Source organism: Megalobrama amblycephala, linkage group LG15 (assembly GCF_018812025.1).
Source record: "Megalobrama amblycephala isolate DHTTF-2021 linkage group LG15, ASM1881202v1, whole genome shotgun sequence".
Taxonomy (NCBI): Eukaryota; Metazoa; Chordata; class Actinopteri; order Cypriniformes; family Xenocyprididae; genus Megalobrama; species Megalobrama amblycephala.
The window spans coordinates 30668360-30740448 of record NC_063058.1 but is presented as its reverse complement, the minus strand read 5'-3'; the positions used below and the strand labels follow the sequence as shown (position 1 = coordinate 30740448).

General features: G+C 35.8%; 3 protein-coding genes and 1 long non-coding RNA gene across 10 annotated transcripts; 1 reads left to right on the top strand and 3 right to left on the bottom strand.

Moving 5' to 3' along the window:
• Window positions 1-14167: 14167 nt before the first annotated feature.
• Window positions 14168-31385, top strand: drd4a (dopamine receptor D4a). 2 transcript variants are annotated; one of them, XM_048159322.1, is made up of 4 exons: window positions 14168-15223; window positions 17523-17635; window positions 22841-23442; window positions 30051-31385. In XM_048159322.1, the coding sequence occupies exons 1-4, from the start codon at window positions 14996-14998 to the stop codon at window positions 30260-30262; spliced, it is 1155 nt and encodes a 384-aa protein (XP_048015279.1). In that variant the 5' UTR covers window positions 14168-14995; the 3' UTR covers window positions 30263-31385. The 2 variants fall into 2 exon arrangements, with proteins under 2 accessions (XP_048015279.1, XP_048015280.1); XM_048159323.1 differs by lacking the exon at window positions 14168-15223 and adding an exon at window positions 16490-17439.
• Window positions 26625-30143, bottom strand: LOC125247825. 2 transcript variants are annotated; one of them, XR_007180186.1, is made up of 3 exons: window positions 30030-30143; window positions 27502-27735; window positions 26625-26714 (listed from the first exon to the last, which is right to left on the bottom strand). It is a non-coding gene; the product is annotated as an uncharacterized LOC125247825 (long non-coding RNA). The 2 variants fall into 2 exon arrangements; XR_007180187.1 differs by lacking the exon at window positions 30030-30143 and having other exon boundaries at window positions 27502-28329.
• A 7008-nt stretch (window positions 31386-38393) lies between the features above and the next one.
• On the bottom strand, window positions 38394-58151 carry deaf1 (DEAF1 transcription factor). 4 transcript variants are annotated; one of them, XM_048159020.1, is made up of 13 exons: window positions 57708-58151; window positions 56577-56704; window positions 54543-54672; window positions 54307-54453; window positions 53592-53731; window positions 53257-53334; window positions 52173-52214; window positions 51971-52094; window positions 49307-49435; window positions 44591-44823; window positions 42988-43053; window positions 39238-39327; window positions 38394-39161 (listed from the first exon to the last, which is right to left on the bottom strand). In XM_048159020.1, exons 1-13 carry the CDS (start codon window positions 57901-57903, stop codon window positions 39057-39059), a joined length of 1608 nt encoding a protein of 535 aa, XP_048014977.1. In that variant the 5' UTR covers window positions 57904-58151; the 3' UTR covers window positions 38394-39056. The 4 variants fall into 4 exon arrangements, with proteins under 4 accessions (XP_048014977.1, XP_048014978.1, XP_048014979.1 ...); XM_048159021.1 differs by having other exon boundaries at window positions 53269-53334; XM_048159022.1 differs by having other exon boundaries at window positions 56607-56704.
• Window positions 58152-59662: 1511 nt separating this feature from the next.
• Window positions 59663-68675, bottom strand: pgghg (protein-glucosylgalactosylhydroxylysine glucosidase). 2 transcript variants are annotated; one of them, XM_048157918.1, is made up of 14 exons: window positions 68568-68675; window positions 66950-67209; window positions 66661-66871; window positions 65881-66313; window positions 64247-64366; window positions 64032-64163; window positions 63845-63956; window positions 61611-61683; window positions 61305-61441; window positions 60900-61033; window positions 60689-60784; window positions 60393-60490; window positions 60085-60305; window positions 59663-59980 (listed from the first exon to the last, which is right to left on the bottom strand). In XM_048157918.1, exons 2-14 carry the CDS (start codon window positions 67188-67190, stop codon window positions 59904-59906), a joined length of 2085 nt encoding a protein of 694 aa, XP_048013875.1. In that variant the 5' UTR covers window positions 67191-67209; window positions 68568-68675; the 3' UTR covers window positions 59663-59903. The 2 variants fall into 2 exon arrangements, with proteins under 2 accessions (XP_048013875.1, XP_048013876.1); XM_048157919.1 differs by having other exon boundaries at window positions 65881-65989.
• Window positions 68676-72089: the final 3414 nt, after the last annotated feature.

Here is a 72089-nt window from a genome sequence, read left to right as displayed (position 1 = left end):
TTTTATTCCTTGGTAAACTACCAATTTATATTCCTGAATGGAAAAAAGTGCCATAAATTTAGAAGTAATGGGAAACGTTGTCAACAGAGGGATGTTGATCAATCCACACTATAGAAAAAATTACGCATAAGTTTGAGTGAAATAGCTAACAGCATCAAAGAAGCAAGAGTGAATTCATAAAAAATGCTATCCCTATCCTTACACCTAATCCTGCATAACTTCTCCCTAAAATCTAAGGGAAATGGTAGGCGAATAACATGGTTCTTAGCCTAAACTTGACAAACTGTCCATCAAATTTGGTTGGTTGATTGGAATGTAGTATCATGCAGTACCAATGCATGCTATATCATCAGTGGGCGTTGGCAGGTTTTACTTACGGTAACGGTAATCTTCAAGCAAATGATTCAAGTAATCTTATCTCGCTCTCATTTACTGTAATACGTAAGTATCTTGTTATTTTATTGTGCATGACTTATGAAAGACACGATAAGGAAGAGAAATGATTTGCTAGACATACCTGCTATATTTATATTTCTTCCTTCAAAAACAGATGCTCACGTACCGCACATTAGCATGGGAACGTTATGATCGTAGCAAACAACGTATAAACAATAAGAAAAGTTTGAGGATATTAAACCCAATCTTTAGATATGTTGTTTTTCCTCACAATTTGCTTGCAATAAATGAAGCGTGATGGTGATGATCGATGGTAATACCATGATAATATCCAGTATCATGACGCACATAAGTAGGTTATGTACCTCACTTTGACTAGCCATACTGTATTTATGTAGGCTACCATTAAAATCTTATTTTATATATATATATATATATATATATATATATATAATCTTGCTTTGCAATCATTGTTGCTTTGCCTACTCTTATAAAGGAAGTTGTTGTCTAGTGTTAAATTCATTAACCAACATATGCCTCTGAAGAGCTAAAAAGGTGTGGTTTAATAAACAAGACATGAAGCAGATCTCAAATCCAGAGTTTAATTTGCATCTGAGAAAAGTCATTTAGTTATGACTACATTTCAATCTGTACTTTTTGTGACACGTTTGGAGGGGGAAAATGTCATTATTTATTCAAATATATACAAACAGTTTGTCTCAAACATGTTAAAACTGATTCAGACATTGTGAAGTTGGTTTCTTTGGACATAAAGCCACAGTCTTCACTGGTACATGTTTGGACATGAATATTGTCTCAAAAGGAAAATCAATCTTTCTGAATCTCCACCGACGCCACTGCAAAGACAGAGAACATGCAACATGAACTATACATGTAAGAATGAAATGCTAGAATATTTCATTTGAGAGCATTCATAGCTTAAAGTTCAGAGAAAATATACGTTATGCATTGAAACATATTGCTAAGTATCATTATGTATAACAATAACTGGGTTAGCTTACTGCTAAGAGAAAATCTATGCACTTTATGCATCAACAGACTATAAAAGAAACTTGGTTGGTTGCAAAACTGGGTTTGTTAAATGTTAAGAGAAAATTGTGCTTGATTTACCTTTTCTTGCTGCTCTGCATGCGTTTCAGGAAGGCGCAGATGGATGTGATTTTAGCTTTAGATTTCAGGAGTTCAGCATATCTATTTGTGAACTCAATGTCGCCCAACTGCCTCGTCTGAAGCCCAGATCTCCTGGAGATACAGGCCAGATTCAATGTCAAAGTGACAAGTACATCAGTTTCAACCATGTTTATCAATTTATTCTCCATTTCAAAAGTAGATATTACAAGAACCTGCCTGAGAAGAACTTTTGTTCTCCACTAGGAGGCGGCCTGCACTTAAACTACACATGACAAGACCACAAAAGTGACTTATTAACAATCAAAGTTTACGACACCCACCCGCCTTGGTCTGCAACAAACGTATCTGCATCATCCCTGGGAAACAACACATTTCTGGCAGAAAAGATGTCTGTTCTTGGGATGCTGTCCTCTTCTCCGAGATACCTGCGATGATAAAAGCCAAAACAAAAATGAGTCGATACATCAACTGTGAAGTTTTATCAACGCACAAACTGTGTTTTTCAGAAAAAAACATAAGGTCAGAAAATTGAGTATCTTATCATCTCCAGACGGAAGTGAAGATAGTGGGATGAAGAAGTGAGAAGGAAATCAAACAAGGACAAAGAGATAAAGATCTAACAAGATTTAACGGGTCTAAAAATACATGACTAGCCAAAGTTATGAACTTGGCTTTCATTTTTATTTTACAAACAAAAGACCAGTTGAATATTAAGCAAGTTTTTGAAGTTGAACATGACCTGACCTGCCCAGAACCGGAAGGCTGGTTGCGCACTGGATGAGAAGAATCGCAAGGATGGACACCTGCGTCAGACTTGTGAGAACAGACATTTCCACACCTTAAAAAGACAAAATGAGGATTTTTAGGCTGAAAGACAAACCAGTTTTCATTGCAATCAAATGTGTGACAGAAGAACCTCATTTGGAAATGCCACTCACCCTCGGTTTGAAGCTCTGGCGGCGGTCTTGCAGTTCTCCAACGGTTCTTGTCTGGTTTTTTTATTCCCATCCTTTTTGTACCCAAAAATCATTGATTGTGAAACGTCACCAAGATATCATAAAGTCCTATTCCAAGTGAGTTTTATTGGCCTCACTATTTGCTTTTTCATTAGCTATTTGCCAACAGTTTTCCTACACTTAATGTGATGCACTCATGCTAATAAAGATAAATATGATTAACAGTGTTGACTTCCTTAATTGGTGGAGAACCGGTTGAGGGGGCAAAGGAATTGGTTGATATTGTTGAGATTGCAAATAAATCAATGAGGAAGGAAAAGCCGTGTTGAAGAGAAAGGAGATTATGGGTTACAAGTGAATGACAGTAGTAAATATCATGATTATGGTTCAGTGAACTGCTCAGTAACTAAGAATCAGCCAGTATTTCTCACACACACATGACAACATCGCTATTGCTCATACTTATTAAGGATTTAAACAAACCCCTTTAAATATTAAACACTGGCACAAAACCAGTCCAGCACTATTTGTGCTACAATTATACCTAAAATCAAGGTCTGCTATTACACTATGCAAGTATATTTCACCTGGCGGATGTTAAAACTGGACCTATAGCAACAGTATCGCAACCACCCACACACTAGCATTGTAGCAGTAAACAAACACTCACATTTTTTTAAAAATACACAAGTGAGTGTATAACTAGGTAAAGTTCACCTAAAAATAAAGTTCTGGCATCATCTACTCAACCTTATTTTGTTCAAAACATGTGATGTTATTTTGTCTGTGGAAAACAAAAGGATAAGGGTGGTTAGCAGAGTTAGCTTAGCAAGCTGATGGTTTCCATGCTGCAATGAAAGTGACACAGTCATGTGGTATTTTGTTTTAAGTATCATAAAAAGTGATATATAACTCTTGCACTATATTCAAAGTCTTTTTATAGCATTTTGTGAGAAACCGACTAAATCATTTCCCACAGTAGCTAAATCTTGTTTTCTTTCTTAGCAGTGTTCATGCATTTATCATGTTCACAATACACACAAAATATTAGCAAAGGTGAGTAGATTTTTTTTGTAAAATAAACCCAATTTTTTTCACATGCAGTATCTTATGTCCACCAGTAGCTGGCGCTGTGACGTCATATATTGAGTCAATTGAAGAAGTGCAGCGCTTTTAATTAATAAAGAATGAAGCACTTTGAAAACCCAGTCAGGGGTTTTCAATCTTTTAGATGCCATGGACCCCTTATGATCATCCTGGTGCAAGGGCCCCCATCCTAAAATTTAAAGGCAGCTATATTTTCATGTAAAAAATGATTATCTTTATGTTATAATATTTTATTTATTTAGCCTACTGTTAAAAGTATACATGCGAAAAATAGTAGGCTATTTGGAAAATATTTAGTTTATTATTAGCTATAATTTCTCAATACAGTCCCTAATGCCAAAGTTTATGCCTAATGACATGTGTATGTTTAAAAAAAAGTGTATTTTTAATTGTCCTTCAGTAGTTTAGCGTGAATATGAGGACATTTTACAAAATTCAAATGAAGCTCTCGCTCCTCTTTTACAGACCCGACTCTTAACCAACTGCTGTGAATCACAGTCGCTTTTAAAACCATCATCATTGACTCTAATCGGGTTTATAAGTTTAGTCTGTTTTTTTTTTTTATGATAACGAGTGCTAAAGCTTTCTCAGGGGTTATTGAACACATTTGTTTCTGTTAAGAATGAGATGGTGAACTGCGGAGACAGCTGGTACGACCTCTTTTTATAGCTCTTTAGATTTATCTTATAATAATACAGAATAAGGGGGAGATAAAATGCGGTTAGTGAACCGGGGAAGACTGCGGGAATTACAACACTGGCATGATTTACCATATCCGAGAGGGTTCAAATGACATGCGAGTTGATGATGTTGTGAACGGCGCGAGAGATGGAAATGAGGGAACTAGAGCCTGTGATAGATATTCAGAATGATTGTTGAGTTTAATTTTGGGCTGGTGTCTTTTTGAAATATTCACTTGACATTTCCTACCAGCTGAGCTCAGTTCATTTAGATTAAATGAAGACTTTGCTGAAGTTATATAACAAACAAGGTGCGGCCACTACAGACAAGTGGTACCCAGCACCATCTTTGAATTTTAACGGTAAATGAAAGTGAGGCTGTGAGGAGTTAATAGTGGGTTGTATACTGTTAATTAGTGTGTTTTTGGATTGTTCTATTGAAGAAACACTGCAAAAATCTTTCCAAGAATTTTCAGTAGACAAAAAACTTTAGACAACATGAGCTGTGTAAAATTATAAGTGATATAGGAGCTTTATACAGCGAATGCCATTGAAAACATGTTAAAGTTTGCCTCGTCTGTAGGCAAAATATTCATCCAAACATAGACCTCTATATGTATATACACTGGATTAGTAATAAATTATAAATGCGTTCAGCATTCTGCAACAAATATTTTTCGGATTTTCTATAATATTTTAAGTCGTAAAGTAAGCAGCCCAGATAGCACACGCACGTCATGCAGACATCTGTGCGACGTCGTCATTTTCGAAGAAGTATATTTTAGGGTGTTTGCTCATCTGCAATACATCGCCGAGATGTCCCTGCCAGCTGTTAGAAGTATACATCTTATGACGTAAATAATTTAGAACGTTGGCAATCCACTCTTTTAAAGATATTTATCAGATGTTTATACGTCTGCAAGACATCTGATTTATGTAGCCCAGACATCGTTTAAAGATATTAAAATGAAGCGCATCGGCAGGCATGTATGATAAGCAGGGCAGGGTTGCCAGGTTTTCTCATCGCTTCATAAAGGCCAGAACACACCAAGCCGACGCCGACGTACTAGTGGCGACGAAAGCAGACTGCGGGGTTGGCTCACGTCGGCAGCGTCTGTGTCCAAAGTTGCCCTGACACACCAAACCAAGGGTGTGTCTCAATCAGTTCCCTAGCTCCCGAGCTCGTGAATCAGTATATCGTGTACACGAATTCGGGCACTGATAAGGACAGTAAAAGATGCTGGTTCACTACACATTGGGACACTTATGACTCTATTTCCGGTGACGTGACAAGGTCCTCATTGTACAACATCACTACTGGTATTTATGAACAACAACAGAGCTGATATTTTCTGGCATTACTTGTAATGTTATTTAAAGTACATTATGATTAATTATGTGCTTGTTACATATACGTGCAACATTTCAGCCGTGAATAAATTATAAATGTTAACTAGATTATGTTCATTACCTGTCTAGCGATGTATGTTTATGCTGAAATATAATAAAATAACGGTTTGTATTTTTAAAAACATCTATCGCGTATGGTTATGTGTAGTGAGTTGGCTCACGTGATTCAAGTTTCGCGCTTCAGAACTTCCGTTAAGGGAGCATAGTGAGCATCGATGCTCCCTGGTTTTCACGGTGCATTGTGGGACTTTTCAGGGAGCGAACGTTTCAGTGCCCTGGAAGGATTCTGCGATTGAGACAGCCCTTAAAATGGCCGACTCCCTGGTCAGTGCCCTGACTACTGAACTAGGGAGCTGATTGAGACACAGGGCAATGCTCGACAGCCGACGGCCAAGTAGCACATCCGTTCTGCGCCTGCGTGAGATGAAATGCCTTTCCGTACAGCAGGTGGCAGTAGCTGAACAGCCAATCAGAATGATCAGATGGCCCATCGGACCGACAAGCTCTGACGGCGATTCAACATTTCGAATCGGCCGAAAAAAAGCCGACGAGGACCAACTTCAGCCAACGGAGAGGAACACACTGAGAAAACTTAGTCGGCCGACCGTCGGCTTGGTGTGTTCCTGCCTGAGGTTGAACCACTGTAGTCACATTGACTATTTTAAAGGTGCCCTCGAATGAAAAATTGAATTTATCTTGGCATAGTTGAATAGCAAGAGTTCAGTACATGGAAAAGACATACATTGAGTTTCAAACCCCATTGCTTCCTCTTTCTTATGTAAATCTCATTTGTTTAAAAGACTTCCGGAAAACACGCGGATCTCAACATAACACCGACTGTTACGTAACAGTCGGGGTGTACGCCCCCAATATTTGCATATATGCCAGCCCATGTTCAAGCATTAGACAAGGAAAGGCAGTATTAACGTCTGGATCTGTGCACAGACAAGGTAAGCAAGCAAGAACAACAGCAAAAAATGGCAGATGGAGCAATAATAACTGACATGATCCATGATAGCATGATATTTTTTGTGATATTTGTGAATTGTCTTTCTAAATGTTTCGTTAGCATGTTGCTAATGTACTGTTAAATGTGGTTAAAGTTACCATCGTTTCTTACTGTATTCACGGAGACAAGAGAGCCGTCGCTATTTTCATTTTTAAACACTTGCAGACTGTATAATTCATAAACACAACTTCATTCTTTATAAATCTCTCCAACAGTGTGTAATGTTAGCTTTAGCCACAGAGCATAGCCTCAAACTCATAGAGAATCAAATGTGAACATCAAAATAAATACTTTACTCACATGATTCGATGTATGCACACAGCATGCATGACGAACATCTTGTAAAGATCCATTTGAGGGTTATATTAGCTGTGTGAACTTTGTAAATGCGCTGTAATATAGAGCTCGTGAGGCAGGGGGCACGCGATTTAAAGGGGCGGCGACTGAAAAATAGTTAATGATGCCCCAAAATAGGCAGTTCAAAAAATTTATTTAAAAAAATCTATGGGGTATTTTGAGCTGAAACTTCACAGACACATTCAGGAGACACCTTAGACTTATATTACATCTTGTGAAAAAGCATTCTTGGGCACCTTTAATGATGTCTTTCTGGGGCTTGAAATTGGTTATGACGTTGCCATCTATAGAGATCTTAATTTGTGTTCCAAAGATGAATGAAGGTCTTACAGGTTTGGAATGACATGAGGGTGAGTAATTAATGACAGAATTTTCATTTTTGGGTGAACTACAGACAAAGGAGACATACAAAATGTGCAGTGTTGGTGGGCCTCCAGGAATGTGGTTGAGAACCACTGCTTTAAGGCACAGTCACGTAAGTGATATTTCCGCTAAATTTTGTCTGCAAAAAAGGTCCATGTAAGCACTACTCCCAGAAGTCACTTTCAAAGCAACGTTCGCCAGCGCAGCAAATTCACGTGTAAAAAAAAAATCGCACTCAAGCGAAACTCCCGCTCGCACATTCCTATTGGAATGACTGGATTTCGCAGAGCAACGGTAATATTATTCAGAGCAGTGCCATGACAGGTTTGAAAGCAAGGCTGTGAGGGACAGAATTGACCGAATAGCAGTTAGCCAAGGAGATTAGTCTTACTTTTCGGATTCAAATTGGACCAGTCTATGTTTTTAATATGGATGAGTTAAAAGTTATGATCAGTCTTAAAGAAGAAAAAAAATAGATGGCTAACTTGCATAAACTACTAACACTATTCTTACAACCGGCCTGAGAAAAATACCCCAGTTATCTCACACGTGTCTCCTCTCCTGAGATCTCAACAATGTCTCAAACTGTGCTCATATTTGCCAAGATATTGAGTAAAACTTTACATTTTCAGATAACATTTTTGTGTTCAAATCAAAGAATCCCAAAATAATTTTCTTGATCCTACTGCTAATGCTGCCTATAAATCTAGGAGGCAACCAACAGAGGGAGTCAAGTGCCTTTGAAACAATTACCAGGGAAGTATGAAAGTAGCCAAACTTTCCTTTTATAATAAATAGCCTATAAAAATAGTCAAAAATCAGGAATATTCAATTTTGCACTTTCTCCTTACAAACCTAACTTTATGTGTAAAATTTGTAAAATGAAAAGTACAAATTTTGTGATTGTGGAAATGAGAAATGACAGGGGAGCACATCTCTGCTAGATCAGTGACAGTTTTCATTGAGTTTTTTCCAGTTGTTTGTAGATGACTTCAGAACTTTAAAAAAATATATATATATGTAAGTTTTAAAAAAGGACTGTTTAAAGACATCAACAACTTGAACTGACACTGCTAAACATAGGCAAAGATTTATGTCACACTTTTAAAACATGATTAAAAACGTAGTTTTTTGTCTTAAATGTGGTAGACATGGCAAAAGACAATATGAGTTGCCTACAACTCGATTTCATGAGAAAATATAACCATTTTGGTTGTTAGATCGTACAAAAACTAACAAATGGGATCGTAAGAATTCATACCAATTCTACAAAATGTTAAATAGTTATGAATTGCAGTGAAATTGTGTTGTGTAAAATTAACATCAACAGACTGTGACTGAATATTTTTAAAAGGTCAGCCACTTCTCCCTTTATTTATGATGTAAATAAATAACCCTGTTTGAATTCACTGAAGTTGAAAATCAATATTATTATGAATCATTTCCATGTGGGTAGATGAGTAAGCTGCTGTTTGTGTGTGTGTGTGTGTGTGTGTGTGTGTGTGTGTGTGTGTGAACCTGTAATCAAAATCTACACCATGACACAGAGGTAAACAAACACCCTCACTGTGAAAGATGTTCATGTAACAGATCACACCACATGACCATTTACCCATAATGCCCTCCTGCTGTCGTATAACTGCCCCGGCTGAGCCAAAACCAATCTCAGTAAGAGTATGGCAGGCGCGCGCAACAGCTGCACCGCTTCCGTCAGCCATCTGTGATCAAACACACTCAAAAACACGTATTGGTTAGTTACAGCTGGAGGGTTTTATGTCATTTTTAGAGTGTTTTCATACATGGCATAAAACTAACCTCAACAATATGCTAAATTGTCAGATATATCACAAATGTTATTGTGATCATTTTTTAAATGCAGAAGTTAACAAATGCAGCAAAAATATGCCTTTGAAATTGCAATAAAATTATATGGGAAAATTGTTTGCTTTGATGATATGGTTAGTTGTATTTTATTATTAGCATTTAGCATTGTTTTTACCCTGCTTTTTTCCACCCACCGCTGATTTAGGTAACCGTGTGTTGCTTTGCATGTTGATAAAACTTTCTTTTATATTCAGTTTTCCTTCCTAGATTTAATGTTACTGTCCCTTCACTTTAACCAAAGCTTACACATTAGAGTAAATTACTGTCTAACACTTCAATACATATAAGATTTAATAACGTCTAATGGTGACAGTAAGTGTTTTATTAGAATACTATTTAAGGTTTAATCTGACATTAATGAGTTGGGAATAGGATTGCGTAGATGAGACATGCACAAGTGATGAAAATGGTTTTATATGTGACTTAATAACAACACAGCAATTTATGCTGCAGTTTCTTAAACTAAATGCACAAATCAAAATGAAAATGTCAAATTTGGGGTGTTTACTTTTACTCTTCAGTCTAGAGCTAAAGAAAGATAACTGAAAATATCAAAGGATTTATGTGTAACAGCAATTGAACTTTCTCAGATAAGGATACTTCCCTTTTTCCTCAAAAACTGACCAGATCGATACTTTAATCAGGACACAAACACACAGAACTGTTTTACTTCCATAAACTGCAAATTATTGATCTCAACTGGAGCTTAAATGTGTGCAATGTGTGCAAAATTATTTTCACTTGAGAAAAACGCAAACTTTGTACTGCACTTATAATGGTAGTCTGTAATTGTGTCCCAAATGATGCACTATACACTGGCTGCATCCAAAATCACATACTCTCTCAAGTAGGAACTTATTTTGAATAATTAATTAAATCACAAAGCTAAAAAAAAAGTGTAATCCAGACATACTACATTTGTCATAATGTCATTATCATGTACCAGTGTCAGTTGCATCACTTCACTGCCATTCACAAAACCTCTCCCATGGAGTAGGAGGTCTCTGCAGAATAAAAGTGGGCGTTTCTGTATTTGTGGGTATTTTCAAACTGGTGGGTGTTTATATATCATGCAATGAAAATGATCCCCTTCACTCGTCCCCACCCCTAAACCCTACCCACACTCTGATGTGGACAAATCAGGTAATGCTCTCAAAAACACCCCCTGCCCATCAATCATTAATGTCCTGCAGAGACCTGTACTTGCTCCTGTGGCCTCATGGGATAGTAAAGTGTCCTTCACATGCACACTTCAGAATCTCGCCAGAAGCAATAGGTCATCCAGGTACTTTTTACCTACTCTTTTATGAGTATTGTAATTTCTGACATACTTTAGTCACATACTGTTTTTCACCTATACTATATAGTAGGGAAGTATGCGATATTACTAGCCCTACAACTAGGCTAAATTTTATTTTAGACAATTTTGCAGCTCAAGTAATGGTTTTCTACACTGAAACTATTACTATAAATACCAAAATACAAATACAAGCTGCATTTCTAAGTTTCTAAATTTAAACCTTCCAGATAGACTTCCATTGATATGGCATTAAATTAAACAAAACAAAAAGGTTTGTTGTTTGTTTATACAAACTGTGTAGTGAGATACAATAAGTTTCTGTGGTAATAATCAACCATGTCACAGATGCTGACCATAAAAACTAACTTGTTTTTAACTCGGGACATTCACAGCTGAACTAAAGTTGTTGACCTAGCCAGTTTGATGTAGCCCCGCCCCTTTTCAGCGCTGCGCTCGTTGTGTTCTGTCTTCCAGTTTGTATTTCCACATATTTATGAATGAACCGCTCGTTTTAAAATCTTCCCGCTCTACTGACATTTGAAATGACATCCGCCTCAATACAATGCTCATGATAACTTTCGTTAACTCTACAATAAGTAAATCCACTTCACCAGCTAATTACTCTTCGACAGCGATGCCACAGGAGTATACGCAGCAACCGCAAAAACTAAGCAAAGTCCCTTTAAGACAAGTCATTAAAAACAAACAAAGTCATTTCACTCGGCGGCCATCTGTGAAATGCCTCTCGGGTATCCAAGTGCAATCCTATCTCTTTGAATCTGGAAACATAAAATTCTTCAGAACTGTTCACTAACGATTAAATTTCATATTTGAAAACACTGAAATCTTGTTTCTTATGTTTAAAATAGCATTTAAAAATGCTTGTTTTTAACGCTAGACCAGCCAATCCGCATGCGCAGACGCGAGTCTGAGAACGCTGGATGGCTCTTTCACTTAGAAGGCGGGGTTTATTCGCCATATAGAGGGTATGCATGTGACGTCACCGTCGACCGTTAGGACTGCGGTCACGCCCACTGAGTGGCACAAAGACTGAGTGGCAGCATTGGTTTTAAGCATGAATGCAGCGAAAAACACACAAAACACATCCAAAACGGGAAAGGGCTTTGTGATTGACTGTACAAATAGCTTTGACACAAAATCTGAGGTATATTTTTACAGACTGCTGAAAGCTACAGAAAAAAGAAGCAAATAGTTCGCTGCAATTCACAAAAACAACTGGACTCCAGGCAAAGAAACATGTTGCAGTTATTTTGTGTCAAAATGTTGGATTTTGTGGTAAAATCATACCCTATATTGTATTGTTATATATTGTGTTGACAACTCATCAATTAAATATTTAACATCTTATATTCTGCATAATTGGGTGTTTTTAAATAAACGCTGACTAAAACTATACAAGTTTTAGGACTGGACGATATGATGAAATATATAACATTGATATAAGTGATCACCCCGATTTAGACTTAGCCTACCTATATTGTAGTTATAAAAAGCGTTCAAAGACAGATTTTCTTTATGTTTCCCCGGCGTCAAAATCAGGCACATATAAATTTCAGGAAACACGACTCCAGGCTGCATATCAATATCCATGGATTAGGTGTATTTGACATGTCATAAGCAACACTTTTGAGTCCAACCTTTAGTGTAATCGTTTGTTTTACTCACGTTTTCACAGTTTTCCCTATTCAATCCGGTCATGCAGTAGGTTCTTTTGCCACTCAGTCCAGCTTAGGGAGCGCATTCCTGTGGGAAAGTGACGTCGATGCATACCCTCTATTGGTGTTGCACTTTCTCCCATTCACAAGTAATAGGAGTGCACTGTCTTCCTATATATAAAGTCTTTTAACTAAGTTCAAATACAAAATTCTAAAGATGGCTGCGTACTTGTTTCTCTGGCGCACAAGTACCTCAAAAATGAATAATAACAATAAATCATTCAGAAAAGGTCACAGGTGTAGATATTGCTCTTTAAAAAGTAACTGATGGTTAGCTACAAAATAAAATTGAAAAAAAATCTATAAAAAGAGAAACTAATTAATTCATCTTTAATATTTCAATCAATATATATAACTATACCTATGTCGTATTATTACTAAATTTACTGAATTAATGAGTTTTACTCACAATTTGGCTGAAAAAAACAGCAGGCCTTTTATAGCTACCTAAAAGGTCAACGTTCCTGCATTTGTCTTTACAACCTGGAAAGGTCAAATCATTACTTATCATAATGCAGATGAAACCTACACAGATAATCCATAGCAAAACAGATTATGGCACACAGGCTGGTCACTCTCAGTGACTGCGTACTGGACAACTGACCATATGTGTTACAAAAATGTTTTTTGAAAACAGCAGACTTGAATCAGAAAGCCAGATGACAACAAATTAACATCATTTAGTAGTTGTTTGAAGGTCAGATTTGAAAGGTTAGAGAAGCGTCTTTGCCCAGTCCAACAACCCACGTCTGCAGATCAAAGCAGCTTAGACCCAATCAAACATTTCTGCTCGCCACGGTGGAGTAAACACTAATCATGATGACAATGTTGATGATGATTATGATAATGATGTCATCAGCTTCCTCAGTGGAATGGATTATAGAGGCATGCCAATCATAATAAAGAAGACTAGAAAATTATTAATATTATTTTATTTCATTGACATGTATTATTATTACAAACTATTATTTATATTGTCTATATATTTGCACTGCATGGCCATTGTAACCAAAACATTGTTTGTTTATTGTACCATGAGCCACTGTGTCTAATGAATGGCACAGATGAATCTCACACACAAAGAGACACCTGCGTGAACTTCTACACACAACAGCCCAAATGAAAGGAGCACTAATTTGTTTTGACAAAGGTTAAACTGGCCATTTCACAAACCATAAACACACAATCCATTGTTTAAGCCCTGTCCCGCTGGCATAACCTATGGATCCTGCAGCGTGACATGCAGAACTCTTGTCTAAAATTATTTTAAACTACATATTTCCAAATATTTTATTATTATTATTAGGCAATCATTATTATTTACACACTCTAGAACTCGTATTAACTTTTCCTCATATACACTCTAAAAAATAAGTAGCCTAACATATAGGCTACTTTATCGAAAACGTCAAATATTACCCAGAATGCATTGTTTTTATAGTATAGTACTTTTGTTTATTACAATGCATTCTGGATTAGATTATTTGCCGTTTTCGAGAAAGTACGTTACCTTCTCGCAAACGTCAAATATTACCCATAATGCATTGTTTTTAGAGTATATTACTGTTTCAGTGGAAAAGGGTATTTTACTGTGTAAATTTGTTTCGTTTTTACAGCTATTTTTTTAGAGTGTAGACTACAATTATATACACTTTAATTTAAAAACTTGATAGAAAAAAATAGATAGCCTAATACTAGGAAAGAAAAAATATACATCATTTAATAATTAAGTTACTTTTCCACAGGCTAGGCGTTAAATATCGCTCGCGAACGGAAAAGCGTTAGACTGAGGTAGTAACTATAGCAACAGTAGACTTGCAGGATCGTAACGGACGACAGACCAAAACAAACAAGCTGAAGCTGTCTTTATAACACAAAACTTGAAACAAAAAACAACTTAATTTACACTCGACGAAAACTCCACAGAACGCTTCCCGAAAATGTAATATAGCCTAGCCTACTTTGTATTTATCCTTTAGTGAATACCATTATATTAGGCTATGCGCACATTGGACTAAACTTAATATCAGTGATTAGCTATTTAATGTTCACAGAAAAAAATTGCTTTTTAATGTTCAAAGAACGCAATATTTAGCCTAAACCGCCGTCTTTAAGCCACTCGCGTAAAATGTCACACCCACCGTCACGCAGATTATCGCTCCCGTGTATCGTTACGGTGAATCTAAAGAGGAGAGACACGGGACGGTCAACCGGTGAAACGCTGACACGTCACTGGCTTTATTTACAGCCCTATTCACTAACTTTAACAAGTGATGTTATTATAAAGATAAGCGTTTTCAATAACCTCAGGCAATATGAAACGCCCCAGTAACGCGGGCTAAGCCGCTTTAAGACTCTCGCGCAGGTGGATGGATGGAAATAGAAGCGCTCGGGCTCCGAGCTGAAGATCCGCGCTGTAAACCTGACAGAAAACTTTTGCCTCAAACAACGAAGAATGAACTTAGTGCTTAATGGGACTGTCAACGTCTTTCTTCCTTTAGAGACCGAGAATAACGGGACGCAAAGCGCAACGTGGAAACGTTCGGAGTTTTCAGAAACGCTCAAATAATGGCTAAGAAGAAACGTGTTTTATCGGTGAGTTTTATCAAAGGATTCCCAGATGACAGGTTATTATAGAGGCAGACATGCCTGCCAACCTCACCATCTCCAGCCACACCACGAACTACAACTTCCCAGCGCTCATATTCGGGATATTATTGATCATCATCATCATTTGTGGGAACGTGCTGGTGTGTCTGAGTGTTTACAAGGAGAAAGCGCTGAAAACAACAACTAACTATTTCATAGTCAGTTTGGCTGTTGCTGATTTGCTGCTGGCTGTTCTGGTCTTACCGCTCTTCGTCTATACAGAGGTGAGTTAAGGTGCTTCTTTACCTAGATAGTGTAATCTTGTGTAGGTGACCAGAAAACAGAAAGGTTTGTGCCTACTTTAAAACCCTGCTAAGCTGGTTTACCATGGTGATCATCTTAAATGACCAGGTAAAACCCTCCTATGGGTCAACTGTAAGTTTTGGCCACTTTCTTGCTTTTTTTTTACATGTTTGTATTTGTAAACCAAGTTTGTTTTAAGTCAGCAATTTATATAAATAAAGTATAAAGAATTGCTGAATTGAAATAAGGTGATTTCATGCTATATTTATCTAATTTTGTGTAATATTTAATATTGAGTGTGTGTATGTGTGTGTATATATATATATATATATATATTCATATATACATATATGAAATGCTGGGTTGGGTTGAAAATGGACAAACCCAGCGATTGGGTTAAATGTTTGACCAACCTGCTGGGTAGTTTTATTTAACTCAAATATTGTTTAAAAATGACTGTATTGCTTGCTTAAAATGAACCCATATATGTTGGAAATGAACATTTATTAATATGTTTATTGAATAATAATTATAAATAAACATTTATTAAAATGCTTATTAATAAATGTTCACCTTTTGATTATTATCGTTGTCTGATTTTTAATTTCCAACCTATTTTGGGTTCATTTTAAGCCAGACATATAGTCATTTTTAAACAATATTTGAGTTAAATAAAACTGCCCAGCATGTTGGGCAAACATTTAACCCAACCACTGGGTTAAAACAACCCAATCGCTGGGTTTGTTCATTTTCAACCCAGCTTGGGTTGTTTTTTACATTCATATAGGGCATATATATATATATATATATTCTTGATTTAAGAATTTTTAGATATTTAGATACGGTTTTAGCTACTAAGTTTTACGTTCATATAGGGCCTATATATATATATATATATATATATATATATATATATATATATATAAAACTTAGTAGCTTAAACCGTATCTAAATATCTAAAAATTCTTAAATCAAGAAGCATTTTCTAGACAAGTAAAAATTGTCTTGTTTATAGAAAAAAATGTCAAAATTAAGTGAGTTTTTGCTTAAAACAAGCAAAATCATCTGCCAATGAGGTAAGCAAAACAATCTTATTTCAAACCGAAAACAAGATTATTTTGCTCACCCCATTGGCAGATTATTTTGCTTGTCTTCAGCAAAAACTCACTTTTTTTCTGAAAACAAGACAATAATTTTTACTTGTCTAGAAAATGCTTCTGGATGTAAGAATTTTTAGATATTTGGACTGGAAAAAGACAAAAAATCTAAATAAGAAAAGCATTTTTTTGCAGTGAACAAGAACTGTATTAGCTTGCCATTAACTATGGTTAACAATGGTAACAGCAACCTATAATCTTTCATCTGTTGACTTGACACGCTCAATCAATCTGATCACCTGACACTTCTCCATAAAAGCGCAAGATGAACTTAGCATCAATGCTCAATTGTTACCATTGCGTGAAAAACTTTGCAGACACGCATTCATCCGGCCTGCAACGGCCCCCTCCTGCTGAGACTGTCTGTCTCTGCCAGAGCGGACATCATGAACACACATCACACAATACACATTGTCTGTCACCCCGGGATGTGGGCACGAGGTCCGAGATGTTTCCACTAAAGAGGCCTCCAAAATAACCAACGATCGGACATGCTAGTCACTGTGTCCCCTAGACCGGATTCTGAGGGCCCCAGACAAGCGGGGACAAGGTCACCGGGAGCGGAGCAAAGGACTCTGTTTGGCAGACTCTCTTCGGTACAAGGACACGAAGAAATTAAGCTCCAGTGAGTCAGCCGTGGCTTAATTACAATTTTACATGAGTCCCCTCACCACGATCTCATGGCTTCCACTTGTAGGGTGAATGTTGCTCGTTGGCATGGGAGAGAGGCCATTACCAAAAAGCAATTAAGAGTCTGTCCTCATCTCCAGGCCAATAATTAAAATGCCATTAAATCCTCCCCTCTGCTGTTTTATCTCTTTTTTTAGAACGCGTGATGCGTATCAGGTACTAAATTACCATCAGCCCGAGAGCATGTGGTGTGTGTGTGTGTGTGTGTGTGTTTGGATTGGTTGTTGTGACAACGCCAAGCGGATAATAGGGAAATTAAGGTTTCACACAGTCGCTCTGCTGTGAACAGGAGGTTAGGGAAAGGTGAAAGAGGTCAGAGAGGCATGGGAACGGACTGATTGGAAAACATGGTAAGGATAGACAGAGGCATGGATGACAGAAGCGACAAATGGGTGAAGAGTAAAAGACGGTGATTATTTTTTCTCCCTCTCAGTTCCAGGATGGAGTTTGGTCCCTTAATATGACCCTATGCGATGCACTGATGACCATGGACGTGATGCTTTGCACCGCCTCCATATTTAACCTCTGCGCCATCAGCATAGACAGGTGGGTCTGACACCAAGCCATTGCACACGTTGTGTCTGTGCATTGTTATCGTCAACTAAAATTAAAACTAAAACCATTAAAACAATTGTAATTCAGTTTGGACTGAATCTGCATGGTTTAGTAGATGAAAGCTACACTTTAGGCCCTGTTTACACCTGGTATTAAGATGCGTTTTGGTGGATCGGATCACAAGTAGATGAGGGAGACACATTCCAGTTTATACCTGGTAGTCTCCTTTGTCCACTTTCAACCACTTCTGTCCTGATTTCTTCGAGGGGAGGGTCTATGGGCAGGTAAATGTATGGGTTTTTTCAGATCTTTCGATCTAATGGATGAAATAAGCTCACGCAATTTACATATGAACACGACCAGAGACAACAGAAAAACATATGGAGAGCATCAGGTTTCGTTTTTGCTCTGACAGCCTCAAGACTGGCCGAATGAGGTGAGTGCATGTTAGAAATCAGGAATGGTGAGAGAACATTGTGCTTGGTACATTTTTCGTTTTTAAGTCCAACTTGGGTCTTCAGCCAACAAAGTTTAAATCCCATCTGGCTTGCACACTTCTCATAATGTTTACGCGTTAGGTCAGTAGACAGTGTTCAGTGGCTATTTGAACACATGAGAGTCTACACCAGGGGTTATCAACCTGTGGGGCGCACCCCCCTAAGGGGGTGCCAGAAATCGTTAAGGGTGGCGGGAGCACCTGTTAGTTCAAAAGTGAAAGTGAAATTCTCAACAAACAGCTGTAAAAGTGAGATTTTATTAGCAAATCTTTAGTCATCCACTAGAGGGGGCAATTTGACTATTCTCCCAGCTAATCGTTGGCTATAGTTACAGCAGGTTTGGTGCAACTGAATATGAGCAAAAACAACTAAAAACAAAATGGACTGGTGGCTTGTAAAATCAAAAATACCAGAGATGATCAAAACTAAGGTTAAAATGAACGAAAAACAAGCTCAGTCATCACTCTAAAGTCGGCAAGCTGTTCATATTTTTAATGTTTCAGTTTTTAACTAACCCTGTTTACACCGGACGCGATCGGCGTGATGCAACACAAAATCCCCGACAGTAAACTGATGCCTCATTCTACCAGTATTTCTGACATACTCCAAAGCGCTGCCGTTTCTTTTGACTCAAAGAACAAATTGATTTGCAATGGTCACTTTGTTGGTAGGGGGGTGCGCATCCAAAAAGGTTGAAAACCCTTGGTCTATACTATGAACACAATTGCTTTCGTAGTGTAAACAGCAAGGGTGCCACAGGAGTCCTGAAAAGTGAAGCTAAAGTGTCTTGATCGCCCCCAGGTGGCTGGATGTAGTATAGGTCATAAACCCCGCTCTCTCCATGTAATGTAATGGGACGTGAGACAAACTAAACAGCCAAACTACATATCAAATATTCATTTTAGGCCATGTTCATCATGCTGATGTTAGTTCAAGTGTTCGTTCTTTAAAGGTGCCCTAGAATCAAAAATTGAATTTACCTCGGCATAGTTGAATAACAAGAGTTCAGTACATGGAAATGACATACAGTGAGTCTCAAACTCCACTGTTTCCTCCTTCTTATATAAATCTCATTTGTTTAAAAGACCTCCGGAAAACAGGTGAATCTCAACATAACACGACTGTTACGTAACAGTCGGGATCATTAATATGTACGCCCCCAATATTTGCATATGCCAGCTCATGTTCAAGGCATTAGACAAGGGCAGCCAGTATTAACGTCTGGATCTGCACAGCTGAATCATCAGACTAGGTAAGCAAGCAAGAACAACAGCGAAAAATGGCAGATGGAGCGATAATAACTGACATGATCCATGATATCATGATATTTTTAGTGATATTTGTAAATTGTCTTTCTAAATGTTTCGTTAGCATGTTGCTAATGTACTGATAAATGTGGTTAAAGTTACCATCGTTTATTACTGTATTCACGGAGACAAGAGCCGTCGCTATTTTCATTATTAAACACTTGCAGTCTGTATAATTCATAAACACAACTTCATTCTTTATAAATCTCTCCAACAGTGTGTAATGTTAGCTTTAGCCACGGAGCATAGCCTCAAACTCATTCAGAATCAAATGTAAACATCCAAATAAATACTATACTCACATGATCCGACGCATGCATGCAGTATGAATGACGAACATCTTGTAAAGATCCATTTGGGGTTATATTAGCTGTGTGAACTTTGTTTATGCACTGTATAACTGCACTTATAGTCGAGAGCTCGTGAGGGCAGGGAGCGAGAGATTTAAAGGGGCCGCGCAGCCTGAATCGGTGCATAGTTAATGATGCCCCAAAATAGGCAGTTAAAAAAATTTATTCAAAAAAGTCTATGGAGTATTTTTAGCTGAAACTTCACAGACACATTAAGGGGACACCTTAGACTTATATTACATCTTTTGAAAAGACGTTCTACGGCACCTTTAAATAACTTTGGTTTTAGTTAGAATTTGCTGCTATAACAATGTGGGTTTTGACGTCATGATATCAAATATTTGAGCGAAGTCGTCACTGAGGCACCAACAGACTTTTTTCTGGATCTTCGGGAGGTGATTGGAGCTTTAACTTTAATTTAAACATTGTTTCACACCGACATAATGAGTTGTTCTGCAGTATTAACTGATTTTGTGTGAGTGTGGGCGGGACCTTGATATTGCAGCTCCACTTTGTGCTCACTACTGCGCAGACTCGAGACTCAAGATGTCAGCACCATATTGGCACACTGGCGACTTCTCTTACTACAATGGAAGAGAGTGAAGGTGTGTCATCCATCTTTTCTTTTTTACAGTCTATTGTAAATGCTCATGTGGTCAAATGCATCCGAACAGCCACAAAAGACCACCTACTGACCTAACGCGTAAACATTATGGGAAGTGTGCTAACCAAACAGGTTTAAACTTTGTTGGCTGAAGACCCAAATTTGATTTGAAGATGAAAAGCATACCATTCTTGATTTCTAACACACAGCGTTCAGGCGTGTTCTTGTTTTTCTGTCGTCTCTGGTTGCGTTCATATGTAAATTGCGCAAGCTTATTTTGCCTATTAGATCGAAAGCTCTGAAAAAGCCCTTACATTTACCCACCCAAAGATCCTCTCCTCGAAGAAATCAGGACAGAAGTGGTCGAAAGTGGACAAAAGAGACACCAGGTGTAAACAGGAATGTGTCTCCCTCATCTACTTGTGATCCGATCGACCAAAACGCGTCTTAATACCAGGTAGAAATGGCCTTAGAGAAAATTATTTACCATTTCTATGTAAGCATGTTTCCAATCCTTATGCAAATTAGAATTCATGCCAATGTAGTTTGCACCCACTTCCAATTAACATTTTATTTATTTACAGTCGTTATGGAAGGAAAAACTCACTGTGGTAACCCAGAAATCCCTTTATTTGGGGATTAGAGTTGTAGAAATCCAGTGTGAAAGCTTAAAGTATGTCTGTGGCTCTAGTTACTGTACGTGCGGCAGGCACAAAATGTGTAAAACATGCCTTTAAAGTCTGATGCTTGAACCAGGGTGAGGATCGATGAATCAAAATCATGCATTACACTGACATTTCACAGCTAGTTTTATATTTTGGAAGCGGTAAGGGTCACAGCAGGTTACCTTCCTAATTGTGGGTCTGTTTGAAGACACGATGAAATAGCATTTATAATAAAAGTGGCTTCCTGCTATGATTAAAAGAAGCGAAAGACTGGCAGAAAAAATGTGTTCAGAATAACTAAATGGCATTTAATTGCAGACATTACTTCGGAATTACACCCAATTCATCATTTAGACCCTCCTTTGCTGTCCTGCCGCCATTGGCCTGGCGATTCGAGTCAACCGCAGGGTCATTATCGTCCCTCCTGCCATTCCGTGTGGCTCAGCAGAAGGTGTTTTGAGAGATTAATGAGATATATGCTCAGGGCGGCACTCTTTGGAGATTCAGCAGCATGAAACTTGTTATGCAAGGAAAGGCTGCAAACGCGCCACTTGGCAGAACTCGCCACTGAATCAGCATGAAAAAGCAAAGTGTTGAGAACAGATACACAGACACTGCTGCGTTTGATTTGTGTGCAACGGCCACATGCGTCCAGAGTTGTGAGATGCTGGGATGCCTCAGGGTTCACACTCCTGCTTAGAAACCTACCCGGTCAATAATAAAGGCTCATGGCTTCTTCTTTCACTGATATGGAGATGATATGCAGCCTTGAGAACAAGTTAAATTCATAGAGAACAGTTATTATATAAAACTATAAAATTATATGCATGAATCTCACATATATAGGCATATCTCACAAATCATACTTAACACTTCACCCCCAAGATAAAAAATGTTTATTTTGCATGAAGTATATATTATTGGATATATATATATATATATATATATATATATATATGTATATATATATATATATATATATATATATATATATATTGTTTTTGTTTTTTAAAATAATAGATTTTTTTTCTCTGATATATATTATCTGATTATATATTATATATTATTGTATTTTTTTTAAGCTGTAGTTTTAAGATTTTTTTATAATAGGCATACAGTAATATATATATATATATATATATATATATATATATATATATATATATATATATATATATATATAAAACATTTAAGCACTTTCTAATCATATTTTTTAAGTACATATTCTTGTACTTTTTTAAGTTGTAATTTTCAGATTTTTTTAATAATAGGCATAAAGTGATAATTAGGAAAAAATAACATATTATTCGAAATTAAAATTTATATATGAAAATAAATATATATAGTGACATTTAAGGACTTTTTGCCCTAAATTGTCGTATGTATTTTTTCAAGCGGTAGTTTTCTTTTCTTTTTTACAATAGGCATATATATATATATATATATATATATATATATATATATATATATATATATATATATATGTATGTATGTATAGACATTTATTTGTATGACATTTAAGGAATTTTTGCCCTGAATTGTTGTATATATTATAAAATACACATGTGTTGGATATGAGTGATATTATTTGATTAGCAGATGAGGGTTCAGGGAAATAACCCACAATTGGGTCAAATCAATTGGCCAATAAGAGATTCGAGCAGTGGCTTAGCTAGCATTTACTGATGAAAGGAAGGTGTTGAGTAAGTTTTTAAATGTGTTTTAATAGTTTTGCATGGACTGTCTTGTAATACCTCATATGGTTCGCAACAGGTTTATCGCAGTCTCTGTCCCTCTTGCTTACAACCGCAAACATGTGGACCAGCGACAGATTGTCCTGCTTTCCGCCACATGGATCCTGGCCTTAGCCGTGGCCTCCCCCGTGATGTTCGGAATCAACAACGTCCCCAACCGGGACCACAGCGAATGCAAGCTGGAGGACAACAATTACGTGGTCTATTCCTCCGTCTGTTCGTTTTTCGTGCCGTGCCCCATCATGCTGTTGCTGTACTTCGGAATGTTCCGGGGCCTGAGGAACTGGGAGGAGGCGCGGAAGGCCAAGCTGAGGAGCAGCATGCAGGCCTGCAGAAAGCTTCAGGAGGCCGCCGCGTCGCTGCAGCCCCTGTCTGGCTTGCCGCCCCTGTCTAGCTTGCCGCCTCCTCTGCCGCCTGTGATCGATAAAGACCTCACTGACATTACCTTAGAGGAGCTGGACCAGGATCACTACCCCGATCCTGACAGCCCAAAGCCCGTGTCCATGCTCGCCTACCCTGTTGCGAGCTACAAACAAGATCAAAACCAGAACCGGCAAAGGAAGAGGACGAAAATAAACAGGAGGGAGAGGAAAGCAATGAGGGTGCTTCCTGTTGTAGTAGGTAAGTTAGTTAAAGTTGACATGTCTTGCTATGCTCTACATTCTAAAAAATGCTGGGTTAAAAACAACCCAAGTTGGGTTAAAAATGGACAAACTCAGCTGGGTAGTTTTATTTAACCCAGCTATTGTTTAAGTATTACTGTAATGCTTAAAATAAACCCAAAATATGTTGGAAATGAACATTTATTAATATGTTTAATAAATAATAATTAAATAATAAACATTTATTAAATTGCTTATTAATAAATGTTCACCGTTTGATTGTTATTGTTGCCTCTAGTAATTATGTGTCTGATTTTTAATTTCCAACCTATTTTTGGTTCATTTTAACCTTTAAGCTAGCCATATAGTCATTTTTAAACAATAGTTGAATTAAATAAAACTACAACTGCAAATATTTAACCCAACCACTGGGTTAAAACAACCCAATTGCTGGGTTTATCCATTTTCAACGCAGCATATTTTAGAGTGAAGTTTTTATGACCCTCTACTATTTCAGAGACTACATGAAATAATATATTAACCCTTAAACGCATACCTCTGGGGGCGTCATTCACTACCTTCCTCCTCATTCATTCAAGTTTCCTTCTTAGTATTCCTCAATCTATTCATCATAAACATTCTATTCTAGAAAAATTCAAAAAGAATGCCTGTTTTCTAATTAACTTTTTGTAAAAAGTGTGTAGGGTCGCTAGCGACCCGAGGTATGTAACAGTGTAAGTATAATTTTTCTGCGCAACAACAATTAATCTCTGATGACTCAATTGCAATTCACCTTTATTCCTCAAGGTGGCAGTGTCTGATACACAATGATGATGCGATGTTTCAATCCTAATGCACGCAGACAAAAAAAACCCCCAAAAGAATACATCATCAGCAAAACTTGAATTGGCTCAGCGATTTAAGCGGAGTCTGTTCACAATCAAATATTAGTGTCACTGTCACTTGGTAGTGGATCTGGTGAAGAAACTGTAAGAGATCAAAATACTGATTCTGAAGACGTTTTGAGAATATGGTTGAGATGGCGAATATGAGCCAGATGCTGAATGTACTGAGGAAATGTGCTCTGACGATGACAGCGATGATGGTAAAAAGCATCTGCTCAAATTTAACCCTTTCAAGTTCCAAAAGGTGATGAAATATGCTTTATTTTATTCTTTTTAGTTGTTACTAAAATATCAGAAGCATTTTATACTATTGCGGCAGTTAGAGAGGCATTCGTGTTAGATATAGATCCGGGTCGCTAAAGACCCGAATATGTAATAATGATTGGCGAAACATTCATGCATTTAAGTACAAATATTCTGTCACATCGCAGGGCCATGTAAAATGAGCTACTGAAGGCAAAAAGGTGTTAAACTGAACTAAATTGAGCTGAATAACGACACTATGTAGATCTGCATTACAGCTGAAATTGAATTTGTTGAATTATTTTACAACTTTAACCGTTATTTTCCTGTTTATTACTGTGAAGCTGCTTTGAAACAATCTGAATTGTATAAAGTTTCTATCTAAATTTTAAAAACAAAAAGGCTGATGTTTCTAACCAACCTGCAGTGCAAAAAATACTCAACATTTACATCCCTAGACTTTACATTTAAGTATTAAGTATTAAGTATTAAGTATCTAAATTCTGAGTTCAATTTGAGTACTTACATTTTTCAAAACAGCCTGCGCTAACAGTAAGCGAGTCGATATTAAACTACAAATATTGTATAGAACGAGCGTATGCACGTCAACTAAACAGCACAACCAACACTCTACTCCTATGAAGACATTTTATTTTAAAAATGTGAAAAGCTCTTTGAATTTCAAGGTGCCCTAGAATCAAAAATTGAATTTATCTTGGCATAGTTGAATAACAAGAGTTCAGTACATGGAAATGACATACAGTGAGTCTCAAACACCATTGTTTCCTCCTTCTTGTGTAAATCTCATTTGTTTAAAAGACCTCCGAAGAACAGGCGAATCTCAACATAACACTGACTGTTTCGTAACAGTCGGGATCATTAATATGTACGCCCTCAATATTTGCATATACCAGCGCATGCTCAAGGCATTACACAAGGGCAGCCAGTATTAACGTCTGGATCTGTGCACAGCTGAATCATCAGACTAGGTAAGCAAGCAAGGATAACAGCGAAAAAATGGCAGATGGAGCAATAATAACTGACATGATCCATGATAACATGATATTTTTAGTGATATTTGTAAACTGTCTTTCTAAATGTTTCGTTAGCATGTTGCTAATGTACTGTTAAATGTGGTTAAAGTTACCATCGTTTATTACTGTATTCACAGAGACAAGAGCCGTCGCTATTTTCATTTTTAAACACTTGCAGTTTGTATAATTCATAAACACAACTTCATTCTTTGTAAATCTCTCCAACAGTGTGTAATGTTAGCTTTAGCCATGGAGCACTATCAAACTCATTCAGAATCAAATGTAAACATCCAAATAAATACTATACTCACATGATCCGACGCATGCATGCAGTATGAATGACGAACATCTTGTAAAGATCCATTTGAGGGTTATAGTACTTTGTTTATGCACTGTTTTATAGTCGAGAGCTCGGGGGGCAGGGAGCGCGAGATTTAAAGGGGCGGCGCGCTGAATCGGTGCATAGTTAATGATGCCCCAAAATAGGCAGTTAAAAAAATTAATTAAAAAAAATCTGTGGGGTATTTTGAGCTGAAACTTCACAGACACATTCAGGGGACACCTTAGACTTATATTACATCTTGTGAGAGAACGTTCTAGGGCACCTTTAAAGTGTTACATTTATTTACAGTGTTACTTTTTTCACAGTTTGCTTTTATAGCCTGCCATTTGCAGATTGTTGGAAGGAGAAATCAACAGTAAATTGTTTTTTTATTTATTTAAAAAAAATCTAATTATTCAAAAAATTAATTGATGGATCACTTATTATTAATGTAGCTGCTTGACAGGGTGTTGTGAGTTGAAATAAAGAGGGAAAAAATAGTGTCTCTCTTCTAAAATGGGCTTAGAGGAGTGATTACAAACACTGTCCACATTTGCTGAAATGAGGAACTCCTTTGGCCCTCATTGGCTAATCATTCCTCACCAATCCTCCAATCCGATTATGATGTAAGCCTCACTTTAGTCCAGCAGACGGAGTGGGGGCAGCCGTCATGTTAAGACATGCACTTATCCTTTTCACGGGTTCCTGGGACGTGTCACTGATGTACCTTTGTTGTGCTCTGTACAGTACTGACAGTACTTGGCAAACCCTTTCACTCCTTGTCAATCTGAGTACAGACAAGAAAGAGGGACAGTTTAAGGTCAGGATAGGGCCGCGCCGGCTGTTCAGAAGTCACTAGAGGCTTAGTAACTTCTAGCTAGTTTGTTACTCTGTCCTTTATTTGGTTGCACCATTTGTTCTTAAAGGGATAGTTCACCCATAAATGAAAATTATCTATGCTTAACTCATCCTTAAGCCATCCTAGGTGTATATGACTATCTTCTTTCAGACGAACACAATTAGAGTTATATTTAAAAATATCCTTAGTCCTCCAAGGTTTATAATGTCATTGACATTTATTTGTTATGATTGATTTTATTTGATATGTATAACACGGACCGATGCACACAGTGTCACACTGTTTAGGTCAGATTTGAAGAGGTGTGTTGAAGAGGCACTATAACAGTAATGTATTCACATGTAAAGGAGTGTAAATGTCAACATTATCATATACTGTATGTCTAAAGGTTACTGATGCAATTTTATTCCGTTACTCTTGGTCAGAGGCTTCCGTAAATATTTCGATTATATGTAGAATTATGTTTAATGGTGCAAGGCAAAAATTTGTAGTAGTGCCCCCTTCATTTTAAAACTAGGCTAAGTTGTGACTTACGCACAGCTGATGCAAATGGACATTATTCCCACAATACACATAGCCAGTTCAAAAGATCAATCTCAGATCAAAATTTTTCGTTTTTATATAAAACATACAATTGTTTATAAAATAAAGCATAAAGCCAAGGTATTTCAGGGATAAACTTGGCGTCCTTTACAGTGACTTTCAGCCATCCTACCTGTTCTCTCTTTCCTCTCACTTCTGATGGATGATGGATCTGTGGACCCTAGACAGATAGATCATTTTTCATATTCCTCTGACGAGAGCGACCCTCCGTTAGTCCTGCGTTTATGTCTGGACCCTCTCAGAGTAGAAGTGAATAAAATAACCTTGTTTCATCTTTGATCTGAGATGCTGCTTGCTCATTTGAGAAGTTTATTTTAGTGAAGTCTCCAAAGATTGATTTAAAAGCCTGGAAAATAAAGAGGACTGGGTTAGATGTTTAGTGTGCTATTTCATAAATGTGATCCTGTAGATTTCTTTGGCTTTTAACATTTTTTTTAAAATCCAGTTTATGAATATTATGGACTTTTTTGTTTACGGTGTGTTGTTTGATTTTTATTTTCAAGTCTAATAAACTAATAAATCTTCGGGCGGCCTGTTCACACCAATGGATGATATTGTTCTGTATATTATAAACGTGCTGTAATTTTGTCATCTGGCACCTTTAAATGCTCGAGGTCCTGTCAATGTTTTCATCGTACATCAGCTGGGAAAAATCATTCTGAAAGCAATTCCAATGATATCGTTCCTCAGTGTTGTTAATGTAATAGTTGTGGTGTACTTTCCTATTCTTGTAGAATTAGAACAATTATTAAAGTTAAAGTTATTGTCCTTGGTGTGAACGGGCCTTAACGCACTTAATCAGCAGTATTACGAACACTGTCAACCTTAACGCTCAAAATGATTAATTGGTTTGAGTAGCGCAAACTTAAATTAAACAAATTAGTTCAATCAAATGAACTTTTATGAGCATTTAGAACTCTTTTTCTTTTGAGTTCACGAAACTGACACATTTTAAGTAATCTGAATTGTTTCATTGTTTTGAGTTTTATTAACTTGTTTCTTTTAATTTAGACAAACTTAAATTTAACTGAAATTGGGCTGGGATTTCTATTTCCCAGCATGCTTTACCATGGCACACAAAATTGGAGTGTAAATGCTAAAATTAAGTGTTATATGTTTTAGTGCATTATTTATGTTAGGTGGGAGATTTAGCAATGTTTAATGCTTTGCTTTGCTAATTTTGAAGAGTGCCTGTTACACTCAAAAAAATAACTCTTTGAACGAACTTAAAAAAATCATGGAAAGGATTTCCACATGATTAAGTTGCTTTATTTCAGCATTATGCAATTCTGTTATTCCAATTTAATGTACTTACATTGGGTCAACTTAATTTATTAAGGTTGATTCAACTCATTTACTATGGTTGGGCACAGCTTAATTTAATAGTGTCAGCCCAACTAATTTGCAATGTTTTGGAAAATAAATAATAAATTGTTTTCATATACATTGATTTTTACAATTAATTCTTCTTGTTTAATTTTGTGATTTATATAACTTTTGTGATGTTCTGTGTTAGAAATCTAGATGTGATGCTGGATTCATCCTAAATTGCCTTAACCAAAAGCATTGTAAAGCCTAAATTGATCATTAGTCCATTGGTGGCAATGGTTTCACAATCAACATAGGCTTACAATGCTTTTGGGAAATGCAACCACAGTGATTACTTTCTTATTAAAGTAATTTGAAAGTTTGTTAGCAGGTCCTCAACCCAAGCACAAGTGCAACAATTCACCACAATGGTAACCCCAAAACTATTAATTAACAGAAACTTTTAAATACCAACATAATAGAACAGTAAACATTAAAAAGTCTTTCCATTTTCTCATCTTCCTAAAACTGCTTAAAATAACACTTTATTTCAACATTTACACTCCTAGTTCAGCCCCTTTGCAAAGCATGATGGGAAGTGAAAATCCTGTTTGAGTCCTGGTTGGGTTTACTTGATTTAAACATGTTATTCCAATATGAAAACATCAAGTTAAGTCAAAGAGTAATCGTTTCAAGTCAATTTAACATGAATCAATCACATTTAAACCAGAAACCTGATACAATGGTGTTGAATCAAAATAAATTGAACAGCATCAAAAAATCTTTTTTTTGAGTGTAGGAAAGTGTTTCAGTAATCTCACAAATTAAGTGCGATAAGGCCCATTTATACCATGGACATTAACTATAGCTATGAAGTGTTAATTGTTCTAATTCTGTGAGAGTAAGTTAGTCCTCACCACATCTATAACGATAATGACACAGAGGAACAATATTATTTAAACTCTAGCAAACTTATTCACAAGTTTTCCTTATATTGTTTACCATAAACCTGAACAAGTTGGCAAAACTCAAAAAATTTGAGGCAATCAGTTCCATCAACATTTTTAAGTTAAGAAATTAAGTTTAAAGGTGCCCTAGAATCAGAATTTGAATTTACCTCGGCATAGTTGAATAACAAGAGTTCAGTACATGGAAAAGACATACATTGAGTTTCAAACTCCATTGTTTCCTCCTTCTTATGTAAATCTCATTTGTTTAAAAGACTTCCGGAAAACACTCGGATCTCAACATAACATTTTATTTTATTTAATTGATTGACTAAATCAATTAAATTACAAGCATTTTATTGGACAAAAATAGATCTTTTTTCACCTGACACTCTTCGATCTCCAGGTGCCTTCCTGTTCTGCTGGACACCATTCTTCGTAGTGCACACGATGAGGGCTCTCTGCGAGGAGTGCGAAATCCCTGGCAGTGTCGCTAGTATCGTGACCTGGTTGGGCTACGTCAACAGTGCCCTCAACCCCGTCATCTACACCGTCTTCAACACAGAGTTCAGAAAGTTCTTCCGGAAGTTCCTGCCGACTCTACCCAACTGCTGCTAGCCTGAGCATGCTCTCCGCTAACGGTTTACGAACAAAACATACCCAAAAGTATAAATAAACCAGACAAATGATGCTTACATGTAAATACAGCATATTGTATGACACAAATATGAAAGTATTGTTATAATGCACTAAACTGTTTGCTGCCATTACATTTTTACTTTACTTTTTAATTTTGTATGTTTACATTTTGAAAGCTGACATCAAAGGGCCTCCTGATGAAATGCAAGAAGAACGAATGTGTGTAAATAGTGCATAAAACTTGAGTTACGTGAATTGTTGCAATCACAAAATACATGCATGAAATTCACATGCATGTAAATTGTTCGTAAAATCGAGAGCCGGACAAATCAGGAAGAACTTGTTTTTGGGATGTTGTTATTGAAGCGAATACGACCAATTACGCAAAAATGGCTTTATGAACAAATTAAACATTTCGTTCTGCTTGTTTTTCACGGATGAGGCCCAGTTTATGCTTTGAAGCTTCTATGACAGGAATGTCTGTGGAACGTCTGCCATCTACGATGACCTCTGTTTGCCATTACAGTTCTCATGTGATATGCGAAGGAGCTCATCCAGCCCACGAGTCAAAGTTAGGGCGCTCATTTTGTATCTGAGAAATAAATGTTTTTCACAGTCAAGAACTAATTTGTGCTGATGTCCAGAAGACATTGAGGTTGTCCGGTCGATGCCTTTTTTATCCAAATATGTGTTCATTTTACGTATTCACTTAGTGAAAAACTTTTAAAGGACAAAATGCCCTGAACTAAGAAAATTGTGGCTGAGAGTTTTACTAAGGCGATATTGATGTGATGTTATAAACATAACAGTTAACATTGCAAAGGTTATTTATGCTGTGGTTGACAGTTTTAGGAGCAATAAATGAATAATCCAATGTCAGGCATTAGTAGGGCGTATGAATTAATCTCCAGTGTGGAGATCAAAACCGAATCCTTGCAATCAAAAGCGGTGAATATGCGAACAACCTATACTGAGGATTTTTTTTGTATGTTTCTGAACAAAATTCACTGTCAACCTGTGTAAGTTGTATTTGTTTTCATGCCTTTCACGTTATTTGTACTCTACAGGTCATGCAGTGTTCATTAAAAGCTGAGTGAATGCAGTTACACCGTGTTTATACACTGGAAAAGAGCGGTTTGATTCCAGTGCATACAGTGCGTGAATGGTGCTTTTTTTCTGTTCTTGTTATGGATTTGAGTTATCAATGTCACTGCCGAGCCTACGTTATATGGTACGCTTGCTGCTTTTGATAAATTAAAACATCTATTTTGAATTGCAATTGAGAGTTAATCATAGAATAATAATCAAAGGGCTTAAATTCTGTCATTAATTACTCTCATGTCGTTCCAAACCTGTAAGACTATCGTTCAAGTCTTTCCATTGACAGCTACACAACTGAAACTTTGACGCTTCAAAAAGTTCATAAAGAGATCGTAAAACTAATCCATATGAATTGAGTGGTTTAGTCCAAATTATCTAAAGAGACTCGATTGATTTATATAATGAACAGATTTAATTAAGGCTTTTATTCACATATAAACATTGATCAACTCACACATCTCATACATCTCATACACTCAACTCATACATCAGCTGTAGTAAACAGACGCTCAAGCATGTTTGCTTGTTGTGCGAAAACCAATGAGATTCATTCTCGTGTGTTACGCTTCCGCAAGAACCAATGCATAACAAGGTTTTTTCCCACATGCTGATGACTAAGTAGGTATTCCTTTCGATAAAATGTCATCAACCTCTTCTGTCATCGTCTAATGTTTCCTCCTCCATTCTTTATGCAAGGAAGTTTTTTTTTACTCTAAAAACATTCAAATGTAATTTCCTTAAAAGTAAAGGGGTTCATTCTCACGTGTTACGCTTCTGCAAGAACCAATGAGGTGCATTCTCATGTGTTACGCTTCCGCAAGAACCAGTGAGGTTCATTCTCGCGTGTTACGCTTCCGCAAGAACCAATGAGGTTCATTCTTGCGTGTTATGCTTCCGCAAGAACCAATGAGGTTCATTCTCGCGTGTTACGCTTCTGCAAGAACCAATGAGGTTCATTCTCATGTGTTACGCTTCCGCAAGAACCAGTGAGGTTCATTCTCGCGTGTTACGCTTCTGCAAGAACCAATGAGGTTCATTCTCATGTGTTACGCTTCCGCAAGAACCAGTGAGGTTCATTCTCGCGTGTTACGCTTCCGCAAGAACCAATGAGGTTCATTCTTGCGTGTTACGCTTCCGCAAGAACCAATGAGGTTCATTCTCGCGTGTTACGCTTCTGCAAGAACCAATGAGGTTCATTCTCATGTGTTACGCTTCCGCAAGAACCAGTGAGGTTCATTCTCACGTGTTACGCTTCCGCAAGAACCAATGAGGTTCATTCTTGCGTGTTATGCTTCCGCAAGAACCAATGAGGTTCATTCTCGCGTGTTACGCTTCTGCAAGAACCAATGAGGTTCATTCTCGTGTGTTACGCTTCCGCAAGAACCAGTGAGGTTCATTCTCGCGTGTTACGCTTCCGCAAGAACCAATGAGGTTCATTCTTGCGTGTTATGCTTCCGCAAGAACCAATGAGATTCATTCTCGCGTGTTACGCTTCTGCAAGAACCAATGAGGTTCATTCTCGTGTGTTACGCTTCCGCAAGAACCAATGAGTTTCATTCTCGTGTGTTACGCTTCCGCAAGAACCAATGAGGTTCATTCTCGTGTGTTACGCTTCCGCAAGAACCAATGAGGTTCATTCTCGTGTGTTACGCTTCCGCAAGAACCAATGAGGTTCATTCTCGCGTTACGCTTCCGCAAGAACTAATGAGGTTCATTCTTGTGTGTTACGCTTTCGCAAGAGCCAATGAGGTTTATTCTTGTGTGTTACGCTTCCGCAAAACCCAATTAGATTCATTCTCGCATGTTACGCTGATCAGTGTTTATATGTGAATAAAAGCCAAAATTAAATCTGTTCATATAAAGCAATTGAGTCTCTTCAGAAATTCATTCGGATTAGTTCAATTCATAAGGATTAGTTTTACGATCTCTTTATGAACTTTTTGAAGCGTCAAAAGTTTCAGTTGTATAGCTGTCAATGGGAGGGACAGAAAGCTCTCAGATCTCATCAAAAAGAACTTCATTAGCATTCAGAAGATGAACGAAAGACTTATGGGTTTGGAACGACATGAGGGTGAGTAATTAATAACAGAATTTTCTTCTCATCAATATCTTCCCGGATATACTGGGGGACCGTAGGATTTTTAAGTTTCAGAACCCCTGACCTAAAGAAAAAAAACAAGACAGCAAGCAGAGATTAGCTGGACATGTATTATTAAAGCAGAATATTCCATCACTATTAATTATTTACAGTCTGTCAGATTCACATAACAAGGGTTTTCCCCACATGCTGATGACTAAGTAGGCATTCGTTTTCATAAAATGTCATCAACCTTTTCTGTCATCTGTCTAATGTTTCCTCCATTCTTTATGCAAGGAAGTATTTTTTACTCTAAAAACATTAAAATGTAATTTCCTTAAAAGTAAAGCCAAGAGTGATATCAAGGTCAAACAGAGATGGTGACGCATGCCCTTCTGTGGCACAGGGGGCGAATGTATTTCCTGATGCTTTTAAAATGAGAAACGTCGAAACTTATTATGCTCAGAAAACTACAGCGGCAGCCTGTCCAGGTTCATTCCACCCACTCTCTCCTCATGAAAAAAGACGGAGACCTGTCAAACAACACCTGAGACAGCTGAAAGAGATCAAGCAGTCCAAGAATGACTAAAACATAGGCTCAAATGGATGCTCTACGCCATATGGAGCCATAGAGAGCCTCTTGATTCCCTTTCAAAGTTCATGAGGTCTCAACTGAGTATTTACTTATTTTATCTGAAATAAAAATAATCACAAATGAGTAAATAGTTGACATACAGTACAATTATAGAGCTATAATATAAAGCTCAGATGATTTGATGGGTTCATATTGAGATCACTGCATCTGAGATCTTGGTAAAACAGCACAGTTTGAAAATAAGATTTTACTTAATCTCTAAGGAGTAATACTGTATCTGAGAAACAGGAGACTTCAGGCTTCCATTTTTTCTCATTTCATTGCTGTCTTGGAGACACAATGGAAACATTAAAGAAATCAATCGATAATTTGTATTTCCTGTGAATTGGACTGAATCTTAAAATCAATACCAGATAATCAGAAGCAATGGTAAAGCTTATCTAGATTTGGTTTCAAGTTCAGACACAATATAAGGAAACTTTTTACATTTTCTAAGGAAACTGTGAACGTTTTCTTTCCTTTGTAAAACTCTTCCATCATGCCAGGGCGTTTGCTATGCAGACCGAGGTGTTCATTTATGTTGCTATGCAGTTACTAGGGTGTTCTGAGTGGTTCCCAGGGCGTTGCTATGTGGTTACTGAGGTGTTCTGATTGGTTGTTTACGTTGCTATGCAGTTTCTGGGCGGTTGTTTCCATCGTTACGTAGCTAGGCGATTGCTTACTGGCTCAGGTCAAAAAAAGAGTCCCACCCCAAGCCTGAGCGCTTTCAAATTACTTTTATTCTATAAAAAGGTTTAAAAATATTACCTGTTTCACTTAAGAAACTTCCTCATATTAAGTTTCATTTAGGATTACCACAGCTTTCCACATATAAACACACTGGAATCTCTAATCGAAAAACCCAATTCAGCAGGATCTTTTCTGCAAAACCCGTAATACAACCCTGAATAGGCTTTTATAACAAATGCCAGAAAATAAGAGCGGCTTTTAGCGTAAATGTCACATCTCAACAGGTTCCGGGCGGGAACGACTTTGACGTCGTATCTTTCGAGAGCAACCTCCGGTTATCCGTGTTCTCCCTTGCTGTGTATGAAAAGAAAATAGATCGGGTATAAAATACCAGTAGTGTGGGTGTTTACTTCTTTACTAACAAGGAATAAAATAAAAGAGAATGAGTAATATATTTCACACAAAAACCATGAGATTAATCTTATTTATACACAACAAACGTAATATTTAAACTTAACAAAAATGACGTGAATAAGTTAACTTGAACTAAGCTACGTGCTAGTCCGATTGTGTTTTATTCAGACTAAAATAAACGAACGAGACACGAAGTATTATATAAAAATTAACATGAGGGCGAGTAAATGTAAATGAGGACATATTTTCGCTTCTGGAAAACATGACTTAAACCTCCAAAGATGAAGTAACATCTGCAAGGTTCTTGTTCAGTTTTGTCCTAGACAGTCATAATTTCTCACGAGGGTATTTTTGGATACAGATATAACAGATTTGACCTTGATATGAGAGAAACAGATGGAAAAAAGACTGACAGAGAGTGAGTGAAATGAGGAGGATTCGACAAGACAACCCTGGAGAATCTCCCTTCATCCAAGACTTCTTCTGCTGAAGACAGCTGTTCTGGCTTTAATACAGGTTAAGCTCTGCTGACAGCATTTATCCATTACCACAGAAGCTGAATTATTTAGATTACTGTGATTATATGGTTCTATTACAATAGTAAACTTTTAAGCCAGAATGGCTTTTAAGCTTAGAATGCCATTTTTGTTTTTTCAAACAGGGCTCGAACTCGCAGAAAATTGAGGTCAGCAAGTCAGAAGGCCAGAGACATATACACCCTATTCAGACATTTCCCTGAGGATGTTGGGTAAAAAGTTGTCCAAAAACCTGTTTTTCCTGACACAACCTTTCAAAATAATGGAGAAAATTACCTGCTGACAGATAAAATTACCATCTGAATAGGAATGTTTATACTTATACTCTTTGTTGAAACTAAAATTAACTTTCTCAATTTTAGCAATAAGGTACAAGAGACCTTCAACCACGACTATAATCACAGTTTTTATCACACATACCTTATTGCTTTTAGAAAATTGTAAACACATTTTTAAAGAAAAATATTAATAAAGCAAAGCATCTATTATGTATCTTATGCTAGTTCTTCTGCTAAAACATAACCTTTTTACCAGCTTTCTAGGTCAAATTTCACCAAGAAGTCAGACAGTATCAGCTTTATAAACAACCCTTCATGTGTCATAAAACTCACTGATATATTTGTTCTGTGTAGCATCCATTGCTTCACTGACCTGCGTAATGGAAAATTACCACCGTTCGGTTTGGATGTGGCTCTTTAGATGATTCTGGTGTCACTGACTGGCAATACTTTGGCTGAAACCATTGAGCGCCCTTCCCATAATTCCCCCAACAATTTTCTATCCTTGTGTATCGATTCACATTTGGACACTGAGGTACAAATGGGAGGTAATAAAAACACAGTTCTGCTGCAAACTATCAGCCAAGGGTGCTCATGGGAAATCTGAAATGGAGGCTGTGTATTGTATTCAGATGAACTCCAAAATTGAGCTAGAAACCTCTAAAGAAACTCACTCAATACATTTGGCACAAGCAATAAAGTGTCTGAACACTTTCACTGCCACAGATTGGAATCATACACTTTAAACGGGTCATTATAAGATGCCAATTGAAGAAAGTAAAAGTTTACTGTAGTAGAAAAACTGTAACTTTCAGAACTTAAAACATCACTCTTTATTTTTAAACGTGTTGTATGTCATTTTTTTGACTGTATAAAGCACAAAAGTACTATAAGATATTTGCAGATATTAAGGAAACATGCTAAGTTCACATACTTGTTTCTCAGAAAAAAAAATGCTACAGCCAGTTATTCTACTTTGAAATGTGCGTTCTGTGTGGGAATGTCTGTTTTTGGTTTTGATCCGTGTGATCCCGCCCGCTGCCAATTTAACCAATAGTATTTCAACACCTCGGATTGCCAGTTGGCGGAAAACACAGCGTATTGCAGCAGTGGAAGCCAGCAAACAAACTAGGTCAGAGGTCGCAGATTCTACCCGACCTAAAAAGCCCCCTGCATCCATCTAAATCAACTCCTCAGCTTACAGCGTAAGGCTCGTTACCTTCTTTTGTCAGTTGCGCTCATTCCTGTTGCATGTTCTCAATCTGGCAACCAGGGTTGCCAGGTCTGTGCAACAAAAGTAGCCTGATATGATTTTCTCCATTGGGCGGCTGAATTCTCCACTGAATTTGTACATCTGGGAGGTGTTTTGGAGTTGTTGGAGTGCCGAAATCATATGTACGGAGGTGGAAAATTAACCGCGGAAAAAAGTTAACCCGCGGCAACAACTTAAAATAGCCCAATTCCACAGGAAAACCATGGACCTAGCAACACTGCTGGCAACCAGCGTGGTGCGTCTGAGGAGGAGGGGGCATGAGAAACAACTCTCTCCAGTATTTTAAATTTGGACTGCAGTAACCCATTTCAACCACTAGCTGTTAATATTACATACTGCACCTTTAAGAGTGTAGTAAAAAATTGCATTTATTGAAACTGAACTACAAAAATATTTTAATTTTCTGGCATCGGCTAGATGACAATATTAACACATGACCATCTACACTTACATATCAACAATCCTTTAGTAAAAAGGACATATATACTGTATACTGCCACTGAATAGAGTGGCTGAAGTTTAGTTTTACCAAGTTGTCTGATCATTTCATTCTGATTTTTAACAGTTTGTCTACCAAATGTTTTATGAATCTGTCACAATGTGAAGCAGCTTTGCTTTAGAGTCTGTTGTTGGCCTATAAATACTTATTTTTACAGGCAAAGAGTCTAGCCAATCGCAACAAAGATCATTTAGAGGTTGTATAACTACATTGGCAGAACAGCCAGAAATAAGGTGGAAAATGGTCATGAAAAGCTAAATTATGATGGTTTTGGGTGCAAAAAAACTCAACTAACCAGTTGACCTCAAAGAAAAAGATGCTATGAACTATGCGGCAAGTGTATGGTATGGCTTCTTTGAGAAAATGATGAATGTGAAGGCTGGTGAGGTTGCTTTCCTTTCACTAATGTGTGTCCAGGTTATCTTTGGGTAGCTTTAGGTCTGGATTATTTCAGACGGGTCAGTTGTGTGGCAGTTCACAGCAGGAGAAAAGCTCAGCTAATCTCTGCAATGTGCCATATCCATTAAAAAAGGTTATCATGATAATGCACTTTACATGTGTGTACCCTCAAATCCAAAATCCAGTGAATAAAGAGGCACAAAAAAAACTCATATTTTTCCCCATTTATTTCCGTTTTGTGTTGAAAACACTGTAAAAATGTAAATCCTTCATTAGAATTAGATTCTGAAATTATATTATTATCTTAATTAAAGTAGTAGTTCACCTAAAATAACAGTTCTGTCATCATTTACTCACCCTCAGGTTGTTCCAAACCCGTTTGACTGACTTTCTTCTGTAAGACACAAAATAATACGAAGAATGTCCAAGCTGCTCCAAATTCATTTTATGAGGGCAAGGGCTGTCTACCTAAAACAGTACAATAAAAATATAATAAAAGTCTTACATATGACTCGTTCCGATCTCCATATTTAATATACGCACAAAACAACACATGAATATGCAAATGAGATTCAAGAGACTCATTTTATTGACTCATCTTCATTGTATAAAAATAATTTTGCGTTCAAAGTCATACAGGTTTGGAACGACATGAGGGTGAGTAAATCATGTTTGGTGAACTATCCCTTTAAGGATTATTTTCACATACAAAATCCATAGCGAGAGGGTGAAACCGTTCACATGGTACAGAAAGTACTGACGCCATCCGCGTATGCTTAATTTTTCACAGTGTGTAAGGGAGCTGCTACTACACGGCTTTATAGCTAAACTAAAACACGAACGGAAGCGATCGCCCATCTGAACGTCATACGCTAGACCTTCCCTTTCTCCACCTCCACGCCAGCCATCTGAGTCTCTTCCTGAAGGCCGACGGCTGTGCTCGGCTGACAGCAGCTCAGTTGATGTTCCTTCCAGTCCTGCAGAAAGACGGATCCAAAAATAAATTGGCTCTAGCTGGTGTGATACGACAGTGAACGCTCGGGTTGGTCTTACCTTCCGCTGACAGAAGCCAGAGCAGTAATGGACTTTATGGCAGCCCGTACACTCGCTGGACGCCTCTCGACCGCAGTTCACACACGTGTGCTGAAACACAGAACAAAACATGCTATTAATAGAACTGTTTATCTGTCTGCCAAAACGTGTTGGCTACAATGATCAACGTACAGAAGTGTTTGAATTTGAAAGTGGGAGCAGGAGCTTGTGAAGCATACCTGCAAACTAGTCGCTTTTCGGCGAAATTCGTCGTTTTGAATCAAAATATGTCATTTATGTGAATCGTGTAGATCCGAAGAGTTTTTTTTTTTCGGGGGTCCATCTATCTATCTATCTATCTAAAATAAGTAGTCTGAATTCACAGTACTTATAAAACACTACGCAAAATGTAACCAGATGATCTTTGAACTTTGCATTTCAATTCTGCATCCTAACATGTTGTGACAGCTATTAATATAAAAATGAATGTTGTCAAAAACATTATGAACGTCAGTCAAAACATTATGAATATTAAAGCACATATCTCCAAGCAAATGAAGAACAGCCAGGACATTCTTTTGTTTTCCATGAAGAAACAAATTTGAACAATGTAAGGTTTGGAATGATACAAGGACGAGTAAATAATGCCAGGATGTTCATGTTTGCCTCAACACAGACTGGCATTTTAAACAAGGAAAGACAGGTTTTCATTCTCTGAATGGGATCTGTTGGCATGTTCCAGCGGAGCATCTGTGTGTTTCCAGCCCTCCTGCCTTTCAGCTGCACATTCTGATAGTCCTGCTTCACTCTCTCTCTATCACATCTGAACCGAACCACCTGCTAAACACATCAGGTGACGGTGTTTCTACACCGCCGGCCCTTCGATACACACATCTGAGAACGCCAACTACATCAGCAGAGCATGACATGAGCCACATTATAAAACTGTCAAATCTGATGAGCAACGTTTGATACCATGGCAAAATATCCAATACTTGTGACTGCATATCTGTTGCCCTAACCCTACTGGCTGAACGAAAACAGACCTGGAGCAGTATTTGGTGGCACGGTGAATACGACCATGACTGCCAAACCGTAAATGCTTGTTGTGGTGGAATGATTGGTCTGTCAGCATGTATTTGCACGCTCACAAACAAAAGGCAGACAGAGATTGAAATACAGGAGAAAACGCAGAAAGAACCTCCAGCTCACCAGCCTGGGTTATTTTTGACTAGTTTAAGTTTTAAAATAAGTACTAAAAGAACTCAAACAAAATTACGGAAGAGGATTAGGGCCAAGCAATAATAAATAAATAAAACCATCTCGAGATTAAAGTTGTTAAATTTCGAGAAAAAAATCGAAATAAAATGTTGAGAATAAACTCATTAAATTATGAGAAAAAAATCGTTAAATTACAAATTTGTTCTCATAATTTAATGACTTTTTTCTCGTAATTTAATGAGTTTATTCTCAACATTTTATCTCGACTTTTTTCTCGAAATTTAACGAGTTTTTTCTCGTAATTTAACAAGTTTATTCTCAACATTTTATTTCAACTTTTTTCTCGAAATTTAACGAGTTTATTCTCAACATTTTATCTCGACTTTTTTCTCGAAATTTAACGAGTTTTTTCTCGTAATTTAACGAGTTTATTCTCAACATTTTATCTCGACTTTTTTCTCGAAATTTAACGAGTTTTTTCTCGTAATTTCACGAGTTTATTCTCAACATTTTATCTCGACTTTTTTCTCGAAATTTAACGAGTTTTTTCTCGTAATTTAACGAGTTTATTCTCAACATTTTATCTCGACTTTTTTCTCGAAATTTAACGAGTTTTTTCTCGTAATTTAACAAGTTTATTCTCAACATTTTATTTCAACTTTTTTCTCGAAATTTAACGAGTTTATTCTCAACATTTTATCTCGACTTTTTTCTCGAAATTTAACGAGTTTTTTCTCGTAATTTAACAAGTTTATTCTCAACATTTTATCTCGACTTTTTTCTCGAAATTTAACGAGTTTTTTCTCGTAATTTAACGAGTTTATTCTCAACATTTCATCTCGACTTTTTTCTCGAAATTTAACGAGTTTTTTCTCGTAATTTAACAAGTTTATTCTCAACATTTTATCTCGACTTTTTTCTCGAAATTTAACGAGTTTTTTCTCGTAATTTAACGAGTTTATTCTCAACATTTCATCTCGACTTTTTTCTCAAAAAGTTTTTTCTCGTAATTTAATGAGTTTTTTCTCGTAATTTAACGAGTTTATTCTCAACATTTTATCTCGACTTTTTTCTCGAAATTTAACGAGTTTTTTCTCGTAATTTAACGAGTTTATTCTCAACATTTTATCTCGACTTTTTTCTCAACATTTTATCTTGACTTTTTTCTCGAAATTTAACGAGTTTTTTCTCGTAATTTAACGAGTTTATTCTCAACATTTTATCTCGACTTTTTTCTCGAAATTTAACGAGTTTTTTCTCGTAATTTAACGAGTTTATTCTCAACATTTTATCTCGACTTTTTTCTCGAAATTTAACGAGTTTTTTCTCGTAATTTAACAAGTTTATTCTCAACATTTTATTTCAACTTTTTTCTCGAAATTTAACGAGTTTATTCTCAACATTTTATCTCGACTTTTTTCTCGAAATTTAACGAGTTTTTTCTCGAAATTTAACGAGTTTTTTCTCGTAATTTAACGAGTTTATTCTCAACATTTTATCTCGACTTTTTTCTCGAAATTTAACGAGTTTTTTCTCGTAATTTAACGAGTTTATTCTCAACATTTTATCTCGACTTTTTTCTCGAAATTTAACGAGTTTTTTCTCGTAATTTAACAAGTTTATTCTCAACATTTTATTTCAACTTTTTTCTCGAAATTTAACGAGTTTATTCTCAACATTTTATCTCGACTTTTTTCTCGAAATTTAACGAGTTTTTTCTCGTAATTTACCGAGTTTATTCTCAACATTTTATCTCGACTTTTTTCTCAAAAAGTTTTTTCTCATAATTTAACGAGTTTTTTCTCGTAATTTAACGAGTTTATTCTCAACATTTTATCTCGACTTTTTTCTCGAAATTTAACGAGTTTTTTCTCGTAATTTAACGAGTTTATTCTCAACATTTTATCTCGACTTTTTTCTCAACATTTTATCTTGACTTTTTTCTCGTAATTTAACGAGTTTTTTCTCGTAATTTAACGAGTTTATTCTCAACATTTCATCTCGACTTTTTTCTCAAAAAGTTTTTTCTCGTAATTTAACGAGTTTTTTCTCGTAATTTAACGAGTTTATTCTCAACATTTTATCTCGACTTTTTTCTCGAAATTTAACGAGTTTTTTCTCGTAATTTAACGAGTTTATTCTCAACATTTTATCTCTACTTTTTTCTCAACATTTTATCTTGACTTTTTTCTCGTAATTTAACAAGTTTATTCTCAACATTTCATCTAGACTTTTTTCTCAAAAAGTTTTTTCTCGTAATTTAACGAGTTTATTCTCAACATTTTATCTCGACTTTTTTCTCGAAATTTAACAACTTTAATCTCGAGATGGTTTTATGTTTTTATTATTGCTTGGCCCTAATCCTTTTCCGTACAAAATAAACTAAAACTTAATAAAAACTATAAAGATAATTTTTTTTTAAAAAGTAATAAAAATGCAAAACGCAACAATTTTACTAAAATTAAAAACTAAACAAAAATTATAAAGTATATCAATGATACTAAAATAACACTGGTTTTAAAACTTGATATGAGAGAGAGAGAGACTTACCTTAATGATAATTTCAGTGATTTTCCCCTCAGGTTCTTCACCGAGTGACAACTGACTCTGAAAGGACTGAAAGAGTAAAACATGAATATATGATGCTTCTTCAGAGGGTTAATAAGATCAACTTTTCCCCTCAGATCCACTTCTTAGACCCAAAACAGCTGTAAATTAGTTTTTCCTGATCATTTTTCACACTTTTGTGGCCATTTTGCTACTGCACATGTATATACCCAGCTAACAGGGAACATTATCAGAACGTTCTTGCAAGGTTCTCTCACAGTTACGAACGTTCTTCCAGTAACGTTAATAGAACGTCCATTCAAAGTCATCTGGTCTTTAATACTGTTCTTTAAAACATTAACATAAAAACATATATACACTGTCATGGAACATTTTTTTTTTAACATTTTAGTTTCAAAACATTTTTTTTTTTTTAATGTTACTACTTGTTATGGAATGTTCAGAGAACATTCAAAAGTAACAATCCTATAATGTTAGCAAAATGGAATGTTCGCATAACCAAGAGAAAACATTCTTAAAACATTTTAAAAACTGGACGTTTTGACTTAATGGGAATGTTAGCAAAACTGTCTGAATACTCGATTCTGATTGGCTGGAAGGCCTTCCCGCTGCCCACACACAGAAACATTCAGGAGCACAGAAACTTGCCAAGGAACTTTTATTAATACAATAGCTTTGCTACTGAATCGCTATACTATATTTCTCAGCAATAAGGGGAACATTGCTGTTTTTGAAGTAATTTACATAAAATTTACATAAAGCCCATCCCCTGGGAACACGCAACAAAGGGAGTGAGGCCATGTTGGGCTGCTTTAGAGAAGAGGAAGAGTTGTTGTAGTAGAGTGTTGTTGTCATGCCGTCATTTTACACCGGACTGCTTCACAAACGAGGATCAATTCAACACTGGATTTGCACAAAAGATTAACATGACGGCACATGCTAGTGGATGAGTTGAATCAACTCCACAGCAACTACATAAATGTATCCACTAACCATTCAGAAACGTCCTAAAAGTTGTAACTTCTTCCTGAGTCTCTCCATCAGTGTCGACTCCGGTTTGAACAATGTAAGGCTGAACACCGTTACTGACAATCCTCATTTTGGCTGCGTGAGATTCTCCAGCTTTGTTGTTGTTGAGCTGTTAAAGCTCCGCCCTCTTCTGGAAAGGGGGCAGGAGCAGCAGCTCATTTGCATTTAAAGGTACACACACAAAAACGGCGTGTTTTTGCTCACACCCAAATAGGGGCAAATTTGACAAGCTATAATAAATGATCTGTGGGGGATTTTGAGCTGAAACTTCACACACACATTTACATTCAGAATCGTTTAATGCACAGCTAACACGGAGGCAAAGAACCACCTGATGCGAAGCATTATCCCTTACTTAGCTGGGTATAAACACCCTATGTTAGAACTAGCCGTCTAATTTCAATGTGTATTCATTGTAATGCCTTCACAACCATCAATAGGTGATTTTTGCAGGTCAGTTTCAACAAATGCTCTTTTTAGTCTAGGGAGGATGAAATTATTATTTCATGATATGACCTCATGAACACTGATCTGAGAGCAGTTTTGTGCTTCTAACCTCTTTTCTGATGCCAACATGCGCTCCGCTCTGACTGGCTTGTTTGGCTTGTGCGATGAGGACTTTGAGTTGCTGGACGTTGCTGAGCAGTGTGTTGGCCATCTCTTCCAGGTGAAGCCATGTGCGCTGCTCACCCATCTCTAACCCGTTCATTAGTGTCCCGGTCGGAGGGGGTTTAGACTGCACCACGGCCTGCTGAGGGACCACCGCCAGCGCAGGAAGAGTGGTCAACACTGAGGAGAAACACATTTGAGATGAAGTTAATGCTAGAAGCCTAACCCACATCTCCTGAGTGATGAGCGATTAAAACCTTCCTTTGGGACGGCTGGTTTTGCAGCGTTTTGACAGGTACGACCTTGAGGAGTACATTTACAGTCCGTCCTCATCTGATCTCCCTTTAACCCTGACCCACATTTCATTTTATAAGCTTGTTGTTCTAAAAAAAAAAAATGGGTTTGGAAATGTGGGCCGGACAGACAGAAGAGGACATGCTCGTTGTGTTTCTGCAACGTCCCGGACTCGACCCAGACAAACACGTTTCATGTTGACTACACTTGCATTGAATCTCAATGCTGTCTAGGAGGAGCAATTGACTTTTATGAAACATACTCAATTTTTAGCCACATATTGGTGTAATCAAACATCTCAAAAATGTCCCATAATTCAACAGATCTGACATCCTGCTGTTCACTTTATCACCTGTTCCTGAGGTAAAACACATCTGCCAACTCAAACATGGCTTATATCTGAGAAACACTTCAAGAGAGTCCGCACACTCTACCAAAGAAGAAGTCATCAAATACAAGATAAAAACAAAACTTTACTGGTCACATGTGACAAAGTCACAAAGTGTAAGTTTGGCATTGACAAAGGTCACATGTCATCGAATCCTGTTTAAAGTTTTGTTTTTATCCTTCATTTGATGACTTCTTCTTTGGTAGAGTGTGCGGACTCTCTTTAAGTGTTTCTCTATTTGGATGTTTTTGTCTACGCACCTCATTTGGACTTGTTTGAAGGGACTACCCTTCAATTATATCTGAGAAAAGAGTACTTTACTTATTCATACTCGAGGACTCAAACAGTGTGAAGAGGTTATGAGAGAGAATATGAATTATGCTTTTTATTTTTGGCCTTTCTGTCACTTTTATTAATAGGGACAGTGAGATAATGAGTGGAAGAGGGTGAAACTGAATCGTGAAATGCCACAATGCCTGAAGTTTCCCACATTTTATCAAAACATTTCCATGATTTTACCAGTCATTTAGATAAGGATTATAGTTTTGAAAAAATCACTTAATAGAGTAAAACCATAAAAAAGTGTTATTTGAAATAATATAAATAACATAAACATAAATTAACTGAAATAAAATGTAAAAAACAATGTTTTTTTTTAATTTCAGCTAGTTGTCAAGACAACATTTCTCATTTTAATTTAGTTTAATGTGATGTACGGAAAAAAAAGAAAAAAGAAAAAAAAAAAATCAATAAAAACTATATAGACAAAATTACAAATAACAACAACAACAAAAATGACCTGAAAATAAAATAATGAACAATTGTTTGTTTTAAATGTACAAAATATTTAATACAAAATATTTAAAATGAGTAATTTGGGAAATAATAATAAAAAAAAAAAAAAAAAATTATATATATATATATATATATATATATATTTTTTTTTTTTTTTTTTTTTTTTTAAATATATATATCAATGTGTCTGAGGTTGTTCACTGCCTCTACATCAATACTTTATAGATGTGGGAATATGTCTAAAACACCATTTTCTTGTGGCAGAAATGAATTTTTCTGTAATATTACGGTCCAGGGCTGTGGTCACACTTATTTTACGGTTATTTTCTCGAACCTGTCTGAGCGAGTCGAGGTCAGGATGCTTTAAAGGAAAAGTGCTGAAGCATTTCAAGTCTATTCCGCCACAGAACCTGACAGAGATAAAAAGAAGGAGAGAACGATCATTTCCTGAGACACAGAGCACAGCGGTCCGTCAGTGACACAGAGCCGCTTTGAATTGGAGGTCACACTCCCTGAAGCGAAACAGCTACACTGGACGACTGCCCTCGACTTCAAAAATAAACCCTCAGACAGAAGTCAAACCATGATCCTTTCACTTGAAATGAGAGACAAGAATGCAAAGATGTTGACAGATGGATTTAAAGCGATATATGGAAACTATTGCTGTCAATACTGTAGTTGAAAAATTAATTGTAAATATTTTTTGGGTCAACCAGAGGTCCCCGGCTAAAAATTTTGATATTGATTTTTTTTCCCCTGGTGAAAGAAATACATAAATGAGGAAGAAAGCTAAAATATGAAATGTCATGGATGAGTATTTATTGAGAAATCCACAATTTTGTGGACGAGGGTCAAATGACAATTTGAAGCCAAATTGGAGGGGTGTAAAAATGACTTTACAAAGATGGCAGAATCGTTATTTTATTTTTACACAGAGATTGGTAGATCTATTAGTAAAATCTGTTGACTTTAGCAATCTTTGTTGCATTATATGCCAATGGTGACAGTTCAAAAATGGGAAAAAGCAATTCTTGTGTTTTTTTGCCCAAAGTTTGCATTTTGGGGGTGGAGCAATGTTTGAAGGGGTGTGTTTGTTTGGGTGCTGATTTCAAATATCAACAGTGTTTCTCAGAAATCACTTACTGCACCTTTAAAAAATAAAAATAAAACTTCACAAAATGAAATGGTTATAATGTCAAAATATAGCTGCAGGCAGCAATTAAGGGGTCAAGCTCAAAAGAAGCACACAAGGAAGCTAGAGCAGCAGAACAACAATGTCATACTGGACTATGATAGCAACTGAGATAAAGACACTGCATGTTAATTTTGAAGTCAATCAGACCAACAGTACCATAATTACAGCCAATTTCATGTTTTCACCATTCTTGTGTGTGTGTCCTCAGAGTGCCTCCATACATAAGTGTATCAAATTGGGTGAAACCATCTCATTTCCTTTAGGAGTTATGAACATTTATATGTATGAACACATAAAAAAATGACCCACACCTGATTTGATTGCATTTTTTTGCCACTTACTATCAAAATTTTGACATTTGGCCAGTAATGAATAGTCAACGAAACTATGTTTACGATTTTCCTACGGTGGTTTCATCTCGATCGGGCTAACGGTTTTTAAGATATTTGCAAATGTTGTTTAAATGCTAAATCACAACGATGCACTAACCATAAGGCGAAACCTAACATGTTTGGTATCGTTGGACACGGCAAGGTTTCAGGAATCCAAGGAGATGATCCCATGAAAATAAGCCAACCACATTCAAAATTATAAGCATGTAAATAATTTTTTTCACCACTAGGTGGCCCTGGTCCGAAACTTCTCAGACTCCTTCAGGGCATCGTGCCAATGACCCATACCGAGTTTAATAATAATACGTTCATGTATTCGTAAAATACAGCATTTTATTACAAAATTTGAAATGGCCGACGCCCAAAATGGCCGATATGAGAGACCACTTTTATGATTTTTGGACAAAAAGAAGTTTCTGTATTTCCGGACCAGTAGGCCATGTAAAATTCGTTCACACTTTTTTCGAAAATGGTTTTTGTCGGCATGATCTAATGATGATCTTTCGAGAAAATCGGAGCAACGGCCTAGGAGGAGTTCGAAAAAGTAGATTTTTCGGACAATTCAAAATGGCGGGAAAATTTTCATGACGGAAAATGAATCAAATGAATCATCTTGAGGCAAGGAATCAGAGGAAAATTTTGTTTCTAGCCCTTACAGTTCAAAAGTTATTGGCATAAATGTAAGTCCATGTTTGGACAGTAGGTGGCGCTAGAGCGATTGAGTTAGAGACTCCAAATTTGCTATGGTTACAGTTCAGACTGGCTTTTATCAGTGTGCCAAATTTCATAACTTTCCTGCAAGCGGTTCTACGGGCTGCCATAGACTTCCAGAGTGGAAGAATAAGAAGGCCAATGGATACAATAGGTGGTTACAAACCTTCGGTGCTTGGCCCCTAATTAGCTACATGTGCTAACAGCATTAAGTGAATTTAAGAGCAATAACTATTTAATTAATCTCCTATGTTAGTGCATTAACATCAGCAGTGCAGATAACATCATTTAGAAACACTTTGATGAATTAAATACACTAATCTTGGTACAGATAGTATCGTCCAACCATATCAGGACAGACCCTCTGTCCTACAAATGTGCCATTTAACAAAAGTCACCCCAACTGGACAGGTTACAAAAACGCATAACTCATTATCTGAGACTCACACTGGGCTCAAAACGGCCCCCATCTCGCACAAAGAGGCCTAAAAATAACTGCCCTTTGTTTCCAGCTAAAAAAGGATCAGAAAGAGGCCAATCCTGGGCTTCAGAGGGGGACAGAGTCTCAACCTCGGATGTCACAATCACAGACCGCCCACGGACCAGTCAATTACCCTCTGATGCAAATTGATGCCATTATGAACAAATAATGCCACACTGTAAATAGAAGGTCAAACCAAGTGCATTGCATTGTGGGATATACTATTCCTCACAGTATGCTCTGTCCTCTGTCCACAGTATTTGCTCTGGCAAATGTAGTAATATGCATACTCAAAAATCCCTTTTCAAAAGATCCCATAGTGTATACTTCCATAACAGTAGTATGCAATACAGTCTTTGGTGATAAGAACACACCTTGACTGTAGTATGTGTGTATGCAGCACCCACCCGTCGTGTTGGTGAAGACGTCAGCGGGCGCAGGGCTGTCGGAGATGATGGCCGCCGTCTCTCCTGTCGCCGTTCGGTCAAAGGTCAGTGTTCCTGAAGTGGTGATCTGACCGGACGGAGTCACTGTAACTGAGAGCAGGCAGACAGTCGTGAGCCGCTTCCAGTGTCTCCTGGGAGAATTACTCACTTTCCTGACGTCAGAAACTCAACGGAATAACACCTGAGAGTCACAAACGCCAATATTCTATCTTTGGATACTGTGATTGATAATAAGAAATTGATTGATAATTAAGAAATAGATTTTAGCAATTCTTTTCAATTCTGATAGGGTCACAAACAAACTTAAGACTCCATTTATGTACCTTAACAATTTATTTTCTGCATCTTCCTTATATGAAATATGCAATTAATAGGGGTGTGACGAGATCTCGTGTCACGAGATCTCGCGAGACTAAAGTGTGACGAGATTTCTCGTCGAGGCGAAAAGTAGTCTCGTGATGTTGCCATGACAGAGTGTTAGGATGATTAGGAAAGAATATGCCACCGCTACGTTTACATTACGCCTCCACTGTCCTTTTGCTAAGCAAACCGTTGGATAACGGTTGCCGGCGCTCCATATTTAAAGAGTTACGCGCGATCGCTGAAAGTGAAAGTAAACGCGCGCGCGCGCATTCAAACGCGATTTCAATACCCCGAACTTTGAAAGCGGCTCCTTGATGAATGCAAATATCTCTCAATATGAAAGCTATTTTAGGCTGGGCAGTGTAGTTGTAACCATCTCTTAGCTCTGTATCAAAGAAAAAGTTGGTCTTATTTGCACTTTGAATATTGAGAGAGTGCGATTATGGTTTCAACTTGTAAAGTGTTACCATAAAAATGAATAACAGTTTTCTCTTAATCTTATTAAGCACAAACAATAAGGTTTCATTTGTTAACATTAGTTAATGCACTGTGAACTATCATGAACTAACAATGAATGACTATTTTTATTAACTAACATAAACAAAGATTAATAAATACTGTAGCAAATATATTGCTCATTGTTAGTTGATGTTGGTTAATATGTTAATGTTAATAAATGAGACCTTATTGTAAAGTGTTACCATTTTTATTTATACTGTTTTTATTTCTATGATCAGTTTGTGGAAAGGAGTTCAGTTAGGAGGTCAAAAGTTGTAGAAGCTCATAAATCATGTAAAGTAAGATCTGAAGAGACTGAAATCATACAGAAGAGAAGCCAGTCAGTTGGGTTTGTGGCAAAACCTTTTACTGTGCTTTAGTATTGTTGTCTTTTACTGCATATGATAATTCATACTCAGAAAGTAGAACTGAATGACATTCATTATAAGATGATTAGTTAAAACATTTCAAATACACCTGCAGAATATTTTTTCTAGTCATGTATTTCACCATTAAGGATTTCTTAAAAATGTGTGTAAAAATCTGGTCTCGTCTCGTCTCGTGAACTCAATCTCGAGTCTCGTCTCGTCTCGTGAGATACCCGTCTCGTCACACCCCTAGCAATTAATGATATTTGCAAAAAATATAGTAAGAGTTTTAGTTTATTAAATTAATTAATAAATTTTGATTTTGAATATTATTTATTTATATTTTATATATTTTGTGATATATTATTATTTTAAAGCTTGTGTTGCTGTTTGCTGGCCTACACAAAATTGTAAAATTTAAGTATATATTATATAACTATTATATATTATAATTATATTATAATTTTGAAAAATTGTATTCTGAATAACCGATGGTAAGTCAATATTTAAAATACATTTATATTCTTAAAATTTTTAAAATTTAATTATATATTATATAGTTATTATATATTATAACTTGGCCTATATATTATAGTTTAAAAAAATGTATTCTGAATAACCCATAAAAGTCAATATTTAAAATGCATTAATACTTTTTATTTTTTCAATTATTATATATTATAATTTTTAAAAAAATTTATTTTGAATAACCCATGCTAAGTCAATATTTAAAATACATATTTTTTTTTTTTTAAATATAATTACATATTATTTCATTATTATTTATTATAATCATATATTATAATTAAAAAATATATATTCTGAATAACCCATGCTAAATCAATATTTTTAATTGTTTTAAATATAATTATATATTATTTCATTATTATTTATTATAATTATATATTATAAATAAAATGCAATATTTAAAATATAACTATATATTTTTTTTTATTTATTTAATTATATATTATTTTATTATTATTTATTATAATTATATATTATAATTAAAAAATATATATTCAGAATAACCCATGCTAAATCAATATTTAAAATATTTATATTTTTAATTGTTTTAAATATAATTATATTTTATTTCATTATTATTTATTATAATTATATATTATAATTAAAATGCAATATTTAAAATATATCTATATTTTTATTTTTTTTTATTTAATTATATATTATTTAATTATTATTTATTATAATTATATATTATAATTTTAAAAAAATCATATCCTGAATAACCCATGCTAGGTCAATATTTAAAATACATTTTATTTAGTCATTTTAGTTTAATTTAGCAGCAAAATGTAACTGACAGTCTGTGATCAGTTCACCTGAGACGGATGTTAATATTGGGTGTGAACGTGAAAAGGAACGAGGCTCTCACATGTTGCTCCTGGAGCCAGGGTGATGTTCTTTGGAGACTGAACCTCCTTCTTCTCAGGAGAAGCTGACCGCTCATTGTCCTTCTTCCTTCTTTTATACGGGACGAACAGTCTGACGGGACCCGTCTGTACGCCACCAGAACACTGAATTAGTCTCTAGAGCGATATAACATCACGACTGAGACTTCAGACATTACAAATTACCATAGTGATGTTCTCCCCTCCGAAAGGCCCGTCTTTGGCACACTGGAGAAAAACAGGCAAATGAAGGAGAGATATGAGTTATACAGGATCAATGAAATAAGCAACACTTTTGAACTTAAAGGTGCAGTGTGTAAATTTTAGCTGCATCTAGTGGTGATGTTGCAAATTGCAATATAGAGAAGCTACAGTGGCCAACACAGGACGAAGATGTCGTCATCTGAGACAGCAGAGAGTCGGCAGTCAATCAAACACACTCTGTAGAGCAGTTTGTCCATTTAGGGCTACTGTAGAAACATGCCGGCACAAAATGGCGATTTAACATGTAAGGGGACCCGCGGTGTACGAGATAGAAATGGCTCATTCTATGGTAATAAAAACATAATGGTTCATTATGTATGTCTTTATACACCACTGAAAACATAGTTATTATGTATATTATATTGCATTTCTGTCAATATTTCCTCCTAAAATGTACACGCTACACCTTTAAGATGGTCAAAAACATAAATTGCTTAAAAAAGAAAGAGGAACTTTTTTGCACAGATTTACATGTAAAATCCATACGCTGTTTATTTATTTTTTACATATGATTAATATTTATTTATAAATATATATTTCATATTTAAATATTTTTTCATCTCTTTTAAATATATATATATATATATATATATATACACACACAAAATATTATTATTGTGTAAATATTATATATATATATATTATATATATATATATATATATATATATATATATATACTTTTCTATTATATATATATATATAATTACTTACATACATTCTATAAACTGCTATTATTATTATTATATAAATATTAATACCAAATAATATTATTATTATTATTTTTTTAATAATAATAGTGTATATAATACATAACACACACACATATATATATATATACACACACACACATTTCTATAAACCATAAAAAATTATTTTATTTCATAATATATTTTTATAAATATTTTTTGCAGTTTTTATTTCAGTTATCAATAAACAAATACAAAAATTATATATATATATATATACAGGTCAGCAGTGTGAAAATGATTTATGAGATTGAGTCACCATGTCACTCACTGAAGACAGATCATCACAGCAGGCCGCACACGTACAGGACGCTGCATGAGGGTTCAGAATACGCTCCTGTCAAAACACACACACACACACACACACACACACACACACACACACACACACACACACAAAACACACACACACAAACACAAACAAAACACACACAAAAACACACTCCAGTCAGGCTGTTCTGCTGAATGAGTCACTGGGGGATTTTTTGGAAAGGGTACCTACAGTGAGCTGTGTGTGTGTGTGTGTGTGTGTGTGTGTGTGTGTGTGTGTGTGTGTGTGTGTGTGTGTGTGTGTGTCTCAAAGGCCGGTCTGACCTGAATGAGACACTGTAGAGGTCGGCCAGCGTAGCGGATGCTTCTCTTCCAGTCTTTGCTGCTCGCTCGCCCCGACATGCTCTCAAACTCCGTCGGGGTGTACCAGTGATTGTTGTGTTTGATACAGCGCCCTTTGCCCCCTGCAGTCAGAGGTTAAAGAGCAGTCACGTTAAAACATTCTGGCAGCGCTCCAATTCTTACATACATATTATTCACCCTAAATAGTAATTAGTGTGTCGTAATTCATGGTACATAGAAAACAGTATGTCAAAGCAGTCCAAATGGTACACTATTGATTTCAAAAGTGTTAACCTACAGATGATCTTGTGGTGGGTTTCCTGCACACTTCCTAAGGAGTTTTTACAAAGACTGACCACAAAGTAATAGTCTGGTTAGACGCCATATTGAATTTAACAGATGAAAACGAGGCTGTGAGGGATAGACGTACAGTCTTTACAACGGCACACACTGTATAAAGGTCCTGGATCACATCATTTCCACAACTTTCAAAAGTTTTTGTCTACTAAAAGACTATTTCCGGCAACGTTTCATCAGCTGAACAATCAGATTGTTGTTAAACAACAGTACAATCCATTGAACACACTGTACTCTATCCCTCACAGCCTCGTTTCCATTCCTGTCACAAATTAACCCTGACTAACTGAACGTGTGAGTTTCAGCAGTCGTCTGACGCCATCTTGTGGTCGCTCCGTACCTGATCCCAGTCTGTTTTTGAACAGAATCCCACTCGTGTTCCTGCAGCGCACGGGAAGCTCGTTGTCGTAAACCGACGGATCCCAGTTGTACTTGGAGCCGTCTTTATCGTGTCCGGATGTCAGAGGGGTGCTCGGGGTTTGAGGACCTGAGAGGGAAAAACAGAAACACATACAGAAATACTGCATTTCATTTAGTTTAAGACTCACAGTCACAGTTCCTAAAACTCAAATGTACCAGGTGTCATTGGTGTCGCGGTGCCTTTCAGCCCTGTGGCGTCCACGATACTCCCGTCTGTGTGCACCACGATCAGCGTGGCCTTCTGGGTACTCAGACTGTCTGCGATCTGAAGCGTGGTTCTGCCTGTCTGCATGAATTAGTTGAGAAATATTAAATTTGATGTTAATTTGATAGCAGGTTTACTTCATACATTAACTGAAAATTAATGTACTATGGTATTAACATGATTTTTTTAGATGGTTTTATCATGAATATAGGAATCATACAGTAGCACAGTTCGGTTTATTTGAATAAGGTTCAATAAAGGTTTAAAAAACACTTCAAAAAGTGAAAAAGCAAAATTTTGCCAATAGAGAACAAATATAGTATGCATCATTTTGATATGTGTACATTTTCAGATGAATAAACATTACAATAAGGTTTAATATTACTGAACACATTTTTTACGTTTAGAATACAAGTTGTTGGAGGAAATGATAAAAATCAAACATTTTTGGACTTTTAAGATGGGGTTAAATGGGGTTAGATGAGGTTAAAAAAGTCAAATGGTGAAAAAAAATATATATAGCCAGAAGAGAACTACAAAAAATATAGTAAAATGCATAATTTTGATATGTGTAGCCTACGTTTTCAGATGAATAAAACATTATCAACATTATTGAATACCTTTTTTTTTAAATTGACATTTATTATGCAAGTCCTTGTAAAAAAAAAAAAAAAAAAAGAAAAAAAAAAGGTTGTTTATTCATGGCATATGAATATAGTAATCACACAGTAATGTGTTTTTTTATTTGAAGAGGTTCAATAAAAGTTAAAAAACCTTCAAATAGTGAAAAATAAAAATAAACAAATAAATAGCAGCCAGAAGAGAACTACAAAAATATAGTAAAATGCATCATTTTGATATGCGGATATTTTCAGAAACATTACAGAAAGGTTGTCAACCTTATTAAATAGCTTATTATTTATTATATAATTAGTGTTTGGTGATTATTATTAAAAAAGATGGTTTTATCATAGTATATGAATGATATCGTAATCATAAAGTACTACGGTTTTGGTTTATATCAAGTACCGTGTCTTCTGACGCCATCACTGTGACATGGTACTGACATTAATTTGTAACAGTATGACTTTAGTCACAAATAAAATCTGGGTTTTGTAGTATTTTACATAATTTAATGTATTCTGCACCTTTTTAGTCAATTTCCTGACTTTTTAACTTGAAATCAATCAATCAATTCAATGACAGTGTACAAAATTTACACGACAACAATGTACTAAAAACGTGTTTTTCGCATACAGATGACAACGTTGTCAAAACAAACCCCATTCACATGGATCTGCGAAATAATTAAATGCTGTATTCTGCTGCCAGGCCAGTAGATGGCGATGTCACGTTGTTAAGAAACACTACGCTCCTATAGACTGAACATATAATACGCATGCGCATGACGTTTCACAAATTATAGTTTTTGTAGTTTACAGAGTCAATAACGGTATAATTTTCAAAAACTTTTTCAGGCCCCCAAAATGTCATTGCAATAAATGTAATTAACGGCCAAAATGCATAAAAGGTTTCCATTTTATCTCTGTGTAAACAAAAATGCAAATTTGTAAACACAATGACATCATGCGGATGTGTATTACGTGTTAAATCTTTAGGCGCATAGTGTTTCTTTACAAAGTTATAATAATAATAAACTTTATTTTCTTTAGCGTCTTTAAATGTACATCTCAAAGCGCTTTACAGAAACAAATAAAACAACAAAGATACACCACACAATATAAAATAAAAGTTAAAGCAACAAAATACACCATATAAAATAAGCATGATGAAAACGTTATACAATTATTCAATTGAAAGCTACCCTGTGACATCGCCATCTACTGGCCTGGCAGCAGAATACAGCGATTTTAGTCGTTTTCGTGTGAACGGGGATCTGAACGGGAATGTTTCATCATCTGTACGTGAAAAACGCAAAGGAAAAACTTTTCAGTTTTTAGTATATCGTTGTCATGTAAACGTACCCTGAAATGAGAAATTGTTTGGTCTCTTACAAGCACGTGTTCAGGGATGGACGTTGCTGTGGCGACGGTGGATGTGAACACGGTTTCATTTGAACTCTGAACGTCCCCAACAGTGACGGCTGTGATCTCTGCAAAAAAACAAACAGAAGGCTGCTTCAAACTTTATATGACTTTGGGTAGACGACAAACACTACACAAAAGTTCAGAATAATTATGATTTTGCAATGTTTTTAAAAGAAGTCTCTTCTGCTCAACTTAATTTGATCAAAACTACAGTAAAAATTGTGAAAAATTATTACAATTTAAAATAATTGTTTTCTAATCTGAATATATTGTAAAATATAATTTATTCCTGTGATCAAAGCTGAATTTTCAGCATCATTACTCCAGTCTTTAGTGTCACATGATCCTTCAGAAATCATTCTAATATGATGATTTGCTGCTTAATTATTAATTACTAATAATGGTCCTTATTATTATCAATGTTGAAAACAGTTTTTGTGGCTTAATATTTTGTGGAAACTATGATACAGAAAGTTTAATTTGAAATAGAAATCTTTTGAAACATTACAATGAACTGTTGAAAAATGCTGAATTAAAGAATTATTTTATTGTAATAAAATTTCACAATATTACCGTTTTTACTGTATTTTTGGTCCTTAATGAGCAGAAGAGACTTCTTTCAAAAACATAAAAATTAATAAATCAGTAAATTATATTTATATATATATATATATATATATATATATATATATATATATATATATATAGTTTAATTAAAAATGATAAAAGTCACAATGCAATAATCTTAATGGTCCTAAAAATAGAATTAATTTCCTTGCAAAATGCATATTCATGCACCATGTTATTTCCATGGTATTTTTGTAAATACCATGGTACTTTTTAACAGTTGCATTCTGAATACTGCTTTATTTTTAATGTGAAGACAATGTTATAAACGATTATTAATAATATTAACGCTGGTTAAACAAACCTTATGCTGATCGGAGAATAAAGGTGATTAAATGTTAATTAAATGATGATGGGTTAAAAGACCGTTTGATGTGGACTAAAATTGTTTTTCATTGTAATAAATAAACAAAATCAGCTGATGCACATGCGCACACTGACCTGCAAACGCCGCTTCGGCATCGTCTGGGTTCGGCAGGGATTCGGCGATGTCGATGTTTCCCGCTTCTCCCATCACAGTCATCGTGGCGACTTCGGCCTCCGATTCGGTATCCGAACCCACAGCCTCTCCCGCGGACGCGCTCTCGGACGCGTCGCCCAGCTCGAGTGCTTTCGCCGCCGGTTCAGTCGCGTCCATTTCAAAACAGCGGCGCACGAAAGCAGCCGAAATTATCCGAAGGATTGTCGAGAGGTGCAAGTCCCTCACGATTTGTAAATGCGCAGGTATCCAAGAAGCGCTTAGTCAACCTGCACGAATAGATTATGGATTTATTAAAACGAATTGTCTTCGAGTATAAAAGAAAAGAAAATGGTTGCAGGATAATGGCCTCCGAGTGCCTTTACTGGGGACGGGTATCAACACAGGAAGGAGAGCAAGCGGAAATTACCGAATCAAAACGGAAATTACCGAAAGAAGACGACGTAGTACGAAACTACTATTGACAACAACGTGATTTGCAGTGATACAAATGTAGAGTTCTGAAAGTTGCTCCAAGTTTTGTGGTTTTAAAAATTTTATTTACATCCTTAAAACATTTGAAAGAAAAAGAAATCTTTAATTTCTAAATTACTTTATTTCAAATTACTTTATTTCTTTATGTCTATTATATTAAGAGATATAATAAAAAAACTTCAAATTGTGACCCCATAAACAAAAAAAGAAAGAAAAATCAATTTTTATATTAATAAAAACATTACATTAATTAATATTACTGAATAGAGTGATATAAAGTCAGAATTACAAGTTACAAAGTCAGAATTGTGTGATATAGTCAGAATTGTGAGTTATGAAGTCAGATTTGTGATATAAAGTCTGAATTGCGAGTTATAAAGTCAGAATTGCGATATAAAGTCAGAATTGTGAGATATAAAGTCAGAATTGCGATATAAAGTCAGAATTGTGAGATATAAAGTCAGAATTGCGAGTTATAAAGTCAGAATTGCATTATAAAGTCAGAATTGCATGATATAAAGTCAGAATTGCAATATAAAGTCAGAATTGCGATATAAATTCAGAATTACGAGATATAAAGTCAGAATTGCGATATATAAAGTCAGAATTGCATGATATAAATTCAGAATTGCGAGTTATAAAGTCAGAATTGCGATATAAATTCAGAATTGTGTGATATAAAGTCAGAATTGCGAGATATAAATTCAGAATTGCGAGATATAAATTCAGAATTGCGAGATATAAAGTCAGAATTGCGAGATATAAAGTCAGAATTGCGAGATATAAAGTCAGAATTGCGAGTTATTCAGAATTGCGAGTTATCAGAATTGCGAGATATAAATTCAGAATTGCGAGATATAAATTCAGAATTGCGAGATATAAAGTCAGAATTGCGAGATATAAAGTCAGAATTGCGAGTTATAAAGTCAGAATTGCGATATAAATTCAAAATTGTGTGATATAAATCAGAATAAATAAGTCAGAATTGCGAGTTATAAAGTCAGAATTGCGATATAAATTCAAAATTGTGTGATATAAAGTCAGAATTGAGATATAAAGTCAGAATTGCGAGTTATAAAGTCAGAATTGCGATATAAATTCAAAATTGTGTGATATAAAGTCAGAATTGATTGTGTGATATAAAGTCAGAATTGATATAAATTCGATTGTGTTATAAAGTCAGAATTGCGATATAAATTCAGAATTGTGTGATATAAAGTCAGAATTGAGATATAAAGTCAGAATTGTGAGATAAAGTCAGAATTGCGAGATATAAAGTCAGAATTGCGATATAAATTCAGAATTGCGAGATATAAAGTCAGAATTGCGTGATAAAAAGTCGTAATTATCTTTTTTTATTTCTTTTTAAGTGGTGGAAACAAGCTTCCATACTGTATATTTATTACAAAATTGATTGGCGGAAATAACCCCCAAAAAATTACAATTACCATATCGACAATTTTATTGTAAACAGATTTGTCAGTATTCCCAGAGTATACTGTGATTCATGCAACAATAATAATATAATTCAAATATTTGGCATTATTACAGTAAATTATTACAGTATTTTTTAAATATACCATACAAGTATAAAGTATTCGAGTCTTGATAAAGTGTTCTATTCCAAAACTTTGGAAGAAAACCCAATACACAAACACCAGACAGCTGGTTTGTGACATGGATCATCAGATCGGCCAGCAGGACAAACTGGAATTCAGTTTTCGGATCTGACCAGGCTGCCGTAGAAACGTCACCGACTGTCCTGTGGACAACAATTCATAAAAATGATTCATTTCTATAGAAAATACATCGCCATAGCAAACATCATTGATTACTATTCATCATCTGTTTATGCCTGTTTATTACCTGGAATGAGTGGGATTGTAGTTCCAGTACTCAGGACAAGTTCAAGAGCGGATGGCTCTTTACTCCCAGACTTCCTCACTTCTACACTCACTTCCACACTCACTTCCGCACTTGTTACCAACCAGTCCATCTTGTTGCCAAGATAAGTCACACCTTTCACTCTGAGTGCATCAACGTCCTGCGGGATCAACGGAGCAAAGGCGAGATGCTCCTTCTGCACTCTGTGTGACACAGGAAAGGGACAAGACAGAATGAAGTCCAGATGTGATAAAGCCACTTTCTCTTCAAGCTGGCAGTGATTTTATCACCTGAAGCCAGTGTAGCCAAACAACACCGCCTGCAGAAAGCCGCCCATCCCGGTGAGGAAGTTCACACATCCAGAGCCATCAGCCGACTCACTCCACACCTGCACAAAGAGAGATAGAATACTAGAGTACTGCTTCATAGATGTTTTCTTTTACAGAAATCGCTTTTTAAGGACTACAACGAGCATACAAATACAGAAAATGTGCATACTATGCATAGCATACCAAAAATAAAGGTAAATAGTATGCAAATATAGTATGAGACATGTAGCATCCACAGAGAGAGGGGTGGAACGAACCTGAAAGGGTGTCTGGATATTTCTGAAGCATTTCTGCAGAAGGTTTTGTGCTTTTTCAGACTCTCCAAGTTCAAGCCAACCCAAAGCAAACATGCCCTACAAACAGACACACACATAGACACATATTTCACTTCCTGCACAAGAAAATATACTGTGCAAAATATATATACGCATCTCACACAGAGCATGATGGGCATAGTGTGTGACTTACCCATGTCATGGCTGGTCCGAGCGGATCTGTGACGGCCTCATATGCTTGCAGATCATTGCGTCTGACCTCTGGGGTCATGGGGAGGGCCAGTGGGTATCCGAGCAACACTGCGTCTGCCTGCTTGACCGCATTTCCTGTGGAATATGAAGTACCTTCAGAGCCTTTTACAAGACAAGAATACACTAGCTTAAAAAAAGTATTACTATGCATTTTAGGTTGTACAATAAAACGTGAAAATATCTTGTGTTCACCACAGACCTTATTTCAGACATTTAACCAAAAACCCATTGACTCTGGGATGAGGGAACAGGAAGTTCTAATTTCTGGGTTTTAGGAAAGGTGCATCTAGCATATGATTATAATGATTACTACAACATGAACATGAAGCTGATGAGGGCATCTTACCCTGCAAGTAGCCGTCAAACTCTGGGTGATACTTCAGTTCTGGGTCAAAGGGAATTTTGATCTTATCAGCAGTGTCCTGCCATTCGGGAGGAGCCGTCTGCGCTAACAGGCCGCACAACTCCACGGCAAACTGAAGACTTAATATTAGAGAGAACCAAAGAAAGATATCCAAAAGTAATAGCACACAATCTAGCACACAATTTGAGGCATCATTCATGTCTGTAGCATTAACAGTTTAGCACTGAGGGTGAGGGGTTTGTTCAAATCACTAACCCTCAGTATGAGTGATTATGTATTCAAACACACCTGCTTTGGGCGACAGCATTGGTGAACACTGAGTTGTTAACAGTGAAGTAGTACTCATCAGGAGGAATCACACCTAATGTACAAACAACACGAAACCTCACAAAGAAGACAAGTTTGGCAAGTTTACACTGGTTCTAATGTGTCATTTAACTTTGTTCATATATATATATATATATATATATATATATATATATATATATATATACTTATTTATTTTTATATATTTAATAAAAATAAATACAAATTAATAAGTTACATATATATATATATATATATATATATATATATATATATATATATATATATATATACAATATATTTATTAGTATTTATTTTATTATATATATATTTATATAAATAATAAATAAATATTAATATATACACATATATATATATATATATATATATATATATATATATATATATATATATATATATATATATATATATATAATTTATTTATTAGTATTTATTTTATTATATATACAGTACAGTCCAAAAGTTTGGAACCACTAAGATTTTTAATGTTTTTAAAAGAAGTTTCGTCTGCTCACCAAGGCTACATTTATTTAATTAAAAATACAGTAAAAAAACAGTAATATTGTGAAATATTATTACAATTTAAAATAACTGTGTACTATTTAAAAATATTTGACAAAGTAATTTATTCCTGTGATGCAAAGCTGAATTTTCAGCATCGTTACTCCAGTCTTCAGTGTCACATGATCCTTCAGAAATCATTCTAATATGCTGATCTGCTGCTCAAGAAACATTTAATGTGTACAATTGTACAAAATATTTGTGTACAATATTTTTTTTCAGGATTATTTGATGAATAGAAAGTTCAAAAGAACAGTGTTTATCTGAAATCTAATCTTTTGTAACATTATAAATGTCTTTACTGCCACTTTTGATTGATTTAATGCATCCTTGCTCAATAAAAGTATTCATTTCTTTAATTTCTTTTCAAAAAATAAAAATAAAAATTCTTACTGACCCCAAACTTTTGAACGGTAGTGTATAATGCTACAGAAGCTTTGTATTTCAGATAAATGCTGTTCTTTTGAACTTTCTATTCATCAAGGAATCCTGAAAAAAAAGTACACAACTGTTTTCAACATTGAAAATAATCATAAATGTTTATTGAGCAGCAGATCAGCATATTAGAATGATTTCTGAAGGATCATGTGACACTGAAGACTGGAGTAATGATGCTGAAAATTCAGCTTTGCATCACAGGAATAAATTACTTTGTAAAATATATTCAAATAGAAAACAGTTATTTTAAATTGTAATAATATTTCACAATATTACTGTTTTTTACTGTATTTTTAATTAAATAAATGTAGCCTTGGTGAGCAGACGAAACTTCTTTTAAAAACATTAAAAATCTTAGTGGTTCCAAACTTTTGGACTGTACTGTATATATTTAATAAAATAAATATTAATTAATAAATTACACAAATATATATATATATTTATTATATATGTAATAAAAATAAATACTAATATATATATATATATATATATATATATATATATATATATATATATATATATATATATATATATATATTATATATATATATATATATATATATATATATATATATATAATAAAATATAATTATATATAATTGATATAATAATATAATTGAATAATATTATTTTATTTATTATACATTTATTATTTTTTAAACCCTGAATGTACCATAAAAAGTATACATCATGAAAAACTGTAACATGGTGTAATATGATGTAAATTCAAAGCATTCAGTGCTGCTTCAGTCATTATTTCAAGTATCTGAATACATGCATGACAAATGATGTGATGACCAGTGTTGTTTTAGTATTATTTATTTACTATTATATACTATACTATATAATAGTTTTTTTATTAATATTTTGATTTAGCTTTTATTTTGATATTTTAAGTTTTCGTTGAAACTTTAATTTAGTAATCTAAGTCATTTAGTTTTTTTGTTATTTGTTTTTGCAAATAATTAATTAATATTATACTTAATATTACTTTTTAGGCTTAATGTATTTTTATTCAGTTTTAGTTTATATTTATTTCCAGTTAGTAATATTATTGCTTCTACTTATACTACATATATATATATATATATATATATATATATATATATATATATATATATATAATTATATATGTGTGTGTGCGTGTTTTATTTTAGATAATAACCCTGGTCATGACTGATGATGTCAATGTTTACCTTTGATATGGTACTGCTGGTCATACGCGTCCCATGTGACCCGTGAAACCCAGTAGTCAGCCACGCCCCACACTACCTCACTGCCCCGCCCTTCCTTGAACATCTCCAGGTCCTGTGTGACAGATGAGACACAGAAGATGCATTTCTGGTACAGGTGTCGGAGTGTTTGTGTGTGTATCATCTGTACCTGTGTGAGATAGAAGTACTGCTGGAAAGCCAGAACCACATCTCCATTGATGTGGATCTCCTGCTGCGCATAAATGTCCTCTGGACAAACGTCATGGCCTGTTACCGCACTCTCCCATGCAAACTTCAGTCCCTGATTAAATGGGAAGGAAAACTGTATATAGAGTATATAAAGCTGCAGATAATTCAAGAACATCATCCGATTACCCACTGTACCTTGTAACCCATCTGCTGGGCGTTTGCTCGGGCACCTTCTACTGTTCTCACACGGTATTCCAGAACAGCCCTGGCCAGACTGGGATAAAAGAGGGCAACATTGGGGTACATCCATGTGTCCTGCAGCCAAAATAAAAATCTTCATAAGTCTCATGAATTGAGAAATCAACTTTTCCTTGAGCTTTTGATATAAGAGGTCATCGTACTGTAAGAATATCCTGTAAGTTTCAGAACTGAAAACTTCCTTGTTAGTCCAATAAAAGCTTTTATTGACACCAGACCCAGCGAACGACTCGACCCATAATGTGCCTATAGATAGGTGAAACTCTGCCTCCGCAGAAGAAATCAACGCCTACTTCATCATTGCATCGTTAGCCCCGCCCACTGGCGTGTTAGCGAGAGAAGAGCGATACAGGACTAAAATAACATTATCTTTCAAAGGATCCTAATGCAGGAATATGGTTATTTATTTTCAGCAATGTGAATGTCTCAGTTGAGCTTTATTTGTTTGTATTCAGTACATTTCACTGTGGATTCTTTGGTAAATCAATTGCATTTCGGCGCAAACAGACTTTTACGATATGGACTCGACAGTAATGCAACAACATGTCAGTAACTGTGTTCGTTCTGATGCCTGATCTGATATTAATGATTCATGTACAGTCAGATAATCAAATAATCTGATATTTAAAAGGGTGATTAAATTATATAAAGAAAGCAATCAAAGAACGTTCCCTTTACAATCGCTGGAGCTGTCAATCAAACAGCGTAAGTTTATCAGTGACTGAGTTCTGGACTCGCACCAAAACTCCCATTTTATTCAACGAATCTCTTAGTTACATCGAGTTTGCACTGTTAGTTATGATGAATGCATTCGTTAGTGTGCAGAAATTGAGTTGCAATGACAAGATCACGTGCTCTCCATCACGTCTGTGATTGGCTACAATGTTCATCACTGCAACCTTTCATGCCACAATCTCAATATAATGCCATAAATCTAAATATAATGCAGCACTTTTCACGATTAGTTAACCTTGAGAGCTGTAATAGTAAAAACGTGCTAAAAGAGAGAATAATAATTGGCTATTTCAAATGGAAAGATGTCAGCCAATCACAGCAGTGGGCGTTTACACTGAAGTCTCACAGCAGACACGCCCCTTAAAACAGAACGTTCAAATCTGAGGGCTAAAATCGGGGTAGCAAAAATGCCTTTTATTTCTAATTTATTAAAATTTTTGATGTAAAAATCATACTATAATTATAAGTGCACCCCATGAAACATTATAAAACAATGCAGTTCATGTGTTGTGTTTAAGTCATCCTGAAATCAAAATTGACAATTCATTTATTATAAACGATTTATCCATGCACATCATTTTTTTTTTAATTCAGGTTCCTCTGTAATCTTCAATCAAAATAACTTTCCCTTTGTCTTCTTCTCTTCTCTGATGACGTGTTTACTGACAACCTGTCACTCACCTGAGATCCACCAATAGCAAACCACAACCATCCAATCAATTCCTCATGAACAAAATCAAGCCCCGCCCTACATTTGTTCTTGTTTGAGAAGCAGTTTCACTTGCATCGTAATATGGAAGAAAAGTCTATTGCAATCATGCCGACTTTGAACTCACCTGGTCCCAGAACACATGCCCGTGGTAATCCTCATCTATGCTCCCGTTTGACAAACCCCCAGGACTGACCCCTCCAAACGCAAACTCCTCACTTGGAGATGGGAACGAACTGAGAAGATAAAACATGCAGCCAATCAGAGCACGGTTCAGGGTCTGTGCTCCCACAACCTCAATGCTGCTCCCCTTCCAAAGCTCCGCCCAACTCCTCATGTGGGAGGGGCGTAAGTCACCAGTATCAATAAGCCCCAGACCAGTATCAAAGCACAATTTGGCGCTCTTGTCGCTCCCGGCAAGGGCAACCAGGAAAACCCAGCTGGACTGGTTCTGGTCAGGTGGGAGGGTAAGAGTAGATGCGATGGGCGTCCAGATCAGGTGCACAAATGGACGGATTCCTCCAGGAATCTCTGAAGAGATGGTCTGCCCAAAAATGTGCCTGAAGAGAAGAAAGGGTCTGCTGACACATGTAGTGTTTATGTGTGTTCGACTTCACTGATCGGCGTCTGACATGAAGCGGTGCGAGTTAGAAATTTAAAATGGAGTAGTCAATGGAGTGGGTGGAGCTAAATAGCTATTTTATGATTGGTGGATTTTTCTGTACAGCATCATGGGTAATGTAGTTTTTCTCCGTTTTTAAACTCTTCCACGACTGCAAATCTCGCTGATCGGTTAAATCCAGCCTCAGCAGAAGTCGAACACACCAATTGCAATTCAGTATGCAAACAAATACAAGAAAGACGTCCAACTGCAATTCAGGATGCAAATATTATAAAGCGGATGTACCTCCCACCCTTGTAGTCTGGTGCATTCTGGAAATCAATATCATCGCTTTGGGATTTGAAAGAACTCTCTAGCTGAATCGTGATTGGTTCAGCGCTGCTTTTAATGCGTTTAAGGTGAACTTCCATGACCAGAAGGTTTGAATGCTGCCGGTGAGCGTACAAAACCTGAGTGTATTCGAAATGAGGCTCGAACATGGTATGAGAGAAAATACCTGATACAGAAAGAGAGAGTCTTGTAGTATATGTTTAAAAGCAGTATTACGTGTGTGTGTGTGTGTGTGTGTGCTAACCTTTGTGCATGTCTAACTCGTACATGTGTTGTCCCACTTCTGCCGTCTTCACTTGAACTGCTAGTGGACATGGAATGTTGCCACGGTGACAAGTCCCGCCTTCACCGTTATAAACCCCGCCCATATGCATCACTGAATCAAACACTCTCCATCCCAGAAACCCGTTGGCCAGCGGCGGCATGAAGCGAGGGTCAGAGGGCAGAGAGCCAGCGCTGAAGATGTAGTCAGGGTCAAAGGTCATTTTTGGGCAATTCTCCTGTCTGTCAAAATAAAAACATATGGAAAAGATGAGGAAAGAGAGGATGTGTAACTTAGATGCAGGAAGCATTTGACATCATGTGACAAGAACCATAAAACGACCATAAAACTGAAAATGATATCAGATATTTATAGATATATATATATATATATATATATATATATATATATATATATATATATATATATATAAATTATAATGGAGATATAATTAATTTTGAAGTTTAATTAAGTGTTAACAATGAGATTATCTGATTTTTATAATCAATTAACACTGCTTTTGTCATTTTTTACAAGATTGACAAAATTTGTCACCAAAAAAGTCATTCAGTTTAACCAAAATTTCGGTTTTACCGAATGACACTTTTGGTTATACTGAATGTCGATAATTTCAAACAATGCTATAGTGCATGTCATATCTAGCTAGCTAACAAAACATTTTATATTTAGTACAAGTTTTTTAAATATTACAACATTTTCCATGTTTTATAGCAGTTGCACCGAATAACCTGATGTTTCGGGACATGCGTATGATCAAGTGAACACATGAATTTTTCAAATAGTTAAAAGAGAGTTAGTTACTTTGTTTCACGACCATGTGGTCCTTTACAGGTGTCTGAATGATGTCACATCCTGTCACATGATATTGACCGCATGACTTGATCCAAAATGGTCTCTTGGTTACTCCAAATGACATCAATGAAATTCATTTTTCCGGACATTCTTTCTCATAACAAAGCAACGACTTCTACACATAATTTTAATACCATTTTGCACTATGTTGATATATGATGTTATAAAATCATGCCAGAATAAAAATATATACATTTATTACATTTTAAGATATTTTAATCACAAATTAATTGACTGTATTGACCTTTTGACACTTCAAAATCTTTAAAATACCTTTATATGTAGCAAAATATAATTATGGATTCAATAAAAGAGATCTAGTTGTACTACCTTACATACTTTGGATGTCATATCTTTGTTTTTTATTATTATTAAGGCCTTTGGACAAAAAAATGACCCTTCATATCATTGACCCAAAAATATATGTATGTGTGTGTGTGTTAATATGAAATTGTCATGAAAATGAAAATAAAAATAGGCAAAATACTTTCATATTCTTTCAAAATTCCATGTGGTCTTTTTTCTTATTTTTACATGTTTTTGTGAGTTTTACCCCTATACTTTTACTGTAGAACCCGTGACAGCTACACCGTGAACAAAATAAAAGCTTCACCCATGCAAAAACAGATCGCTGAGATCTCAAACGACTCACTTTAACTAACCATCAAATCTAGGATGTTACATATTTAACAGAAACGGGGTTTTATGATAAAACTTCAGTACTTACTGATGGATATCAAATATTTGTTGCGAGTCCCTGTCTGTGCGGACGAGGAGCAACAGTCATGTGACTGGAAAGGGCGGGGCATTGCGCTCCAACAGCGACTCTGATTGGTCAGGTACGTGGCTAAATCTAATATTAGTTTCTATTAAGTTACATTATTATATATTATACCTTTTTATATTTTTACTCACTATATTTATTTATATTATTTTAATTTAATTTATATTATTCAAAAATTGTATTTCTTTATTTTTATTTAATTTAATATATTTAATATTTTTATTTTAATCACATTTTATTCGTTTATTTACGTTTTTTTTTTTTTTTTTTTTTAACAGTTTCTCTCTAGAATTTACCAGTTGGAAAACCCCTGACGTAAAAAAACACGGTTTTAAAATTCATATGGTATGATCGTTGTAAATGTTGACATTGGGGAACTCTTGCAGCTCTTGGTCATGACACTCTTCGGCCTCTAGATGGCGCCAAACCCTGTTCCGTTTCCCTTTGGCAGCGTGCCGGAGTTTGGGGTTCCAGACCCTGGGAAAAGAGCAGCTTTACCCTTATAAGGCCGCAATCCATCCGCTCCAGACTTTCCCTCTCCGCCCTCCCTTCCTCTCCCTCTCTCTCTCTAAGGCCGCAGGGATATTTACAGCAAGACTGTCTCTGCGTACCTTATTAGGAGCTGTCCTTGTTGTCAGTGTATATGTAGATGAGACAAACAGATGAGAAGATGGCATTCATTCTCAAGGGTCAGTCAGTGTTTTGCCAAAGGTAACGAGAGGCAAATGTCTGATCCGTGCAGCACGTGTGGAGTTCATTCAGAAGAGACAATTAACGTTTTCTAACCCTCATGTTTCCTCTTATTGTTCTCTGACTTTCTAAACAAGGTGAAGAAGGCGGCTGAATGAATCATTTTGCCTTTCGATCTCACACTGTCCAGTTTTACTGTAACTTCCTGTCCTTCTCTCTGTGGGAATGTTAGATCCATTATTCCAGCTGTTCTTTTTTTCCTCTCTCTCTCTCTCTGATGATGAGGGACATCTGGTAGACATGCACACAGGCATTAGGGAGAACTGGTGAATCAGACAGACTGGCTGTAGCCCACTGACAACTTAATAACTGCTGCTAAAATTGAATCAAACACGATTACGGTGGCCAAAACTACTGAATCAAATCTTCAAATTGAACTTTTGAACGTTAAACCTCCGAAGATGTTTGAATCAAAAGTATTCTGAAAGGAATGCATATTAACATAAATGTTCAAATGTGTGTATTGTCAAAAAAAAATGCTGAAGGAACAATTTGAATCAAACGCTCGATCACGTGCGCCTATGATGCCCGCGAAAAACGATGTCCTGAATTTTTCACTGTTCACAAGTTCGAATTAATCGTCTGCAGGCTGTTCAAATAATGCAGAATTTCAGGAATTCTTATTAGAATGTTCAAATAATACCCAACAATTTTGAATTGAAGGTTTGAATCAAGACACTTATCGTCAAAAATGCTAAATCGAACGTTCAAATGTGTGAATGATGTCATATGCTAAATAGAATTTTCAGTTTAAACTTTAGAACACGTTTTATCGCCTAAAATACTGAATTGAAAGTTCCAAGTGAAACGCGCTTATTACGAATCAAAGTTCGAATATATGATGCCTAAAAATGAGGAATTGGAATTTCAAAAGTATGCAAGTATGACGGTCAAAAACGCAGAATTAAATGTTCAGATATGCATATTATGATATGCTAAGCATTGCATTCTAATCAAATGTTCATCACCTGAAAATAGCAAATGTTCTGATCAAAATTGATTGCATTTATGATGATCAAAAATCCGAATTAAATCTTCAAACCAAACTTTCAAATCTGCACACACCCAAAACTACTGAACTAAAAGTTTGCTGGATATGGTCAAAATACTTACATATATTGATATATACACATTTGATGTCCAGAAACGCTAAACAGAACATTTAATTCAAATGTTAAATGGCCAAAAATGCTAAATTGAAAGTTTGAATCAAAAGTGCATACACACTTATGTTCAAAAATTATATATTGAATGTACAAATGTGTGTATTATGTCCACAAATGGTACCTAAAATGTTCAATTTAAATGTTCGAACATTTTATGGGCAAAAATCGAAAGTTCAAATCAATCAAACTCATTTATAATGAACAAACAAAACCAAAAAAATGCAGTGATGCATAAAAACTGTCCAAATAAAGCATCTAAATTTGGCTAAAATGCTGAACCAACACGTTTCAAACACATTTTATGGCCTAAAATGCTGAATTGAAAGTTCCAAGTCAAACGCGCTTTTTAAGAATCATATGAATCAAAGTTCGAACGCACATATGTTTCCCAAAAATGAGGATTTGGAAGCTCAAATCAGAAGTATGCAAGTATGAGGGTTAATAACGCAGAATTAAATGTTCAGATATGCATATTGTGATAAATGCGCTAAAGATTACGTTCGAATCAAACATTCATCACCTGAAAATACTCAAATGTTCTGATCAAAATTGATTGCATTTATAATGACCAAAAATCCTGAATCGAATCTTTAAATCAAACTTTCAAATCTGCGCAAAAACCAAAAATACTGAACTGAAAGTCTGAATTAAACAAATGCAGAATGTGGTCAAAAATACATAATTACATGTATTCATATATACACATTTAAACGCTAAACAGAACGTTCAATTCAAAAATGACAAAAAGTGCTAAATTGAAAGTTTGAATCAAAATTGCATACATAAATATGGTCAAAAATTATATAATGAATGTACAAATGTGTGCATGATGTCCAGAAATGCTACCTAAAATTTAAACGTTCAAACATTTTATGGGCAACAAAAGTTCAAATCAATCAAACGCACTTATGATTAACAAACAACCCCCCCCCCCAAAAAAACCTGCAGTGATGCATAAAAACTGTCCAAATCAAGGATTTAAACTTGGCTAAAATGCTGAACCAACACGTTTTGAACACGTTTTATGGCCTAAAATGCTGAATTGAAAGTTCCAAGTCAAACACGCTTATTACGAATCACTTGAATCAAAGTCTGAACGCACATAACACGCCCCAAAATGAGGAATTGGAACGTCAAATCTAAAATATGCAAGTATTAGGATCAATAACGCAGAATTAAATTTCTAAAATGCTAAATTGAAAGTTTGAATCAAAAATGCATTTACACATATGGCCAAAAATGCTATATTGAATGTACAAATTTGTGCATGATGTCCAGAAAGGCTACTTAAAATGTTCGATTAAAATGTTCGAACATTTTATGGGAAAAAATCGAAAGTTCAAAAATCAATCAAATGCACTTGTGATGAACAAACAAAACCAAACTGAAATTCTGAATCAAATGTTCAAACACATGATGCATAAAAACTGTCCGAATCAAGCATTTAAAGCTGCAGTGTGTAAATTTTAGCGCCATCTAGCAGTGAGGTTGCGAACTGCAACCAATTGCTCAGTCCACCGCTCACCCCTCCCTTTCGAAGCCCATAGAG

Excerpts from the sequence above, each read along its gene's own strand:
- drd4a (XM_048159322.1), top strand. The coding sequence starts at position 14,996 with ATGCCTGCCAACCTCACCATCTCCAGCCACACCACGAACTACAACTTC. Across the intron at positions 15,224-17,522 it reads CGCTCTTCGTCTATACAGAG|TTCCAGGATGGAGTTTGGTC; the intron begins GTGAGTTAAGGT and ends TCTCCCTCTCAG. Across the intron at positions 23,443-30,050 it reads GGTGCTTCCTGTTGTAGTAG|GTGCCTTCCTGTTCTGCTGG; the intron begins GTAAGTTAGTTA and ends TTCGATCTCCAG.
- deaf1 (XM_048159020.1), bottom strand. The coding sequence starts at position 57,903 with ATGGACGCGACTGAACCGGCGGCGAAAGCACTCGAGCTGGGCGACGCG. Across the intron at positions 53,335-53,591 it reads CTCTACAGTGTCTCATTCAG|GAGCGTATTCTGAACCCTCA; the intron begins GTCAGACCGGCC and ends GTGTTTTGACAG. Across the intron at positions 49,436-51,970 it reads CCTGGCTCCAGGAGCAACAT|TTACAGTGACTCCGTCCGGT; the intron begins GTGAGAGCCTCG and ends GCCTGCTCTCAG.
- pgghg (XM_048157918.1), bottom strand. The coding sequence starts at position 67,190 with ATGACCTTTGACCCTGACTACATCTTCAGCGCTGGCTCTCTGCCCTCT. Across the intron at positions 66,314-66,660 it reads CCAGACTACAAGGGTGGGAG|GCACATTTTTGGGCAGACCA; the intron begins GTACATCCGCTT and ends TCTTCTCTTCAG. Across the intron at positions 60,306-60,392 it reads TTTGGCTACACTGGCTTCAG|AGTGCAGAAGGAGCATCTCG; the intron begins GTGATAAAATCA and ends TGTGTCACACAG.